Genomic DNA, 70,756 nt, shown 5'->3' on the forward strand with positions numbered 1-70,756 from the left:
GAACGCACCGTCGAGCTTTGTGCCCAGGCAAAAGGTGGCAGCCTTGGGCTCTCAGGTGCCAATGATGGGGCCCCATTACCCCTAGAAAAAGAACAATGGCTTTCTGTCCTGGCACCTTTTCCCAGGGAGGGATCTTCATCGGTTTGGAATTCTGGTCTGGAAACCTGCACTTTCCTGGACCCGCAAGTGGAACGCACCATCGAGCTTTGCGTCCAGGGAAAAGGTGGCAGTCTTGGGCTCTCAGGTGCCAATGATGGGGCCCCTTTACCTTTACAAAAAGCACAATGGCTTTCTGTCCTGTCACATTTTCCCTGCGAGGAGTCTTCATTGGTCTGGAATTCTGGGCTGTAAAATGGCACTTTCTGGGACCAGCACGTGGCACGCACTGTCGTGCTTTGCGCCCAGGGAAAGGAGGCAACCTCTGGCTCTCAGATGCCAATGACGGGCCCCCATTAACACTAGAAATGGAACAATCGCTTTCTGTCCTGGGAGCCCTTTCCCTGGGAGGAGTCGCCATCTGTCTGGAATCCTGGGCTGAACAAAGCACTTTCTCTGACCTGCACGTGGCAGGCACCATCGAGCTTTGCGCCTATGGAAAAGGTGGCAGACCTGGGCTCTCAGCTGCCAATTTTGGGGCCCCATTAACCCTAGAAAGGCACAATCGCTTTCTGCCCCGGCACCTTTTCCCAGGGAGAAATATTCGCTGGCTTGGAATTCTGGGATGAGAAACGGTACATTCCCGGACTTGCAAGTGGTATGCGCCGTCGGCATTTGCGCCCAGGGAAAAGGTGGCAGCCTTGGGCTCTCAGGTGCCAAAGATGAGGCCCCATTACCCCTAGAAAAGGCACAATGGCTTTCTGTCCTGACACCTTTTCCCAGAGAGGAATCGACTTCCGTCTGGAATTCTGCGCTGAAAAACGGCCCTTTCCTGGACCCGCACGGGGTATGCACCGTCGAGCTTTGCACCCAGGGAAAAGGTGGCAGCCTTGGGCTCTCAGGTGCCAATGATGGGGCCCAATTAGCATTACAAAATACACAATGGCTTTGTCTCCTGGTACCTTTTCCCAGGGAGGAATCTTCATAGGTCTGGAATTCTGGGCTGAAAAATGGCACTTTCCCGGACCCGCACGTGGAACGCTCCGTCGAGCTTTGCGCCCAGGGAAAAGGTGGCAGCCTTGGGCTCTCAGGTGTCAATTTTGGGGCCCCATTAACCCTAGAAAAGGCACAATTGCTTTCTGTCCTGGCACCTTTTCCCTGGGAGAAATCTTCATCGGCCTCGAATTCTGGGATGAGAAACAGCACATTCCTGGACTTGAAAGTGGCACGCACCGTCGAGCTTTGCGCTCAGGGAAAAGGTTGCAGCCTTCGGCTCTCAGGTGTCAATGATGGGTCCCCATTACTCCTAGAAGAGGAGAAATCGATTCCTCTCCTGGCACCTTTTCCCAGGGAGGAATCTTCATCGGTCTGGAATTCTGGAATGAGAAACGGCAATTTCCCTGACCCTCACGTAGCACGCATGGTCGAGCTTTGCGCCCAGGGTATAGGAGGCAACCTTGGGCTCTCAGGTGCCAATGATGGGGCCCGATTAACCCTAGAAATGGAACAATCGCTTTCTGTCCTGGGAGCCTCTTCCCTGTGAGGAGTCTTCATCCGTCTGGAATTCAGAGCTGAAAAACGGCACTTTCCCAGAAAAGAAAGTGGCACGTGCCGTTGATGTTTACGCCCACGGAAAAGGTGGCAGCCTTGAACTCTCAGGTGCCAATGATGGGGCACCATTGACCCTAGGAAAGGACAATTCGATTTCTGACCTGGCACCTTTTTCCTGGGAGGTGTCTTCGTCCGTCTGGAATTCTGGGCTGAAAAATGGCACGTCCCCGAACCCACAAGTGGCACTCGCCGTCGACATTTGCGCCCAGGGAAAAGGTGGCAGCCTTGGGCTCTGAGGTGCCAATGATGGGGCCCCGTTAACACTAGAAAAATAACATTTGCTTTCTGTCCTGGCACCTTTTCCCAGGGAGGAATCTTCGTCCGTCTGGAAATCTGGGTTCAAAAATGGCACTGCCCCAAACCCGCACAAGGTACACACCGTCGAGCTTTGCGCCCAGGGAAAAGGGGGCAGCCTTGGGCTCTCGGGTGCCAGTGATGGTGCCCCATTACCCCTACAAAAGGCATGATGGCTTTCTGTCCTGGCACCTTTTCCCAGGGAGGAATCTTCATCGGTCTGGAATTCTGGTCTGAGAATTGGCACTTTCCTGGACCCGCAAGTGGAATGCACCGTCGAGCTTTGTGTCCAGGGAAAAGGTGGCAGCCTTGGGCTCTCAGATGCCAATGATGGTGCCCCATTACCCCTAGAAAAGGCACAATGGCTTTCTGTCCTGGCACCTTTTCCCAGGGAGGAATCTTCATCGGTTTGGAATTCTGGTCTGAGAATCAGCACTTTCCTGGACCCGCAAGTCGAACGCACCATCGAGCTTTGCGTCCAGGGAAAAGGTGGCAGTCTTGGGCTCTCAGGTGCCAATGATGGGGCCCCATTACCTTTACAAAAAGCACAATGGCTTTCTGTCCTGGCACCTTTTCCCTGGGAGGAGTCTTCATTGGTCTGGAATTCTGGGCTGTTAAAATGGCACTTTCTGGGACTAGCACGTGGCACGCACTGTCGTGCTTTGCGCCCAGGGAAAAGGAGGCAACCTCTGGCTCTCAGATGCCAATGACGGGCCCCCATTAACACTAGAAATGGAACAATCGCTTTCTGTCCTGGGAGCCCTTTCCCTGGGAGGAGTCGTCAGCCGTCTGGAATCCTGGGCTGAACAAAGCACTTTCTCTGACCTGCACGTGGCAGGCACCATCTAGCTTTGCACCCAGGGAAAAGGTGGCAGCCTTGGGCTCTCAGGTGCCAACGATGGGTCCCTGTTAACACTAGATAAATAACAATCGCTTTCTGTCCTGGCACCTTTTCCCTGGGAGGAATTTTCGTCCGTCTGGAATTCTGGGCTGAAAAACGGCACTTCCCCGGACCCGCAAGTGGAACGCACCGTCGAGCTTTGCGCCCAGGCAAAAGGTGGCAGCCTTGGGCTCTCAGGTGCCAATGATGGGGCCCCATTACCCCTAGAAAAAGAACAATGGCTTTCTGTCCTGGCACCTTTTCCCAGGGAGGGATCTTCATCGGTTTGGAATTCTGGTCTGGAAATCTGCAGTTTCCTGGACCCGCAAGTGGAACGCACCATCGAGCTTTGCGTCCAGGGAAAAGGTGGCAGTCTTGGGCTCTCAGGTGCCAATGATGGGGCCCCATTACCTTTACAAAAAGCACAATGGCTTTCTGTCCTGGCACCTTTTCCCTGGGATAAGTCTTCATTGGTCTGGAATTCTGGGCCGTAAAATGGCACTTTCTGGGACCAGCACGTGGCACGCACTGTCGTGCTTTGCGCCCAGGGAAAAGGAGGCAACCTCTGGCTCTCAGATGCCAATGACGGGCCCCCATTAACACTAGAAATGGAACAATCGCTTTCTGTCCTGGGAGCCCTTTCCCTGGGAGGAGTCGTCATCCGTCTGGAATCCTGGGCTGAACAAAGCACTTTCTCTGACCTGCACGTGGCAGGCACCATCTAGCTTTGCACCCAGGGAAAAGGTGGCAGCCTTGGGCTCTCAGGTGCCAATGATGGGGCCCCATTACCCTTAGAAAAGAACAATGGCTTTCTGTCCTGGCACCTTTTCCCTGGGAGGAATCTTCATTGGTCTGGAATTCTGGGCTGAAAACGGCTCTTTCCCTTACCCGCATGTGGCACGCACCGTTGATCTTTGCGCCTAGGGAAAAGGTGGCAGCCCTGGGCTCTCAGCTGCCAATTTTGGGGCCCCATTAACTCTAGAAAAGGCACAATCACTTTCTGTCCTGGTACCTTTTCCCAGGGAGAAATCTTCTATGGCCTGGAATGCTGGGATGAGAAACGGGATATTCCCAGACTTGCAAGTGGCACGCGCCGTCGACATTTGCGCCCAGGGAAAAGGTGGCAGCCTTGGGCTCTCAGGTGCCAGAGATGGGGCCCCATTACCCCTAGAAAAGGCACAATGGCTTTCTGTCCTGACACCTTTTCCCAGAGAGGAATCGACTTCCGTCTGGAATTGTGGGCTGAAAAACGGCCCTTTCCCGGACCCGCACAGGGTATGCACCGTCGAGCTTTGCACCCAGGGAAAAGGTGGCAGCCTTGGGCTCTCAGGTGCCAATGATGGGGCCCAATTAGCATTACAAAATACACAATGGCTTTGTCTCCTGGTACCTTTTCCCTCTGAGGAATCTTCATAGGTCTGGAATTGTGGGCTGAAAAATGGCACTTTCCCGGACCCGCACGTGGAACGCTCCGTCGAGCTTTGCGCCCAGGGAAAAGGTGGCAGCCTTGGGCTCTCAGGTGTCAATTTTGGGGCCCCATTAACCCTAGAAAAGGCAGAATTGCTTTCTGTCCTGGCACCTTTTCCCTGGGAGAAATCTTCATCGGCCTCGAATTCTGGGATGAGAAACAGCACATTCCTGGACTCGCAAGTGGCACGCACCGTCGAGCTTTGCGCTCAGGGAAAAGGTTGCAGCCTTCGGCTCTCAGGTGTCAATGATGGGTCCCCATTACTCCTAGAAGAGGAGAAATCGATTCCTCTCCTGGCACCTTTTCCCAGGGAGGAATCTTCATCGGTCTGGAATTCTGGAATGAGAAACGGCAATTTCCCTGACCCTCACGTAGCACGCATGGTCGAGCTTTGCGCCCAGGGTATAGGAGGCAACCTTGGGCTCTCAGGTGCCAATGATGGGGCCCGATTAACCCTAGAAATGGAACAATCGCTTTCTGTCCTGGGAGCCTCTTCCCTGTGAGGAGTCTTCATCCGTCTGGAATTCAGAGCTGAAAAACGGCACTTTTCCAGAAAAGAAAGTGGCACGTGCCGTTGATGTTTACGCCCACGGAAAAGGTGGCAGCCTTGAACTCTCAGGTGCCAATGATGGGGCACCATTGACCCTAGGAAAGGACAATTCGATTTCTGACCTGGCACCTTTTTCCTGGGAGGTGTCTTCGTCCGTCTGGAATTCTGGGCTGAAAAATGGCACGTCCCCGAACCCACAAGTGGCACTCGCCGTCGACATTTGCGCCCAGGGAAAAGGTGGCAGCCTTGGGCTCTGAGGTGCCAATGATGGGGCCCCGTTAACACTAGAAAAATAACATTTGCTTTCTGTCCTGGCACCTTTTCCCAGGGAGGAATCTTCGTCCGTCTGGAAATCTGGGTTCAAAAATGGCACTGCCCCAAACCCGCACAAGGTACACACCGTCGAGCTTTGCGCCCAGGGAAAAGGGGGCAGCCTTGGGCTCTCGGGTGCCAATGATGGTGCCCCATTACCCCTACAAAAGGCATGATGGCTTTCTGTCCTGGCACCTTTTCCCAGGGAGGAATCTTCATCGGTCTGGAATTCTGGTCTGAGAATGGGCACTTTCCTGGACCCGCAAGTGGAATGCACCGTCGAGCTTTGTGTCCAGGGAAAAGGTGGCAGCCTTGGGCTCTCAGATGCCAATGATGGTGCCCCATTACCCCTAGAAAAGGCACAATGGCTTTCTGTCCTGGCACCTTTTCCCAGGGAGGAATCTTCATCGGTTTGGAATTCTGGTCTGAGAATCAGCACTTTCCTGGACCCGCAAGTCGAACGCACCATCGAGCTTTGCGTCCAGGGAAAAGGTGGCAGTCTTGGGCTCTCAGGTGCCAATGATGGGGCCCCATTACCTTTACAAAAAGCACAATGGCTTTCTGTCCTGGCACCTTTTCCCTGGGAGTAGTCTTCATTGGTCTGGAATTCTGGGCTGTTAAAATGGCACTTTCTGGGACTAGCACGTGGCACGCACTGTCGTGCTTTGCGCCCAGGGAAAAGGAGGCAACCTCTGGCTCTCAGATGCCAATGACGGGCGGCCCTTAACACTAGAAATGGAACAATCGCTTTCTGTCCTGGGAGCCCTTTCCCTGGGAGGAGTCGTCAGCCGTCTGGAATCCTGGGCTGAACAAAGCACTTTCTCTGACCTGCACGTGGCAGGCACCATCTAGCTTTGCACCCAGGGAAAAGGTGGCAGCCTTGGGCTCTCAGGTGCCAACGATGGGTCCCTGTTAACACTAGATAAATAACAATCGCTTTCTGTCCTGGCACCTTTTCCCTGGGAGGAATTTTCGTCCGTCTGGAATTCTGGGCTGAAAAACGGCACTTCCCCGGACCCGCAAGTGGAACGCACCGTCGAGCTTTGCGCCCAGGCAAAAGGTGGCAGCCTTGGGCTCTCAGGTGCCAATGATGGGGCCCCATTACCCCTAGAAAAAGAACAATGGCTTTCTGTCCTGGCACCTTTTCCCAGGGAGGGATCTTCATCGGTTTGGAATTCTGGTCTGGAAATCTGCAGTTTCCTGGACCCGCAAGTGGAACGCACCATCGAGCTTTGCGTCCAGGGAAAAGGTGGCAGTCTTGGGCTCTCAGGTGCCAATGATGGGGCCCCATTACCTTTACAAAAAGCACAATGGCTTTCTGTCCTGGCACCTTTTCCCTGGGATAAGTCTTCATTGGTCTGGAATTCTGGGCCGTAAAATGGCACTTTCTGGGACCAGCACGTGGCACGCACTGTCGTGCTTTGCGCCCAGGGAAAAGGAGGCAACCTCTGGCTCTCAGATGCCAATGACGGGCCCCCATTAACACTAGAAATGGAACAATCGCTTTCTGTCCTGGGAGCCCTTTCCCTGGGAGGAGTCGTCATCCGTCTGGAATCCTGGGCTGAACAAAGCACTTTCTCTGACCTGCACGTGGCAGGCACCATCTAGCTTTGCACCCAGGGAAAAGGTGGCAGCCTTGGGCTCTCAGGTGCCAATGATGGGGCCCCATTACCCTTAGAAAAGAACAATGGCTTTCTGTCCTGGCACCTTTTCCCTGGGAGGAATCTTCATTGGTCTGGAATTCTGGGCTGAAAACGGCTCTTTCCCTTACCCGCATGTGGCACGCACCGTCGAGTTTTGCGCCTAGGGAAAAGGTGGCAGCCCTGGGCTCTCAGCTGCCAATTTTGGGGCCCCATTAACTCTAGAAAAGGCACAATCACTTTCTGTCCTGGTACCTTTTCCCAGGGAGAAATCTTCTATGGCCTGGAATGCTGGGATGAGAAACGGGATATTCCCAGACTTGCAAGTGGCACGCGCCGTCGACATTTGCGCCCAGGGAAAAGGTGGCAGCCTTGGGCTCTCAGGTGCCAGAGATGGGGCCCCATTACCCCTAGAAAAGGCACAATGGCTTTCTGTCCTGACACCTTTTCCCAGAGAGGAATCGACTTCCGTCTGGAATTGTGGGCTGAAAAACGGCCCTTTCCCGGACCCGCACAGGGTATGCACCGTCGAGCTTTGCACCCAGGGAAAAGGTGGCAGCCTTGGGCTCTCAGGTGCCAATGATGGGGCCCAATTAGCATTACAAAATACACAATGGCTTTGTCTCCTGGTACCTTTTCCCTCTGAGGAATCTTCATAGGTCTGGAATTGTGGGCTGAAAAATGGCACTTTCCCGGACCCGCACGTGGAACGCTCCGTCGAGCTTTGCGCCCAGGGAAAAGGTGGCAGCCTTGGGCTCTCAGGTGTCAATTTTGGGGCCCCATTAACCCAAGGAAAGGCACAATTGCTTTCTGTCCTGGCACCTTTTCCCTGGGAGAAATCTTCATCGGCCCCGAATTCTGGGATGAGAAACAGCACATTCCTGGACTCGCAAGTGGCACGCACCGTTGAGCTTTGCGCTCAGGGAAAAGCTTGCAGTCTTCGGCTCTCAGGTGTCAATGATGGGTCCCCATTACTCCTAGAAAAGGAGAAATCGATTCCTCTCCTGGCACCTTTTCCCAGGGAGGAATCTTCATCGGTCTGGAATTCTGGAATGAGAAACGGCAATTTCCCGGACCCTCACGTAGCACTCATGGTCGAGCTTTGCGCCCAGGGTATAGGAGGCAACCTTGGGCTCTCAGGTGCCAATGATGGGGCCCGATTAACCCTAGAAATGGAACAATCGCTTTCTGTCCTGGGAGCCTCTTCCCTGTGAGGAGTCTTCATCCGTCTGGAATTGAGGGCTGAAAACCGGCACTTTCCCAGACAAGAAAGTGGCACGTGCCGTTGATGTTTACGCCCACGGAAAAGGTGGCAGCCTTGAACTCTGAGGTGCCAATGATGGGGCACCATTGACCCTAGGAAAGGACAATTCGATTTCTGACCTGGCACCTTTTCCCTGGGAGGTGTCTTCGTCCGTCTGGAATTCTGGGCTGAAAAATGGCACGTCCCGGAACCCGCAAGTGGCACGCGCCGTCGACATTTGCGCCCAGGGAAAAAGTGGCAGCCTTGGGCTCTCAGGTGCCAATGATGGGGCCCCGTTAACACTAGAAAAATAAGATTTGCTTTCTGTCCTGGCACCTTTTCCCAGGGAGGAATCTTCATCCGTCTGGAAATCTGGGTTCAAAATTGGCACTGCCCCAAACCCGCACAAGGTACACACCGTCGAGATTTGCGCCCAGGGAAAAGGGGGTAGCCTTGGGCTCTCAGGTGCCAATGATGGTGCCCCATTACCCCTACAAAAGGCACAATGGCTTTCTGTCCTGGCACCTTTTCCCAGGGAGGAATCTTCAGCGGTTTGGAATTCTGGTCTGAGAATCGGCACTTTCCTGGACCCGCAAGTGGAACACACCATTGAGCTTTGCGTCCAGGGAAAAGGTGGCAGTCTTGGGCTCAGGTGCCAATGATGGGGCCCCATTACCTTTACAAAAAGCACAATGGCTTTCTGTCCTGGCGCCTTTTCCCTGGGAGGAGTCTTCATTGGTCTGGAATTCTGGGCTGTAAAATGGCACTTTCTGGGACCAGCACGTGGCACACACTGTCGTGCTTTGCGTCCAGGGAAAAGGAGGCAACCTCTGGCTCTCAGATGCCAATGAGGGGCCCCCATTAACACTAGAAATGGAACAATCGCTTTCTGTCCTGGGAGCCCTTTCCCTGGGAGGAGTCGTCAGCCGTCTGGAATTCAGGGCTGATCAAAGCACTTTCTCTGACATGCACGTGACAGGCACCATCAAGCTTTGTGCCCAGGGAAAAGGTGGCAGCCTTGGGCTCTCAGGTGCCAATGATGGGGCCCCATTAACACTAGATAAATAACAATCGCTTTCTGTCCTCGCACCTTTTCCCAGGGAGGAATTTTCTTCCGTCTGGAATTCTGGGCTGAAAAACGGCACTTCCCCGGACCTGCAAGTGGAACGCACCGTCGAGCTTTGTGCCCAGGCAAAAGGTGGCAGCCTTGGGCTCTCAGGTGCCAATGATGGGGCCCCATTACCCCTAGAAAAAGAACAATGGCTTTCTGTCCTGGCACCTTTTCCCAGGGAGGGATCTTCATCGGTTTGGAATTCTGGTCTGGAAATCTGCACTTTCCTGGACCCGCAAGTGGAACGCACCATCGAGCTTTGCGTCCAGGGAAAAGGTGGCAGTCTTGGGCTCTCAGGTGCCAATGATGGGGCCCCTTTACCTTTACAAAAAGCACAATGGCTTTCTGTCCTGGCACCTTTTCCCTGGGAGGAGTCTTCATTGGTCTGGAATTCTGGGCTGTAAAATGGCACTTTCTGGGACCAGCACGTGGCACACACTGTTGTGCTTTGCGCCCAGGGAAAAGGAGGCAACCTCTGGCTCTCAGATGCCCATGACGGGCCCCCATTAACACTAGAAATGGAACAATCACTTTCTGTCCTGGGAGCCCTTTCCCTGGGAGGAGTTGTCAGCCGTCTGGAATCCTGGGCTGAACAAAGCACTTTCTCTGACCTGCACGTGGCAGGCACCATCTAGCTCTGCGCCCAGGGAAAAGGTGGCAGCCTTGGGCTCTCAGGTGCCAACGATGGGTCCCCGTTAACACTAGATAAATAACAGTTGCTTTCTGTCCTGTGACCTTTTCCCTGAGAGGAATTTTCGTCCGTCTGGAATTCTGGGCTGAAAAACAGCACTTCCCCGGACCTGCAGGTGGAACGCACCGTCGAGCTTTGTGCCCAGGCAAAAGGTGGTAGCCTTGGGCTCTCAGGTGCCAATGATGGGGCCCCATTACCCCTAGAAAAAGAACAATCGCTTTCTGTCCTGGCACCTTTTCCCTGGGAGGAATCTTCATTGGTCTGGGATTCTGGGCTGAAAACGGCTCTTTCCCTTACCCGCATGTGGCACGCACCATCGAGCTTTGCGCCCAGGGAAAAGGTGGCAGCCCTGGGCTCTCAGCTGCCAATTTTTGGGCCCCATTAACCCTAGAAAAGGCACAATCGCTTTCTGTCCTGGCACCTTTTCCCAGGGAGGGATCTTCGTTGGCCTGGAATTCTGGGATGAGAAACGGCACATTCCCGGACTTGCAAGTGGCACGCGCCGTCGACATTTGCGCCCAGGGAAAAGGGGGCAGCCTTGGGCTCTCAGGTGCCAGAGATGGGGCCCCATTACCCCTACAAAAGGCACAATGGCTTTCTGTCCTGGCACCTTTTCCCAGGGAGGAATCTTCATCGGTTTGGAATTCTGGTCTGAGAATTGGCACTTTCCTGGACCCACAAGTGGAACGCACCATTGAGCTTTGCGTCCAGGGAAAAGGTGGCAGTCTTGGGCTCTCAGGTGCCAATGATGGGGCCCCATTACCTTTACAAAAAGCACAATGGCTTTCTGTCCTGGCACCTTTTCCCTGGGAGGAGTCTTCATTGGTCTGGAATTCTGGGCTGTAAAATGGCACTTTCTGGGACCAGCACGTGGCACGCACTGTCGTGCTTTGCGCCCAGGGAAAAGGAGGCAACCTCTGGCTCTCAGATGGCAATGACGGGCCCCCATTAACACTAGAAATGGAACAATCGCTTTCTGTCCTGGGAGCCCTTTCCCTGGGAGGAGTCGTCATCCGTCTGGAATCCTGGGCTGAACAAAGCACTTTCTCTGACCTGCACGTGGCAGGCACCATCGAGCTTTGCACCCAGGGAAAAGGTGGCAGCCTTGGGCTCTCAGGTGCCAACGATGGGTCCCCGTTAACACTAGATAAATAACAATCGCTTTCTGTCCTGGCACCTTTTCCCAGGGAGGAATTTTCGTCCGTCTGGAATTCTGGGCTGAAAAACGGCACTTCCCCGGACCTGCAAGTGGAACGCACCGTCGAGCTTTGTGCCCAGGCAAAAGGTGGCAGCCTTGGGCTCTCAGGTGCCAATGATGGGGCCCCATTACCCCTAGAAAAAGAACAATGGCTTTCTGTCCTGGCACCTTTTCCCAGGGAGGCATCTTCATCGGTTTGGAATTCTGGTCTGAGAATCCGCACTTCCCCGGACCTGCAAGTGGAACGCACCGTCGAGCTTTGTGCCCAGGCAAAAGGTGGCAGCCTTGGGCTCTCAGGTGCCAATGATGGGGCCCCATTACCCCTAGAAAAAGAACAATGGCTTTCTGTCCTGGCACCTTTTCCCTGGGAGGAATCTTCATTGGTCTGGAATTCTGGGCTGAAAACAGCTCTTTCCCTTACCCGCATGTGGCACGCACCGTCGAGCTTTGCGCCCATGGAAAAGGTGGCAGCCCTGGGCTCTCAGCTGCCAATTTTTGGGCCCCATTAACCCTAGAAAAGGCACAATCGCTTTCTGTCCTGGCACCTTTTCCCAGGGAGAAATCTTCGCTGGCCTGGAATTCTGGGATGAGAAACGGCACATTCCCGGACTTGCAAGTGGCACGCGCCGTCGACATTTGCGCCCAGGGAAAAGGTGACAGCCTTGGGCTCTCAGGTGCCAAAGATGAGGCCCCATTACCCCTAGAAAAGGCACAATGGCTTTCTGTCCTGACACCTTTTCCCAGAGAGGAATCGACTTCCGTCTGGAATTGTGGGCTGAAAAACGGCCCTTTCCCGGACCCGCACAGGGTATGCACCGTCGAGCTTTGCACCCAGGGAAAAGGTGGCAGCCTTGGGCTCTCAGGTGCCAATGATGGGGCCCAATTAGCATTACAAAATACACAATGGCTTTGTCTCCTGGTACCTTTTCCCAGGGAGGAATCTTCATAGGTCTGGAATTCTGGGCTGAAAAATGGCACTTTCCCGGACCCGCACGTGGAACGCTCCGTCGAGCTTTGCGCCCAGGGAAAAGGTGGCAGCCTTGGGCTCTCAGGTGTCAATTTTGGGGCCCCATTAACCCTAGAAAAGGCAGAATTGCTTTCTGTCCTGGCACCTTTTCCCTGGGAGAAATCTTCATCGGCCTCGAATTCTGGGATGAGAAACAGCACATTCCTGGACTCGCAAGTGGCACGCACCGTCGAGCTTTGCGCTCAGGGAAAAGGTTGCAGCCTTCGGCTCTCAGGTGGCAATGATGGGTCCCCATTACTCCTAGAAGAGGAGAAATCGATTCCTCTCCTGGCACCTTTTCCCAGGGAGGAATCTTCATCGGTTTGGAATTCTGGAATTAGAAACGGCAATTTCCCTGACCCTCACGTAGCACGCATGGTCGAGCTTTGCGCCCAGGGTATAGGAGGCAACCTTGGGCTCTCAGGTGCCAATGATGGGGCCCGATTAACCCTAGAAATGGAACAATCGCTTTCTGTCCTGGGAGCCTCTTCCCTGTGAGGAGTCTTCATCCGTCTGGAATTCAGAGCTGAAAAACGGCACTTTCCCAGAAAAGAAAGTGGCACGTGCCGTTGATGTTTACGCCCACGGAAAAGGTGGCAGCCTTGAACTCTCAGGTGCCAATGATGGGGCACCATTGACCCTAGGAAAGGACAATTCGATTTCTGACCTGGCACCTTTTTCCTGGGAGGTGTCTTCGTCCGTCTGGAATTCTGGGCTGAAAAATGGCACGTCCCCGAACCCACAAGTGGCACTCGCCGTCGACATTTGCGCCCAGGGAAAAGGTGGCAGCCTTGGGCTCTGAGGTGCCAATGATGGGGCCCCGTTAACACTAGAAAAATAACATTTGCTTTCTGTCCTGGCACCTTTTCCCAGGGAGGAATCTTCGTCCGTCTGGAAATCTGGGTTCAAAAATGGCACTGCCCCAAACCCGCACAAGGTACACACCGTCGAGCTTTGCGCCCAGGGAAAAGGGGGCAGCCTTGGGCTCTCGGGTGCCAATGATGGTGCCCCATTACCCCTACAAAAGGCATGATGGCTTTCTGTCCTGGCACCTTTTCCCAGGGAGGAATCTTCATCGGTCTGGAATTCTGGTCTGAGAATGGGCACTTTCCTGGACCCGCAAGTGGAATGCACCGTCGAGCTTTGTGTCCAGGGAAAAGGTGGCAGCCTTGGGCTCTCAGATGCCAATGATGGTGCCCCATTACCCCTAGAAAAGGCACAATGGCTTTCTGTCCTGGCACCTTTTCCCAGGGAGGAATCTTCATCGGTTTGGAATTCTGGTCTGAGAATCAGCACTTTCCTGGACCCGCAAGTCGAACGCACCATCGAGCTTTGCGTCCAGGGAAAAGGTGGCAGTCTTGGGCTCTCAGGTGCCAATGATGGGGCCCCATTACCTTTACAAAAAGCACAATGGCTTTCTGTCCTGGCACCTTTTCCCTGGGAGGAGTCTTCATTGGTCTGGAATTCTGGGCTGTTAAAATGGCACTTTCTGGGACTAGCACGTGGCACGCACTGTCGTGCTTTGCGCCCAGGGAAAAGGAGGCAACCTCTGGCTCTCAGATGCCAATGACGGGCGGCCATTAACACTAGAAATGGAACAATCGCTTTCTGTCCTGGGAGCCCTTTCCCTGGGAGGAGTCGTCAGCCGTCTGGAATCCTGGGCTGAACAAAGCACTTTCTCTGACCTGCACGTGGCAGGCACCATCTAGCTTTGCACCCAGGGAAAAGGTGGCAGCCTTGGGCTCTCAGGTGCCAACGATGGGTCCCTGTTAACACTAGATAAATAACAATCGCTTTCTGTCCTGGCACCTTTTCCCTGGGAGGAATTTTCGTCCGTCTGGAATTCTGGGCTGAAAAACGGCACTTCCCCGGACCTGCAAGTGGAACGCACCGTCGAGCTTTGCGCCCAGGCAAAAGGTGGCAGCCTTGGGCTCTCAGGTGCCAATGATGGGGCCCCATTACCCCTAGAAAAAGAACAATGGCTTTCTGTCCTGGCACCTTTTCCCAGGGAGGGATCTTCATCGGTTTGGAATTCTGGTCTGGAAATCTGCAGTTTCCTGGACCCGCAAGTGGAACGCACCATCGAGCTTTGCGTCCAGGGAAAAGGTGGCAGTCTTGGGCTCTCAGGTGCCAATGATGGGGCCCCATTACCTTTACAAAAAGCACAATGGCTTTCTGTCCTGGCACCTTTTCCCTGGGATAAGTCTTCATTGGTCTGGAATTCTGGGCCGTAAAATGGCACTTTCTGGGACCAGCACGTGGCACGCACTGTCGTGCTTTGCGCCCAGGGAAAAGGAGGCAACCTCTGGCTCTCAGATGCCAATGAGGGGCCCCCATTAACACTAGAAATGGAACAATCGCTTTCTGTCCTGGGAGCCCTTTCCCTGGGAGGAGTCGTCATCCGTCTGGAATCCTGGGCTGAACAAAGCACTTTCTCTGACCTGCACGTGGCAGGCACCATCTAGCTTTGCACCCAGGGAAAAGGTGGCAGCCTTGGACTCTCAGGTGCCAATGATGGGGCCCCATTACCCTTAGAAAAGAACAATGGCTTTCTGTCCTGGCACCTTTTCCCTGGGAGGAATCTTCATTGGTCTGGAATTCTGGGCTGAAAACGGCTCTTTCCCTTACCCGCATGTGGCACGCACCGTTGATCTTTGCGCCTAGGGAAAAGGTGGCAGCCCTGGGCTCTCAGCTGCCAATTTTGGGGCCCCATTAACTCTAGAAAAGGCACAATCACTTTCTGTCCTGGTACCTTTTCCCAGGGAGAAATCTTCTATGGCCTGGAATGCTGGGATGAGAAACGGGATATTCCCAGACTTGCAAGTGGCACGCGCCGTCGACATTTGCGCCCAGGGAAAAGGTGGCAGCCTTGGGCTCTCAGGTGCCAAAGATGAGGCCCCATTACCCCTAGAAAAGGCACAATGGCTTTCTGTCCTGACACCTTTTCCCAGAGAGGAATCGACTTTTGTCTGGAATTCTGCGCTGAAAAACGGCCCTTTCCCGGACCCGCACAGGGTATGCACCGTCGAGCTTTGCACCCAGGGAAAAGGTGGCAGCCTTGGGCTCTCAGGTGCCAATGATGGGGCCCAATTAGCATTACAAAATACACAATGGCTTTGTCTCCTGGTACCTTTTCCCAGGGAGGAATCTTCATAGGTCTGGAATTCTGGGCTGAAAAATGGCACTTTCCCGGACCCGCACGTGGAACGCTCCGTCGAGCTTTGCGCCCAGGGAAAAGGTGGCAGCCTTGGGCTCTCAGGTGTCAATTTTGGGGCCCCATTAACCCTAGAAAAGGCAGAATTGCTTTCTGCCCTGGCACCTTTTCCCTGGGAGAAATCTTCATCGGCCTCGAATTCTGGGATGAGAAACAGCACATTCCTGGACTCGCAAGTGGCACGCACCGTCGAGCTTTGCGCTCAGGGAAAAGGTGGCAGCCTTCGGCTCTCAGGTGTCAATGATGGGTCCCCATTACTCCTAGAAGAGGAGAAATCGATTCCTCTCCTGGCACCTTTTCCCAGGGAGGAATCTTCATCGCTCTGGAATTCTGGAATGAGAAACGGCAATTTCCCGGACCCTCACGTAGCACGCATGGTCGAGCTTTGCGCCCAGGGTATAGGAGGCAACCTTGGGCTCTCAGGTGCCAATGATGGGGCCCGATTAACCCTAGAAATGGAACAATCGCTTTCTGTCCTGGGAGCCTCTTCCCTGTGAGGAGTCTTCATCCGTCTGGAATTGAGGGCTGAAAACCGGCACTTTCCCAGACAAGAAAGTGGCACGTGCCGTTGATGTTTACGCCCACGGAAAAGGTGGCAGCCTTGAACTCTGAGGTGCCAATGATGGGGCACCATTGACCCTAGGAAAGGACAATTCGATTTCTGTCCTGGCACCTATTCCCTGTAAGGAGTCTTCATTGGTGTGGAATTCTGGGCTGTTAAAATGGCACTTTCTGGGACTAGCACGTGGCACGCACTGTCGTGCTTTGCGCCCAGGGAAAAGGAGGCAATCTCTGGCTCTCAGATGCCAATGACGGGCCCCCATTAACACTAGAAATGGAACAATCGCTTTCTGTCCTGGGAGCCCTTTCCCTGGGAGGAGTCGTCATCCGTCTGGAATCCTGGGCTGAACAAAGCACTTTCTCTGACCTGCACGTGGCAGGCACCATCTAGCTTTGCACCCAGGGAAAAGGTGGCAGCCTTGGGCTCTCAGGTGCCAACGATGGGTCCCTGTTAACACTAGATAAATAACAATCGCTTTCTGTCCTGGCACCTTTTCCCAGGGAGGAATTTTCTTCCGTCTGGAATTCTGGGCTGAAAAACGGCACTTCCCCGGACCTGCAAGTGGAACGCACCGTCGAGCTTTGTGCCCAGGCAAAAGGTGGCAGCCTTGGGCTCTCAGGTGCCAATGATGGGGCCCCATTACCCCTAGAAAAAGAACAATGGCTTTCTGTCCTGGCACCTTTTCCCAGGGAGGGATCTTCATCGGTTTGGAATTCTGGTCTGGAAACCTGCACTTTCCTGGACCCGCAAGTGGAACGCACCATCGAGCTTTGCGTCCAGGGAAAAGGTGGCAGTCTTGGGCTCTCAGGTGCCAATGATGGGGCCCCTTTACCTTTACAAAAAGCACAATGGCTTTCTGTCCTGTCACATTTTCCCTGCGAGGAGTCTTCATTGGTCTGGAATTCTGGGCTGTAAAATGGCACTTTCTGGGACCAGCACGTGGCACGCACTGTCGTGCTTTGCGCCCAGGGAAAGGAGGCAACCTCTGGCTCTCAGATGCCAATGACGGGCCCCCATTAACACTAGAAATGGAACAATCGCTTTCTGTCCTGGGAGCCCTTTCCCTGGGAGGAGTCGCCATCTGTCTGGAATCCTGGGCTGAACAAAGCACTTTCTCTGACCTGCACGTGGCAGGCACCATCGAGCTTTGCGCCTATGGAAAAGGTGGCAGACCTGGGCTCTCAGCTGCCAATTTTGGGGCCCCATTAACCCTAGAAAGGCACAATCGCTTTCTGCCCCGGCACCTTTTCCCAGGGAGAAATATTCGCTGGCTTGGAATTCTGGGATGAGAAACGGTACATTCCCGGACTTGCAAGTGGTATGCGCCGTCGGCATTTGCGCCCAGGGAAAAGGTGGCAGCCTTGGGCTCTCAGGTGCCAAAGATGAGGCCCCATTACCCCTAGAAAAGGCACAATGGCTTTCTGTCCTGACACCTTTTCCCAGAGAGGAATCGACTTCCGTCTGGAATTCTGCGCTGAAAAACGGCCCTTTCCTGGACCCGCACGGGGTATGCACCGTCGAGCTTTGCACCCAGGGAAAAGGTGGCAGCCTTGGGCTCTCAGGTGCCAATGATGGGGCCCAATTAGCATTACAAAATACACAATGGCTTTGTCTCCTGGTACCTTTTCCCAGGGAGGAATCTTCATAGGTCTGGAATTCTGGGCTGAAAAATGGCACTTTCCCGGACCCGCACGTGGAACGCTCCGTCGAGCTTTGCGCCCAGGGAAAAGGTGGCAGCCTTGGGCTCTCAGGTGTCAATTTTGGGGCCCCATTAACCCTAGAAAAGGCACAATTGCTTTCTGTCCTGGCACCTTTTCCCTGGGAGAAATCTTCATCGGCCTCGAATTCTGGGATGAGAAACAGCACATTCCTGGACTTGAAAGTGGCACGCACCGTCGAGCTTTGCGCTCAGGGAAAAGGTTGCAGCCTTCGGCTCTCAGGTGTCAATGATGGGTCCCCATTACTCCTAGAAGAGGAGAAATCGATTCCTCTCCTGGCACCTTTTCCCAGGGAGGAATCTTCATCGGTCTGGAATTCTGGAATGAGAAACGGCAATTTCCCTGACCCTCACGTAGCACGCATGGTCGAGCTTTGCGCCCAGGGTATAGGAGGCAACCTTGGGCTCTCAGGTGCCAATGATGGGGCCCGATTAACCCTAGAAATGGAACAATCGCTTTCTGTCCTGGGAGCCTCTTCCCTGTGAGGAGTCTTCATCCGTCTGGAATTCAGAGCTGAAAAACGGCACTTTCCCAGAAAAGAAAGTGGCACGTGCCGTTGATGTTTACGCCCACGGAAAAGGTGGCAGCCTTGAACTCTCAGGTGCCAATGATGGGGCACCATTGACCCTAGGAAAGGACAATTCGATTTCTGACCTGGCACCTTTTTCCTGGGAGGTGTCTTCGTCCGTCTGGAATTCTGGGCTGAAAAATGGCACGTCCCCGAACCCACAAGTGGCACTCGCCGTCGACATTTGCGCCCAGGGAAAAGGTGGCAGCCTTGGGCTCTGAGGTGCCAATGATGGGGCCCCGTTAACACTAGAAAAATAACATTTGCTTTCTGTCCTGGCACCTTTTCCCAGGGAGGAATCTTCGTCCGTCTGGAAATCTGGGTTCAAAAATGGCACTGCCCCAAACCCGCACAAGGTACACACCGTCGAGCTTTGCGCCCAGGGAAAAGGGGGCAGCCTTGGGCTCTCGGGTGCCAATGATGGTGCCCCATTACCCCTACAAAAGGCATGATGGCTTTCTGTCCTGGCACCTTTTCCCAGGGAGGAATCTTCATCGGTCTGGAATTCTGGTCTGAGAATTGGCACTTTCCTGGACCCGCAAGTGGAATGCACCGTCGAGCTTTGTGTCCAGGGAAAAGGTGGCAGCCTTGGGCTCTCAGATGCCAATGATGGTGCCCCATTACCCCTAGAAAAGGCACAATGGCTTTCTGTCCTGGCACCTTTTCCCAGGGAGGAATCTTCATCGGTTTGGAATTCTGGTCTGAGAATCAGCACTTTCCTGGACCCGCAAGTCGAACGCACCATCGAGCTTTGCGTCCAGGGAAAAGGTGGCAGTCTTGGGCTCTCAGGTGCCAATGATGGGGCCCCATTACCTTTACAAAAAGCACAATGGCTTTCTGTCCTGGCACCTTTTCCCTGGGAGGAGTCTTCATTGGTCTGGAATTCTGGGCTGTTAAAATGGCACTTTCTGGGACTAGCACGTGGCACGCACTGTCGTGCTTTGCGCCCAGGGAAAAGGAGGCAACCTCTGGCTCTCAGATGCCAATGACGGGCCCCCATTAACACTAGAAATGGAACAATCGCTTTCTGTCCTGGGAGCCCTTTCCCTGGGAGGAGTCGTCAGCCGTCTGGAATCCTGGGCTGAACAAAGCACTTTCTCTGACCTGCACGTGGCAGGCACCATCTAGCTTTGCACCCAGGGAAAAGGTGGCAGCCTTGGGCTCTCAGGTGCCAACGATGGGTCCCTGTTAACACTAGATAAATAACAATCGCTTTCTGTCCTGGCACCTTTTCCCTGGGAGGAATTTTCGTCCGTCTGGAATTCTGGGCTGAAAAACGGCACTTCCCCGGACCCGCAAGTGGAACGCACCGTCGAGCTTTGCGCCCAGGCAAAAGGTGGCAGCCTTGGGCTCTCAGGTGCCAATGATGGGGCCCCATTACCCCTAGAAAAAGAACAATGGCTTTCTGTCCTGGCACCTTTTCCCAGGGAGGGATCTTCATCGGTTTGGAATTCTGGTCTGGAAATCTGCAGTTTCCTGGACCCGCAAGTGGAACGCACCATCGAGCTTTGCGTCCAGGGAAAAGGTGGCAGTCTTGGGCTCTCAGGTGCCAATGATGGGGCCCCATTACCTTTACAAAAAGCACAATGGCTTTCTGTCCTGGCACCTTTTCCCTGGGATAAGTCTTCATTGGTCTGGAATTCTGGGCCGTAAAATGGCACTTTCTGGGACCAGCACGTGGCACGCACTGTCGTGCTTTGCGCCCAGGGAAAAGGAGGCAACCTCTGGCTCTCAGATGCCAATGACGGGCCCCCATTAACACTAGAAATGGAACAATCGCTTTCTGTCCTGGGAGCCCTTTCCCTGGGAGGAGTCGTCATCCGTCTGGAATCCTGGGCTGAACAAAGCACTTTCTCTGACCTGCACGTGGCAGGCACCATCTAGCTTTGCACCCAGGGAAAAGGTGGCAGCCTTGGGCTCTCAGGTGCCAATGATGGGGCCCCATTACCCTTAGAAAAGAACAATGGCTTTCTGTCCTGGCACCTTTTCCCTGGGAGGAATCTTCATTGGTCTGGAATTCTGGGCTGAAAACGGCTCTTTCCCTTACCCGCATGTGGCACGCACCGTTGATCTTTGCGCCTAGGGAAAAGGTGGCAGCCCTGGGCTCTCAGCTGCCAATTTTGGGGCCCCATTAACTCTAGAAAAGGCACAATCACTTTCTGTCCTGGTACCTTTTCCCAGGGAGAAATCTTCTATGGCCTGGAATGCTGGGATGAGAAACGGGATATTCCCAGACTTGCAAGTGGCACGCGCCGTCGACATTTGCGCCCAGGGAAAAGGTGGCAGCCTTGGGCTCTCAGGTGCCAGAGATGGGGCCCCATTACCCCTAGAAAAGGCACAATGGCTTTCTGTCCTGACACCTTTTCCCAGAGAGGAATCGACTTCCGTCTGGAATTGTGGGCTGAAAAACGGCCCTTTCCCGGACCCGCACAGGGTATGCACCGTCGAGCTTTGCACCCAGGGAAAAGGTGGCAGCCTTGGGCTCTCAGGTGCCAATGATGGGGCCCAATTAGCATTACAAAATACACAATGGCTTTGTCTCCTGGTACCTTTTCCCAGGGAGGAATCTTCATAGGTCTGGAATTCTGGGCTGAAAAATGGCACTTTCCCGGACCCGCACGTGGAACGCTCCGTCGAGCTTTGCGCCCAGGGAAAAGGTGGCAGCCTTGGGCTCTCAGGTGTCAATTTTGGGGCCCCATTAACCCTAGAAAAGGCAGAATTGCTTTCTGTCCTGGCACCTTTTCCCTGGGAGAAATCTTCATCGGCCTCGAATTCTGGGATGAGAAACAGCACATTCCTGGACTCGCAAGTGGCACGCACCGTCGAGCTTTGCGCTCAGGGAAAAGGTTGCAGCCTTCGGCTCTCAGGTGTCAATGATGGGTCCCCATTACTCCTAGAAGAGGAGAAATCGATTCCTCTCCTGGCACCTTTTCCCAGGGAGGAATCTTCATCGGTCTGGAATTCTGGAATGAGAAACGGCAATTTCCCTGACCCTCACGTAGCACGCATGGTCGAGCTTTGCGCCCAGGGTATAGGAGGCAACCTTGGGCTCTCAGGTGCCAATGATGGGGCCCGATTAACCCTAGAAATGGAACAATCGCTTTCTGTCCTGGGAGCCTCTTCCCTGTGAGGAGTCTTCATCCGTCTGGAATTCAGAGCTGAAAAACGGCACTTTCCCAGAAAAGAAAGTGGCACGTGCCGTTGATGTTTACGCCCACGGAAAAGGTGGCAGCCTTGAACTCTCAGGTGCCAATGATGGGGCACCATTGACCCTAGGAAAGGACAATTCGATTTCTGACCTGGCACCTTTTTCCTGGGAGGTGTCTTCGTCCGTCTGGAATTCTGGGCTGAAAAATGGCACGTCCCCGAACCCACAAGTGGCACTCGCCGTCGACATTTGCGCCCAGGGAAAAGGTGGCAGCCTTGGGCTCTGAGGTGCCAATGATGGGGCCCCGTTAACACTAGAAAAATAACATTTGCTTTCTGTCCTGGCACCTTTTCCCAGGGAGGAATCTTCGTCCGTCTGGAAATCTGGGTTCAAAAATGGCACTGCCCCAAACCCGCACAAGGTACACACCGTCGAGCTTTGCGCCCAGGGAAAAGGGGGCAGCCTTGGGCTCTCGGGTGCCAATGATGGTGCCCCATTACCCCTACAAAAGGCATGATGGCTTTCTGTCCTGGCACCTTTTCCCAGGGAGGAATCTTCATCGGTCTGGAATTCTGGTCTGAGAATGGGCACTTTCCTGGACCCGCAAGTGGAATGCACCGTCGAGCTTTGTGTCCAGGGAAAAGGTGGCAGCCTTGGGCTCTCAGATGCCAATGATGGTGCCCCATTACCCCTAGAAAAGGCACAATGGCTTTCTGTCCTGGCACCTTTTCCCAGGGAGGAATCTTCATCGGTTTGGAATTCTGGTCTGAGAATCAGCACTTTCCTGGACCCGCAAGTCGAACGCACCATCGAGCTTTGCGTCCAGGGAAAAGGTGGCAGTCTTGGGCTCTCAGGTGCCAATGATGGGGCCCCATTACCTTTACAAAAAGCACAATGGCTTTCTGTCCTGGCACCTTTTCCCTGGGAGTAGTCTTCATTGGTCTGGAATTCTGGGCTGTTAAAATGGCACTTTCTGGGACTAGCACGTGGCACGCACTGTCGTGCTTTGCGCCCAGGGAAAAGGAGGCAACCTCTGGCTCTCAGATGCCAATGACGGGCGGCCATTAACACTAGAAATGGAACAATCGCTTTCTGTCCTGGGAGCCCTTTCCCTGGGAGGAGTCGTCAGCCGTCTGGAATCCTGGGCTGAACAAAGCACTTTCTCTGACCTGCACGTGGCAGGCACCATCTAGCTTTGCACCCAGGGAAAAGGTGGCAGCCTTGGGCTCTCAGGTGCCAACGATGGGTCCCTGTTAACACTAGATAAATAACAATCGCTTTCTGTCCTGGCACCTTTTCCCTGGGAGGAATTTTCGTCCGTCTGGAATTCTGGGCTGAAAAACGGCACTTCCCCGGACCCGCAAGTGGAACGCACCGTCGAGCTTTGCGCCCAGGCAAAAGGTGGCAGCCTTGGGCTCTCAGGTGCCAATGATGGGGCCCCATTACCCCTAGAAAAAGAACAATGGCTTTCTGTCCTGGCACCTTTTCCCAGGGAGGGATCTTCATCGGTTTGGAATTCTGGTCTGGAAATCTGCAGTTTCCTGGACCCGCAAGTGGAACGCACCATCGAGCTTTGCGTCCAGGGAAAAGGTGGCAGTCTTGGGCTCTCAGGTGCCAATGATGGGGCCCCATTACCTTTACAAAAAGCACAATGGCTTTCTGTCCTGGCACCTTTTCCCTGGGATAAGTCTTCATTGGTCTGGAATTCTGGGCCGTAAAATGGCACTTTCTGGGACCAGCACGTGGCACGCACTGTCGTGCTTTGCGCCCAGGGAAAAGGAGGCAACCTCTGGCTCTCAGATGCCAATGACGGGCCCCCATTAACACTAGAAATGGAACAATCGCTTTCTGTCCTGGGAGCCCTTTCCCTGGGAGGAGTCGTCATCCGTCTGGAATCCTGGGCTGAACAAAGCACTTTCTCTGACCTGCACGTGGCAGGCACCATCTAGCTTTGCACCCAGGGAAAAGGTGGCAGCCTTGGGCTCTCAGGTGCCAATGATGGGGCCCCATTACCCTTAGAAAAGAACAATGGCTTTCTGTCCTGGCACCTTTTCCCTGGGAGGAATCTTCATTGGTCTGGAATTCTGGGCTGAAAACGGCTCTTTCCCTTACCCGCATGTGGCACGCACCGTCGAGTTTTGCGCCTAGGGAAAAGGTGGCAGCCCTGGGCTCTCAGCTGCCAATTTTGGGGCCCCATTAACTCTAGAAAAGGCACAATCACTTTCTGTCCTGGTACCTTTTCCCAGGGAGAAATCTTCTATGGCCTGGAATGCTGGGATGAGAAACGGGATATTCCCAGACTTGCAAGTGGCACGCGCCGTCGACATTTGCGCCCAGGGAAAAGGTGGCAGCCTTGGGCTCTCAGGTGCCAGAGATGGGGCCCCATTACCCCTAGAAAAGGCACAATGGCTTTCTGTCCTGACACCTTTTCCCAGAGAGGAATCGACTTCCGTCTGGAATTGTGGGCTGAAAAACGGCCCTTTCCCGGACCCGCACAGGGTATGCACCGTCGAGCTTTGCACCCAGGGAAAAGGTGGCAGCCTTGGGCTCTCAGGTGCCAATGATGGGGCCCAATTAGCATTACAAAATACACAATGGCTTTGTCTCCTGGTACCTTTTCCCTCTGAGGAATCTTCATAGGTCTGGAATTGTGGGCTGAAAAATGGCACTTTCCCGGACCCGCACGTGGAACGCTCCGTCGAGCTTTGCGCCCAGGGAAAAGGTGGCAGCCTTGGGCTCTCAGGTGTCAATTTTGGGGCCCCATTAACCCAAGGAAAGGCACAATTGCTTTCTGTCCTGGCACCTTTTCCCTGGGAGAAATCTTCATCGGCCCCGAATTCTGGGATGAGAAACAGCACATTCCTGGACTCGCAAGTGGCACGCACCGTTGAGCTTTGCGCTCAGGGAAAAGCTTGCAGTCTTCGGCTCTCAGGTGTCAATGATGGGTCCCCATTACTCCTAGAAAAGGAGAAATCGATTCCTGTCCTGGCACCTTTTCCCAGGGAGGAATCTTCATCGGTCTGGAATTCTGGAATGAGAAACGGCAATTTCCCGGACCCTCACGTAGCACTCATGGTCGAGCTTTGCGCCCAGGGTATAGGAGGCAACCTTGGGCTCTCAGGTGCCAATGATGGGGCCCGATTAACCCTAGAAATGGAACAATCGCTTTCTGTCCTGGGAGCCTCTTCCCTGTGAGGAGTCTTCATCCGTCTGGAATTGAGGGCTGAAAACCGGCACTTTCCCAGACAAGAAAGTGGCACGTGCCGTTGATGTTTACGCCCACGGAAAAGGTGGCAGCCTTGAACTCTGAGGTGCCAATGATGGGGCACCATTGACCCTAGGAAAGGACAATTCGATTTCTGACCTGGCACCTTTTCCCTGGGAGGTGTCTTCGTCCGTCTGGAATTCTGGGCTGAAAAATGGCACGTCCCGGAACCCGCAAGTGGCACGCGCCGTCGACATTTGCGCCCAGGGAAAAAGTGGCAGCCTTGGGCTCTCAGGTGCCAATGATGGGGCCCCGTTAACACTAGAAAAATAAGATTTGCTTTCTGTCCTGGCACCTTTTCCCAGGGAGGAATCTTCATCCGTCTGGAAATCTGGGTTCAAAATTGGCACTGCCCCAAACCCGCACAAGGTACACACCGTCGAGATTTGCGCCCAGGGAAAAGGGGGTAGCCTTGGGCTCTCAGGTGCCAATGATGGTGCCCCATTACCCCTACAAAAGGCACAATGGCTTTCTGTCCTGGCACCTTTTCCCAGGGAGGAATCTTCAGCGGTTTGGAATTCTGGTCTGAGAATCGGCACTTTCCTGGACCCGCAAGTGGAACACACCATCGAGCTTTGCGTCCAGGGAAAAGGTGGCAGTCTTGGGCTCAGGTGCCAATGATGGGGCCCCATTACCTTTACAAAAAGCACAATGGCTTTCTGTCCTGGCGCCTTTTCCCTGGGAGGAGTCTTCATTGGTCTGGAATTCTGGGCTGTAAAATGGCACTTTCTGGGACCAGCACGTGGCACACACTGTCGTGCTTTGCGTCCAGGGAAAAGGAGGCAACCTCTGGCTCTCAGATGCCAATGAGGGGCCCCCATTAACACTAGAAATGGAACAATCGCTTTCTGTCCTGGGAGCCCTTTCCCTGGGAGGAGTCGTCAGCCGTCTGGAATTCAGGGCTGATCAAAGCACTTTCTCTGACATGCACGTGACAGGCACCATCAAGCTTTGTGCCCAGGGAAAAGGTGGCAGCCTTGGGCTCTCAGGTGCCAATGATGGGGCCCCATTAACACTAGATAAATAACAATCGCTTTCTGTCCTCGCACCTTTTCCCAGGGAGGAATTTTCTTCCGTCTGGAATTCTGGGCTGAAAAACGGCACTTCCCCGGACCTGCAAGTGGAACGCACCGTCGAGCTTTGTGCCCAGGCAAAAGGTGGCAGCCTTGGGCTCTCAGGTGCCAATGATGGGGCCCCATTACCCCTAGAAAAAGAACAATGGCTTTCTGTCCTGGCACCTTTTCCCAGGGAGGGATCTTCATCGGTTTGGAATTCTGGTCTGGAAATCTGCACTTTCCTGGACCCGCAAGTGGAACGCACCATCGAGCTTTGCGTCCAGGGAAAAGGTGGCAGTCTTGGGCTCTCAGGTGCCAATGATGGGGCCCCTTTACCTTTACAAAAAGCACAATGGCTTTCTGTCCTGGCACCTTTTCCCTGGGAGGAGTCTTCATTGGTCTGGAATTCTGGGCTGTAAAATGGCACTTTCTGGGACCAGCACGTGGCACACACTGTTGTGCTTTGCGCCCAGGGAAAAGGAGGCAACCTCTGGCTCTCAGATGCCCATGACGGGCCCCCATTAACACTAGAAATGGAACAATCACTTTCTGTCCTGGGAGCCCTTTCCCTGGGAGGAGTTGTCAGCCGTCTGGAATCCTGGGCTGAACAAAGCACTTTCTCTGACCTGCACGTGGCAGGCACCATCTAGCTCTGCGCCCAGGGAAAAGGTGGCAGCCTTGGGCTCTCAGGTGCCAACGATGGGTCCCCGTTAACACTAGATAAATAACAGTTGCTTTCTGTCCTGTGACCTTTTCCCTGAGAGGAATTTTCGTCCGTCTGGAATTCTGGGCTGAAAAACAGCACTTCCCCGGACCTGCAGGTGGAACGCACCGTCGAGCTTTGTGCCCAGGCAAAAGGTGGTAGCCTTGGGCTCTCAGGTGCCAATGATGGGGCCCCATTACCCCTAGAAAAAGAACAATCGCTTTCTGTCCTGGCACCTTTTCCCTGGGAGGAATCTTCATTGGTCTGGGATTCTGGGCTGAAAACGGCTCTTTCCCTTACCCGCATGTGGCACGCACCATCGAGCTTTGCGCCCAGGGAAAAGGTGGCAGCCCTGGGCTCTCAGCTGCCAATTTTTGGGCCCCATTAACCCTAGAAAAGGCACAATCGCTTTCTGTCCTGGCACCTTTTCCCAGGGAGGGATCTTCGTTGGCCTGGAATTCTGGGATGAGAAACGGCACATTCCCGGACTTGCAAGTGGCACGCGCCGTCGACATTTGCGCCCAGGGAAAAGGGGGCAGCCTTGGGCTCTCAGGTGCCAGAGATGGGGCCCCATTACCCCTACAAAAGGCACAATGGCTTTCTGTCCTGGCACCTTTTCCCAGGGAGGAATCTTCATCGGTTTGGAATTCTGGTCTGAGAATTGGCACTTTCCTGGACCCACAAGTGGAACGCACCATTGAGCTTTGCGTCCAGGGAAAAGGTGGCAGTCTTGGGCTCTCAGGTGCCAATGATGGGGCCCCATTACCTTTACAAAAAGCACAATGGCTTTCTGTCCTGGCACCTTTTCCCTGGGAGGAGTCTTCATTGGTCTGGAATTCTGGGCTGTAAAATGGCACTTTCTGGGACCAGCACGTGGCACGCACTGTCGTGCTTTGCGCCCAGGGAAAAGGAGGCAACCTCTGGCTCTCAGATGGCAATGACGGGCCCCCATTAACACTAGAAATGGAACAATCGCTTTCTGTCCTGGGAGCCCTTTCCCTGGGAGGAGTCGTCATCCGTCTGGAATCCTGGGCTGAACAAAGCACTTTCTCTGACCTGCACGTGGCAGGCACCATCGAGCTTTGCACCCAGGGAAAAGGTGGCAGCCTTGGGCTCTCAGGTGCCAACGATGGGTCCCCGTTAACACTAGATAAATAACAATCGCTTTCTGTCCTGGCACCTTTTCCCAGGGAGGAATTTTCGTCCGTCTGGAATTCTGGGCTGAAAAACGGCACTTCCCCGGACCTGCAAGTGGAACGCACCGTCGAGCTTTGTGCCCAGGCAAAAGGTGGCAGCCTTGGGCTCTCAGGTGCCAATGATGGGGCCCCATTACCCCTAGAAAAAGAACAATGGCTTTCTGTCCTGGCACCTTTTCCCAGGGAGGCATCTTCATCGGTTTGGAATTCTGGTCTGAGAATCCGCACTTCCCCGGACCTGCAAGTGGAACGCACCGTCGAGCTTTGTGCCCAGGCAAAAGGTGGCAGCCTTGGGCTCTCAGGTGCCAATGATGGGGCCCCATTACCCCTAGAAAAAGAACAATGGCTTTCTGTCCTGGCACCTTTTCCCTGGGAGGAATCTTCATTGGTCTGGAATTCTGGGCTGAAAACAGCTCTTTCCCTTACCCGCATGTGGCACGCACCGTCGAGCTTTGCGCCCATGGAAAAGGTGGCAGCCCTGGGCTCTCAGCTGCCAATTTTTGGGCCCCATTAACCCTAGAAAAGGCACAATCGCTTTCTGTCCTGGCACCTTTTCCCAGGGAGAAATCTTCGCTGGCCTGGAATTCTGGGATGAGAAACGGCACATTCCCGGACTTGCAAGTGGCACGCGCCGTCGACATTTGCGCCCAGGGAAAAGGTGGCAGCCTTGGGCTCTCAGGTGCCAAAGATGAGGCCCCATTACCCCTAGAAAAGGCACAATGGCTTTCTGTCCTGACACCTTTTCCCAGAGAGGAATCGACTTCCGTGTGGAATTGTGGGCTGAAAAACGGCCCTTTCCCGGACCCGCACAGGGTATGCACCGTCGAGCTTTGCACCCAGGGAAAAGGTGGCAGCCTTGGGCTCTCAGGTGCCAATGATGGGGCCCAATTAGCATTACAAAATACACAATGGCTTTGTCTCCTGGTACCTTTTCCCAGGGAGGAATCTTCATAGGTCTGGAATTCTGGGCTGAAAAATGGCACTTTCCCGGACCCGCACGTGGAACGCTCCGTCGAGCTTTGCGCCCAGGGAAAAGGTGGCAGCCTTGGGCTCTCAGGTGTCAATTTTGGGGCCCCATTAACCCTAGAAAAGGCAGAATTGCTTTCTGTCCTGGCACCTTTTCCCTGGGAGAAATCTTCATCGGCCTCGAATTCTGGGATGAGAAACAGCACATTCCTGGACTCGCAAGTGGCACGCACCGTCGAGCTTTGCGCTCAGGGAAAAGGTTGCAGCCTTCGGCTCTCAGGTGGCAATGATGGGTCCCCATTACTCCTAGAAGAGGAGAAATCGATTCCTCTCCTGGCACCTTTTCCCAGGGAGGAATCTTCATCGGTTTGGAATTCTGGAATTAGAAACGGCAATTTCCCTGACCCTCACGTAGCACGCATGGTCGAGCTTTGCGCCCAGGGTATAGGAGGCAACCTTGGGCTCTCAGGTGCCAATGATGGGGCCCGATTAACCCTAGAAATGGAACAATCGCTTTCTGTCCTGGGAGCCTCTTCCCTGTGAGGAGTCTTCATCCGTCTGGAATTCAGAGCTGAAAAACGGCACTTTCCCAGAAAAGAAAGTGGCACGTGCCGTTGATGTTTACGCCCACGGAAAAGGTGGCAGCCTTGAACTCTCAGGTGCCAATGATGGGGCACCATTGACCCTAGGAAAGGACAATTCGATTTCTGACCTGGCACCTTTTTCCTGGGAGGTGTCTTCGTCCGTCTGGAATTCTGGGCTGAAAAATGGCACGTCCCCGAACCCACAAGTGGCACTCGCCGTCGACATTTGCGCCCAGGGAAAAGGTGGCAGCCTTGGGCTCTGAGGTGCCAATGATGGGGCCCCGTTAACACTAGAAAAATAACATTTGCTTTCTGTCCTGGCACCTTTTCCCAGGGAGGAATCTTCGTCCGTCTGGAAATCTGGGTTCAAAAATGGCACTGCCCCAAACCCGCACAAGGTACACACCGTCGAGCTTTGCGCCCAGGGAAAAGGGGGCAGCCTTGGGCTCTCGGGTGCCAATGATGGTGCCCCATTACCCCTACAAAAGGCATGATGGCTTTCTGTCCTGGCACCTTTTCCCAGGGAGGAATCTTCATCGGTCTGGAATTCTGGTCTGAGAATGGGCACTTTCCTGGACCCGCAAGTGGAATGCACCGTCGAGCTTTGTGTCCAGGGAAAAGGTGGCAGCCTTGGGCTCTCAGATGCCAATGATGGTGCCCCATTACCCCTAGAAAAGGCACAATGGCTTTCTGTCCTGGCACCTTTTCCCAGGGAGGAATCTTCATCGGTTTGGAATTCTGGTCTGAGAATCAGCACTTTCCTGGACCCGCAAGTCGAACGCACCATCGAGCTTTGCGTCCAGGGAAAAGGTGGCAGTCTTGGGCTCTCAGGTGCCAATGATGGGGCCCCATTACCTTTACAAAAAGCACAATGGCTTTCTGTCCTGGCACCTTTTCCCTGGGAGGAGTCTTCATTGGTCTGGAATTCTGGGCTGTTAAAATGGCACTTTCTGGGACTAGCACGTGGCACGCACTGTCGTGCTTTGCGCCCAGGGAAAAGGAGGCAACCTCTGGCTCTCAGATGCCAATGACGGGCGGCCATTAACACTAGAAATGGAACAATCGCTTTCTGTCCTGGGAGCCCTTTCCCTGGGAGGAGTCGTCAGCCGTCTGGAATCCTGGGCTGAACAAAGCACTTTCTCTGACCTGCACGTGGCAGGCACCATCTAGCTTTGCACCCAGGGAAAAGGTGGCAGCCTTGGGCTCTCAGGTGCCAACGATGGGTCCCTGTTAACACTAGATAAATAACAATCGCTTTCTGTCCTGGCACCTTTTCCCTGGGAGGAATTTTCGTCCGTCTGGAATTCTGGGCTGAAAAACGGCACTTCCCCGGACCTGCAAGTGGAACGCACCGTCGAGCTTTGCGCCCAGGCAAAAGGTGGCAGCCTTGGGCTCTCAGGTGCCAATGATGGGGCCCCATTACCCCTAGAAAAAGAACAATGGCTTTCTGTCCTGGCACCTTTTCCCAGGGAGGGATCTTCATCGGTTTGGAATTCTGGTCTGGAAATCTGCAGTTTCCTGGACCCGCAAGTGGAACGCACCATCGAGCTTTGCGTCCAGGGAAAAGGTGGCAGTCTTGGGCTCTCAGGTGCCAATGATGGGGCCCCATTACCTTTACAAAAAGCACAATGGCTTTCTGTCCTGGCACCTTTTCCCTGGGATAAGTCTTCATTGGTCTGGAATTCTGGGCCGTAAAATGGCACTTTCTGGGACCAGCACGTGGCACGCACTGTCGTGCTTTGCGCCCAGGGAAAAGGAGGCAACCTCTGGCTCTCAGATGCCAATGAGGGGCCCCCATTAACACTAGAAATGGAACAATCGCTTTCTGTCCTGGGAGCCCTTTCCCTGGGAGGAGTCGTCATCCGTCTGGAATCCTGGGCTGAACAAAGCACTTTCTCTGACCTGCACGTGGCAGGCACCATCTAGCTTTGCACCCAGGGAAAAGGTGGCAGCCTTGGACTCTCAGGTGCCAATGATGGGGCCCCATTACCCTTAGAAAAGAACAATGGCTTTCTGTCCTGGCACCTTTTCCCTGGGAGGAATCTTCATTGGTCTGGAATTCTGGGCTGAAAACGGCTCTTTCCCTTACCCGCATGTGGCACGCACCGTTGATCTTTGCGCCTAGGGAAAAGGTGGCAGCCCTGGGCTCTCAGCTGCCAATTTTGGGGCCCCATTAACTCTAGAAAAGGCACAATCACTTTCTGTCCTGGTACCTTTTCCCAGGGAGAAATCTTCTATGGCCTGGAATGCTGGGATGAGAAACGGGATATTCCCAGACTTGCAAGTGGCACGCGCCGTCGACATTTGCGCCCAGGGAAAAGGTGGCAGCCTTGGGCTCTCAGGTGCCAGAGATGGGGCCCCATTACCCCTAGAAAAGGCACAATGGCTTTCTGTCCTGACACCTTTTCCCAGAGAGGAATCGACTTCCGTCTGGAATTGTGGGCTGAAAAACGGCCCTTTCCCGGACCCGCACAGGGTATGCACCGTCGAGCTTTGCACCCAGGGAAAAGGTGGCAGCCTTGGGCTCTCAGGTGCCAATGATGGGGCCCAATTAGCATTACAAAATACACAATGGCTTTGTCTCCTGGTACCTTTTCCCAGGGAGGAATCTTCATAGGTCTGGAATTCTGGGCTGAAAAATGGCACTTTCCCGGACCCGCACGTGGAACGCTCCGTCGAGCTTTGCGCCCAGGGAAAAGGTGGCAGCCTTGGGCTCTCAGGTGTCAATTTTGGGGCCCCATTAACCCAAGGAAAGGCACAATTGCTTTCTGTCCTGGCACCTTTTCCCTGGGAGAAATCTTCATCGGCCTCGAATTCTGGGATGAGAAACAGCACATTCCTGGACTCGCAAGTGGCACGCACCGTTGAGCTTTGCGCTCAGGGAAAAGCTTGCAGTCTTCGGCTCTCAGGTGTCAATGATGGGTCCCCATTACTCCTAGAAAAGGAGAAATCGATTCCTGTCCTGGCACCTTTTCCCAGGGAGGAATCTTCATCGGTCTGGAATTCTGGAATGAGAAACGGCAATTTCCCGGACCCTCACGTAGCACTCATGGTCGAGCTTTGCGCCCAGGGTATAGGAGGCAACCTTGGGCTCTCAGGTGCCAATGATGGGGCCCGATTAACCCTAGAAATGGAACAATCGCTTTCTGTCCTGGGAGCCTCTTCCCTGTGAGGAGTCTTCATCCGTCTGGAATTGAGGGCTGAAAACCGGCACTTTCCCAGACAAGAAAGTGGCACGTGCCGTTGATGTTTACGCCCACGGAAAAGGTGGCAGCCTTGAACTCTGAGGTGCCAATGATGGGGCACCATTGACCCTAGGAAAGGACAATTCGATTTCTGACCTGGCACCTTTTCCCTGGGAGGTGTCTTCGTCCGTCTGGAATTCTGGGCTGAAAAATGGCACGTCCCGGAACCCGCAAGTGGCACGCGCTGTCGACATTTGCGCCCAGGGAAAAAGTGGCAGCCTTGGGCTCTCAGGTGCCAATGATGGGGCCCCGTTAACACTAGAAAAATAAGATTTGCTTTCTGTCCTGGCACCTTTTCCCAGGGAGGAATCTTCATCCGTCTGGAAATCTGGGTTCAAAATTGGCACTGCCCCAAACCCGCACAAGGTACACACCGTCGAGATTTGCGCCCAGGGAAAAGGGGGCAGCCTTGGGCTCTCAGGTGCCAATGATGGTGCCCCATTACCCCTACAAAAGGCACAATGGCTTTCTGTCCTGGCACCTTTTCCCAGGGAGGAATCTTCAGCGGTTTGGAATTCTGGTCTGAGAATCGGCACTTTCCTGGACCCGCAAGTGGAACGCACCATCGAGCTTTGCGTCCAGGGAAAAGGTGGCAGTCTTGGGCTCAGGTGCCAATGATGGGGCCCCATTACCTTTACAAAAAGCACAATGGCTTTCTGTCCTGGCGCCTTTTCCCTGGGAGGAGTCTTCATTGGTCTGGAATTCTGGGCTGTAAAATGGCACTTTCTGGGACCAGCACGTGGCACACACTGTCGTGCTTTGCGTCCAGGGAAAAGGAGGCAACCTCTGGCTCTCAGATGCCAATGACGGGCAGCCATTAACACTAGAAATGGAACAATCGCTTTCTGTCCTGGGAGCCCTTTCCCTGGGAGGAGTCGTCAGCCGTCTGGAATTCAGGGCTGATCAAAGCACTTTCTCTGACATGCACGTGGCAGGCACCATCAAGCTTTGTGCCCAGGGAAAAGGTGGCAGCCTTGGGCTCTCAGGTGCCAATGATGGGGCCCCATTAACACTAGATAAATAACAATCGCTTTCTGTCCTCGCACCTTTTCCCAGGGAGGAATTTTCTTCCGTCTGGAATTCTGGGCTGAAAAACGGCACTTCCCCGGACCTGCAAGTGGAACGCACCGTCGAGCTTTGTGCCCAGGCAAAAGGTGGCAGCCTTGGGCTCTCAGGTGCCAATGATGGGGCCCCATAACCCCTATAAAAAGAACAATGGCTTTCTGTCCTGGCACCTTTTCCCAGGGAGGGATCTTCATCGGTTTGGAATTCTGGTCTGGAAATCTGCACTTTCCTGGACCCGCAAGTGGAACGCACCATCGAGCTTTGCGTCCAGGGAAAAGGTGGCAGTCTTGGGCTCTCAGGTGCCAATGATGGGGCCCCATTACCTTTACAAAAAGCACAATGGCTTTCTGTCCTGGCACCTTTTCCCTGGGAGGAGTCTTCATTGGTCTTGAATTCTGGGCTGTTAAAATGGCACTTTCTGGGACTAGCACGTGGCACGCACTGTCGTGCTTTGCGCCCAGGGAAAAGGAGGCAACCTCTGGCTCTCAGATGCCAATGACGGGCGGCCATTAACACTAGAAATGGAACAATCGCTTTCTGTCCTGGGAGCCCTTTCCCTGGGAGGAGTCGTCAGCCGTCTGGAATCCTGGGCTGAACAAAGCACTTTCTCTGACCTGCACGTGGCAGGCACCATCTAGCTTTGCACCCAGGGAAAAGGTGGCAGCCTTGGGCTCTCAGGTGCCAACGATGGGTCCCTGTTAACACTAGATAAATAACAATCGCTTTCTGTCCTGGCACCTTTTCCCTGGGAGGAATTTTCGTCCGTCTGGAATTCTGGGCTGAAAAACGGCACTTCCCCGGACCTGCAAGTGGAACGCACCGTCGAGCTTTGCGCCCAGGCAAAAGGTGGCAGCCTTGGGCTCTCAGGTGCCAATGATGGGGCCCCATTACCCCTAGAAAAAGAACAATGGCTTTCTGTCCTGGCACCTTTTCCCAGGGAGGGATCTTCATCGGTTTGGAATTCTGGTCTGGAAATCTGCAGTTTCCTGGACCCGCAAGTGGAACGCACCATCGAGCTTTGCGTCCAGGGAAAAGGTGGCAGTCTTGGGCTCTCAGGTGCCAATGATGGGGCCCCATTACCTTTACAAAAAGCACAATGGCTTTCTGTCCTGGCACCTTTTCCCTGGGATAAGTCTTCATTGGTCTGGAATTCTGGGCCGTAAAATGGCACTTTCTGGGACCAGCACGTGGCACGCACTGTCGTGCTTTGCGCCCAGGGAAAAGGAGGCAACCTCTGGCTCTCAGATGCCAATGACGGGCCCCCATTAACACTAGAAATGGAACAATCGCTTTCTGTCCTGGGAGCCCTTTCCCTGGGAGGAGTCGTCATCCGTCTGGAATCCTGGGCTGAACAAAGCACTTTCTCTGACCTGCACGTGGCAGGCACCATCTAGCTTTGCACCCAGGGAAAAGGTGGCAGCCTTGGGCTCTCAGGTGCCAATGATGGGGCCCCATTACCCTTAGAAAAGAACAATGGCTTTCTGTCCTGGCACCTTTTCCCTGGGAGGAATCTTCATTGGTCTGGAATTCTGGGCTGAAAACGGCTCTTTCCCTTACCCGCATGTGGCACGCACCGTTGATCTTTGCGCCTAGGGAAAAGGTGGCAGCCCTGGGCTCTCAGCTGCCAATTTTGGGGCCCCATTAACTCTAGAAAAGGCACAATCACTTTCTGTCCTGGTACCTTTTCCCAGGGAGAAATCTTCTATGGCCTGGAATGCTGGGATGAGAAACGGGATATTCCCAGACTTGCAAGTGGCACGCGCCGTCGACATTTGCGCCCAGGGAAAAGGTGGCAGCCTTGGGCTCTCAGGTGCCAGAGATGGGGCCCCATTACCCCTAGAAAAGGCACAATGGCTTTCTGTCCTGACACCTTTTCCCAGAGAGGAATCGACTTCCGTCTGGAATTGTGGGCTGAAAAACGGCCCTTTCCCGGACCCGCACAGGGTATGCACCGTCGAGCTTTGCACCCAGGGAAAAGGTGGCAGCCTTGGGCTCTCAGGTGCCAATGATGGGGCCCAATTAGCATTACAAAATACACAATGGCTTTGTCTCCTGGTACCTTTTCCCAGGGAGGAATCTTCATAGGTCTGGAATTCTGGGCTGAAAAATGGCACTTTCCCGGACCCGCACGTGGAACGCTCCGTCGAGCTTTGCGCCCAGGGAAAAGGTGGCAGCCTTGGGCTCTCAGGTGTCAATTTTGGGGCCCCATTAACCCAAGGAAAGGCACAATTGCTTTCTGTCCTGGCACCTTTTCCCTGGGAGAAATCTTCATCGGCCCCGAATTCTGGGATGAGAAACAGCACATTCCTGGACTCGCAAGTGGCACGCACCGTTGAGCTTTGCGCTCAGGGAAAAGCTTGCAGTCTTCGGCTCTCAGGTGTCAATGATGGGTCCCCATTACTCCTAGAAAAGGAGAAATCGATTCCTGTCCTGGCACCTTTTCCCAGGGAGGAATCTTCATCGGTCTGGAATTCTGGAATGAGAAACGGCAATTTCCCGGACCCTCACGTAGCACTCATGGTCGAGCTTTGCGCCCAGGGTATAGGAGGCAACCTTGGGCTCTCAGGTGCCAATGATGGGGCCCGATTAACCCTAGAAATGGAACAATCGCTTTCTGTCCTGGGAGCCTCTTCCCTGTGAGGAGTCTTCATCCGTCTGGAATTGAGGGCTGAAAACCGGCACTTTCCCAGACAAGAAAGTGGCACGTGCCGTTGATGTTTACGCCCACGGAAAAGGTGGCAGCCTTGAACTCTGAGGTGCCAATGATGGGGCACCATTGACCCTAGGAAAGGACAATTCGATTTCTGACCTGGCACCTTTTCCCTGGGAGGTGTCTTCGTCCGTCTGGAATTCTGGGCTGAAAAATGGCACGTCCCGGAACCCGCAAGTGGCACGCGCTGTCGACATTTGCGCCCAGGGAAAAAGTGGCAGCCTTGGGCTCTCAGGTGCCAATGATGGGGCCCCGTTAACACTAGAAAAATAAGATTTGCTTTCTGTCCTGGCACCTTTTCCCAGGGAGGAATCTTCATCCGTCTGGAAATCTGGGTTCAAAATTGGCACTGCCCCAAACCCGCACAAGGTACACACCGTCGAGATTTGCGCCCAGGGAAAAGGGGGCAGCCTTGGGCTCTCAGGTGCCAATGATGGTGCCCCATTACCCCTACAAAAGGCACAATGGCTTTCTGTCCTGGCACCTTTTCCCAGGGAGGAATCTTCAGCGGTTTGGAATTCTGGTCTGAGAATCGGCACTTTCCTGGACCCGCAAGTGGAACGCACCATCGAGCTTTGCGTCCAGGGAAAAGGTGGCAGTCTTGGGCTCAGGTGCCAATGATGGGGCCCCATTACCTTTACAAAAAGCACAATGGCTTTCTGTCCTGGCGCCTTTTCCCTGGGAGGAGTCTTCATTGGTCTGGAATTCTGGGCTGTAAAATGGCACTTTCTGGGACCAGCACGTGGCACACACTGTCGTGCTTTGCGTCCAGGGAAAAGGAGGCAACCTCTGGCTCTCAGATGCCAATGACGGGCGGCCATTAACACTAGAAATGGAACAATCGCTTTCTGTCCTGGGAGCCCTTTCCCTGGGAGGAGTCGTCAGCCGTCTGGAATTCAGGGCTGATCAAAGCACTTTCTCTGACATGCACGTGGCAGGCACCATCAAGCTTTGTGCCCAGGGAAAAGGTGGCAGCCTTGGGCTCTCAAGTGCCAATGATGGGGCCCCATTAACACTAGATAAATAACAATCGCTTTCTGTCCTCGCACCTTTTCCCAGGGAGGAATTTTCTTCCGTCTGGAATTCTGGGCTGAAAAACGGCACTTCCCCGGACCTGCAAGTGGAACGCACCGTCGAGCTTTGTGCCCAGGCAAAAGGTGGCAGCCTTGGGCTCTCAGGTGCCAATGATGGGGCCCCATAACCCCTATAAAAAGAACAATGGCTTTCTGTCCTGGCACCTTTTCCCAGGGAGGGATCTTCATCGGTTTGGAATTCTGGTCTGGAAATCTGCACTTTCCTGGACCCGCAAGTGGAACGCACCATCGAGCTTTGCGTCCAGGGAAAAGGTGGCAGTCTTGGGCTCTCAGGTGCCAATGATGGGGCCCCTTTACCTTTACAAAAAGCACAATGGCTTTCTGTCCTGGCACCTTTTCCCTGGGAGGAGTCTTCATTGGTCTGGAATTCTGGGCTGTAAAATGGCACTTTCTGGGACCAGCACGTGGCACACACTGTTGTGCTTTGCGCCCAGGGAAAAGGAGGCAACCTCTGGCTCTCAGATGCCCATGACGGGCCCCCATTAACACTAGAAATGGAACAATCGCTTTCTGTCCTGGGAGCCCTTTCCCTGGGAGGAGTTGTCATCCGTCTGGAATCCTGGGCTGAACAAAGCACTTTCTCTGACCTGCACGTGGCAGGCACCATCTAGCTCTGCGCCCAGGGAAAAGGTGGCAACCTTGGGCTCTCAGGTGCCAACGATGGGTCCCCGTTAACACTAGATAAATAACATTTGCTTTCTGTCCTGTGACCTTTTCCCAGGGAGGAATTTTCGTCCGTCTGGAATTCTGGGCTGAAAAACAGCACTTCCCCGGACCTGCAGGTGGAACGCACCGTCGAGCTTTGTGCCCAGGCAAAAGGTGGTAGCCTTGGGCTCTCAGGTGCCAATGATGGGGCCCCATTACCCCTAGAAAAAGAACAATCGCTTTCTGTCCTGGCACCTTTTCCTGGGAGGAATCTTCATTGGTCTGGGATTCTGGGCTGAAAACGGCTCTTTCCCTTACCCGCATGTGGCACGCACCATCGAGCTTTGCGCCCAGGGAAAAGGTGGCAGCCCTGGGCTCTCAGCTGCCAATTTTTGGGCCCCATTAACCCTAGAAAAGGCACAATCGCTTTCTGTCCTGGCACCTTTTCCCAGGGAGGGATCTTCGTTGGCCTGGAATTCTGGGATGAGAAACGGCACATTCCCGGACTTGCAAGTGGCACGCGCCGTCGACATTTGCGCCCAGGGAAAAGGGGGCAGCCTTGGGCTCTCAGGTGCCAATGATGGTGCCCCATTACCCCTACAAAAGGCACAATGGCTTTCTGTCCTGGCACCTTTTCCCAGGGAGGAATCTTCAGCGGTTTGGAATTCTGGTCTGAGAATCGGCACTTTCCTGGACCCGCAAGTGGAACGCACCATCGAGCTTTGCGTCCAGGGAAAAGGTGGCAGTCTTGGGCTCAGGTGCCAATGATGGGGCCCCATTACCTTTACAAAAAGCACAATGGCTTTCTGTCCTGGCGCCTTTTCCCTGGGAGGAGTCTTCATTGGTCTGGAATTCTGGGCTGTAAAATGGCACTTTCTGGGACCAGCACGTGGCACACACTGTCGTGCTTTGCGTCCAGGGAAAAGGAGGCAACCTCTGGCTCTCAGATGCCAATGACGGGCGGCCATTAACACTAGAAATGGAACAATCGCTTTCTGTCCTGGGAGCCCTTTCCCTGGGAGGAGTCGTCAGCCGTCTGGAACTCAGGGCTGATCAAAGCACTTTCTCTGACATGCACGTGGCAGGCACCATCAAGCTTTGTGCCCAGGGAAAAGGTGGCAGCCTTGGGCTCTCAGGTGCCAATGATGGGGCCCCATTAACACTAGATAAATAACAATCGCTTTCTGTCCTCGCACCTTTTCCCAGGGAGGAATTTTCTTCCGTCTGGAATTCTGGGCTGAAAAACGGCACTTCCCCGGACCTGCAAGTGGAACGCACCGTCGAGCTTTGTGCCCAGGCAAAAGGTGGCAGCCTTGGGCTCTCAGGTGCCAATGATGGGGCCCCATAACCCCTATAAAAAGAACAATGGCTTTCTGTCCTGGCACCTTTTCCCAGGGAGGGATCTTCATCGGTTTGGAATTCTGGTCTGGAAATCTGCACTTTCCTGGACCCGCAAGTGGAACGCACCATCGAGCTTTGCGTCCAGGGAAAAGGTGGCAGTCTTGGGCTCTCAGGTGCCAATGATGGGGCCCCTTTACCTTTACAAAAAGCACAATGGCTTTCTGTCCTGGCACCTTTTCCCTGGGAGGAGTCTTCATTGGTCTGGAATTCTGGGCTGTAAAATGGCACTTTCTGGGACCAGCACGTGGCACACACTGTTGTGCTTTGCGCCCAGGGAAAAGGAGGCAACCTCTGGCTCTCAGATGCCCATGACGGGCCCCCATTAACACTAGAAATGGAACAATCGCTTTCTGTCCTGGGAGCCCTTTCCCTGGGAGGAGTTGTCATCCGTCTGGAATCCTGGGCTGAACAAAGCACTTTCTCTGACCTGCACGTGGCAGGCACCATCTAGCTCTGCGCCCAGGGAAAAGGTGGCAACCTTGGGCTCTCAGGTGCCAACGATGGGTCCCCGTTAACACTAGATAAATAACATTTGCTTTCTGTCCTGTGACCTTTTCCCAGGGAGGAATTTTCGTCCGTCTGGAATTCTGGGCTGAAAAACAGCACTTCCCCGGACCTGCAGGTGGAACGCACCGTCGAGCTTTGTGCCCAGGCAAAAGGTGGTAGCCTTGGGCTCTCAGGTGCCAATGATGGGGCCCCATTACCCCTAGAAAAAGAACAATCGCTTTCTGTCCTGGCACCTTTTCCCTGGGAGGAATCTTCATTGGTCTGGGATTCTGGGCTGAAAACGGCTCTTTCCCTTACCCGCATGTGGCACGCACCATCGAGCTTTGCGCCCAGGGAAAAGGTGGCAGCCCTGGGCTCTCAGCTGCCAATTTTTGGGCCCCATTAACCCTAGAAAAGGCACAATCGCTTTCTGTCCTGGCACCTTTTCCCAGGGAGGGATCTTCGTTGGCCTGGAATTCTGGGATGAGAAACGGCACATTCCCGGACTTGCAAGTGGCACGCGCCGTCGACATTTGCGCCCAGGGAAAAGGGGGCAGCCTTGGGCTCTCAGGTGCCAGAGATGGGGCCCCATTACCCCTACAAAAGGCACAATGGCTTTCTGTCCTGGCACCTTTTCCCAGGGAGGAATCTTCATCGGTTTGGAATTCTGGTCTGAGAATTGGCACTTTCCTGGACCCACAAGTGGAACGCACCATTGAGCTTTGCGTCCAGGGAAAAGGTGGCAGTCTTGGGCTCTCAGGTGCCAATGATGGGGCCCCATTACCTTTACAAAAAGCACAATGGCTTTCTGTCCTGGCACCTTTTCCCTGGGAGGAGTCTTCATTGGTCTGGAATTCTGGGCTGTAAAATGGCACTTTCTGGGACCAGCACGTGGCACGCACTGTCGTGCTTTGCGCCCAGGGAAAAGGAGGCAACCTCTGGCTCTCAGATGGCAATGACGGGCCCCCATTAACACTAGAAATGGAACAATCGCTTTCTGTCCTGGGAGCCCTTTCCCTGGGAGGAGTCGTCATCCGTCTGGAATCCTGGGCTGAACAAAGCACTTTCTCTGACCTGCACGTGGCAGGCACCATCGAGCTTTGCACCCAGGGAAAAGGTGGCAGCCTTGGGCTCTCAGGTGCCAACGATGGGTCCCCGTTAACACTAGATAAATAACAATCGCTTTCTGTCCTGGCACCTTTTCCCAGGGAGGAATTTTCGTCCGTCTGGAATTCTGGGCTGAAAAACGGCACTTCCCCGGACCTGCAAGTGGAACGCACCGTCGAGCTTTGTGCCCAGGCAAAAGGTGGCAGCCTTGGGCTCTCAGGTGCCAATGATGGGGCCCCATTACCCCTAGAAAAAGAACAATGGCTTTCTGTCCTGGCACCTTTTCCCAGGGAGGCATCTTCATCGGTTTGGAATTCTGGTCTGAGAATCCGCACTTCCCCGGACCTGCAAGTGGAACGCACCGTCGAGCTTTGTGCCCAGGCAAAAGGTGGCAGCCTTGGGCTCTCAGGTGCCAATGATGGGGCCCCATTACCCCTAGAAAAAGAACAATGGCTTTCTGTCCTGGCACCTTTTCCCTGGGAGGAATCTTCATTGGTCTGGAATTCTGGGCTGAAAACGGCTCTTTCCCTTACCCGCATGTGGCACGCACCATCGAGCTTTGCGCCCAGGGAAAAGGTGGCAGCCCTGGGCTCTCAGCTGCCAATTTTGGGGCCCCATTAAACCTAGAAAAGGCACAATCGCTTTCTGTCCTGGCACCTTTTCCCAGGGAGAAATCTTCGCTGGCCTGGAATTCTGGGATGAGAAACGGCACATTCCCGGACTTGCAAGTGGCATGCGCCGTCGACATTTGCGCCCAGGGAAAAGGTGGCAGCCTTGGGCTCTCAGGTGCCAAAGATGGGGCCCCATTACCCCTAGAAAAGGCACAATGGCTTTCTGTCCTGACACCTTTTCCCAGAGAGGAATCGACTTCCGTCTGGAATTGTGGGCTGAAAAACGGCCCTTTCCCGGCCCCGCACAGGGTATGCACCGTCGAGCTTTGCACCCAGGGAAAAGGTGGCAGCCTTGGGCTCTCAGGTGCCAATGATGGGGCCCAATTAGCATTACAAAATACACAATGGCTTTGTCTCCTGGTACCTTTTCCCAGGGAGGAATCTTCATAGGTCTGGAATTCTGGGCTGAAAAATGGCACTTTCCCGGACCCGCACGTGGAACGCTCCGTCGAGCTTTGCGCCCAGGGAAAAGGTGGCAGCCTTGGGCTCTCAGGTGTCAATTTTGGGGCCCCATTAACCCTAGAAAAGGCACAATTGCTTTCTGTCCTGGCACCTTTTCCCTGGGAGAAATCTTCATCGGCTTCGAATTCTGGGATGAGAAACAGCACATTCCTGGACTCGCAAGTGGCACGCACCGTCGAGCTTTGCGCTCAGGGAAAAGCTTGCAGTCTTCGGCTCTCAGGTGTCAATGATGGGTCCCCATTACTCCTAGAAAAGGAGAAATCGATTCCTTTCCTGGCACCTTTTCCCAGGGAGGAATCTTCATCGGTCTGGAATTCTGGAATGAGAAACGGCAATTTCCCGGACCCTCACGTAGCACGCATGGTCGAGCTTTGCGCCCAGGGTATAGGAGGCAACCTTGGGCTCTCAGGTGCCAATGATGGGGCCCGATTAACCCTAGAAATGGAACAATCGCTTTCTGTCCTGGGAGCCTCTTCCCTGTGAGGAGTCTTCATCCGTCTGGAATTCAGAGCTGAAAAACGGCACTTTCCCAGGAAAGAAAGTGGCACGTGCTGTTGATGTTTACGCCCACAGAAAAGGTGGCAGCCTTGAACTCTCAGGTGCCAATGATGGGGCACCATTGACCCTAGGAAAGGACAATTCGATTTCTGACCTGGCACCTTTTCCCTGGGAGGTGTCTTCGTCCGTCTGGAATTCTGGGCTGAAAAATGGCACGTCCCCGAACCCGCAAGTGGCACGCGCCGTCGACATTTGCGCCCAGGCAAAAGGTGGCAGCCTTGGGCTCTCAGGTGCCAATGATGGGGCCCCATTAACACTAGAAAAATAACATTTGCTTTCTGTCCTGGCACCTTTTCCCAGGGAGGAATCTTCGTCCGTCTGGAAATCTGGGTTCAAAAATGGCACTGCCCCAAACCCGCACAAGGTACGCACCGTCGAGCTTTGCGCCCAGGGAAAAGGGGGCAGCCTTGGGCTCTCAGGTGCCAATGATGGTGCCCCATTACCCCTACAAAAGGCACAATGGCTTTCTGTCCTGGCACCTTTTCCCTGGGAGGAATTTTCGTCCGTCTGGAATTCTGGGCTGAAAAACGGCACTTCCCCGGACCTGCAAGTGGAACGCACAGTCGAGCTTTGAGCCCAGGCAAATTGTGGCAGCCTTGGGCTCTCAGGTTCCAATGATGGGGCCCCATTACCCCTAGATAAATAACAATCGCTTTCTGTCCTGGCACCTTTTCCCTGGGAGAAATCTTCAGTGGTCTGGAATTCTGGGCTGAAAACGGCTCTTTCCCTTACCCGCATGTGGCACGCACCGTCGAGCTTTGCGCCCAGGGAAAAGGTGGCAGCCCTGGGCTCTCAGCTGCCAATTTTGGGGCCCCATTAACCCTAGAAAAGGCACAATCGCTTTCTGTCCTGGCACCTTTTCCCAGGGAGAAATCTTCGCTGGCCTGGATTTCTGGGATGAGAAACGGCACATTCCCGGACTTGCAAGTGGCACGCGCCGTCGACATTTGCGCCCAGGGAAAAGGGGGCAGCCTTGGGCTCTCAGCTGCCAATGATGGGGCACCATTACCCCTACAAAAGGCACAATGGCTTTCTGTCCTGGCACCTTTTCCCAGGGAGGAATCTTCAGCGGTTTGGAATTCTGGTCTGAGAATCGGCACTTTCCTGGACCCACAAGTGGAACGCACCATCGAGCTTTGCATCCAGGGAAAAGGTGGCAGTCTTGGGCTCTCAGGTGCCAATGATGGGGCCCCATTACCTTTACAAAAAGCACAATGGCTTTCTGTCCTGGCACCTTTTCCCTGGGAGGAGTCTTCATTGGTCTGGAATTCTGGGCTGTAAAATGGCACTTTCTGGGACCAGCACGTGGCACGCACTGTCGTGCTTTGCGCCCAGGGAAAAGGAGGCAACCTCTGGCTCTCAGATGCCAATGAGGGGCCCCCATTAACACTAGAAATGGAGAAATCGCTTTCTGTCCTGGGAGCCCTTTCCCTGGGAGGAGTCGTCAGCCGTCTGGAATCCTGGGCTGAACAAAGCACTTTCTCTGACCTGCACGTGGCAGGCACCATCTAGCTTTGCGCCCAGGGAAAAGGTGGCAGCCTTGGGCTCTCAGGTGCCAACGATGGGTCCCCGTTAACACTAGATAAATAACAATCGCTTTCTGTCCTGGCACCTTTTCCCAGGGAGGAATTTTCGTCCGTCTGGAATTCTGGGCTGAAAAACGGCACTTCCCCGGACCCGCAAGTGGAACGCACCGTCGAGCTTTGTGCCCAGGCAAAAGGTGGCAGCCTTGGGCTCTCAGGTTCCAATGATGGGGCCCCATTACCCTAGAAAAAGAACAATGGCTTTCTGTCCTGGCACCTTTTCCCAGGGAGGCATCTTCATCGGTTTGGAATTCTGGTCTGAGAATCCGCACTTTCCTGGACCCGCAAGTGGAACGCACCGTCGAGCTTTGAGCCTAGGCAAAAGGTGGCAGCCTTGGGCTCTCAGGTGCCAATGATGGGGCCCCATTACCCCTAGAAAAAGAACAATCGCTTTCTGTCCTGGCACCTTTTCCCTGGGAGGAGTCTTCATTGGTCTGGAATTCTGGGCTGAAAACGACTCTTTCCCTTACCTGCATGTGGCACGCACCGTCGAGCTTTGCGCCTATGGAAAAGGTGGCAGCCCTGGGCTCTCAGCTGCCAATTTTTGGGCCCCATTAACCCTAGAAAAGGCACAATCGCTTTCTGTCCTGGCACCTTTTCCCAGGGAGAAATCTTCGCTGGCCTGGAATTCTGGGATGAGAAACGGCACATTCCCGGACTTGCAAGTGGCACGCGCCGTCGACATTTGCGTCCAGGGAAAAGGTGGCAGCCTTGGGCTCTCAGGTGCCAAAGATGAGGCCCCATTACCCCTAGAAAAGGCACAATGGCTTTCTGTCCTGACACCTTTTCCCAGAGTGGAATCGACTTCCGTCTGGAATTGTGGGCTGAAAAACGGCCCTTTCCCGGACCCGCACAGGGTATGCACCGTCGAGCTTTGCACCCAGGGAAAAGGTGGCAGCCTTGGGCTCTCAGGTGCCAATGATGGGGCCCAATTAGCATTACAAAATACACAATGGCTTTGTCTCCTGGTACCTTTTCCCTGGGAGGAATCTTCATAGGTCTGGAATTCTGGGCTGAAAAATGGCACTTTCCCGGACCCGCACGTGGAACGCTCCGTCGAGCTTTGCGCCCAGGGAAAAGGTGGCAGCCTTGGGCTCTCAGGTGTCAATTTTGGGGCCCCATTAACCCTAGAAAAGGCAAAATTGCTTTCTGTCCTGGCACCTTTTCCCTGGGATAAATCTTCATCGGCCTCGAATTCTGGGATGAGAAACAGCACATTCCTGGACTCGCAAGTGGCACGCACCATTGAGCTTTGCGCTCAAGGAAAAGGTTGCAGCCTTCGGCTCTCAGGTGTCAATGATGGAGCCCCATTAATCCTAGAAAAGGAACAATCGCTTTCTGTCCTGGCACCTTTTCCCAGGGAGGAATCTTCATCGGTCTGGAATTCTGGAATGAGAAACGGCAATTTCCCGGACCCTCACGTAGCACGCATGGTCGAGCTTTGCGCCCAGGGTATAGGAGGCAACCTTGGGCTCTCAGGTGCCAATGATGGAGCCGGATTAACCCTAGAAATGGAACAATCGCTTTCATTCCTGGGAGACTCTTCGCTGTGAGGAGTCTTCATCCGTCTGGAATTGAGGGCTGAAAAACGGCACTTTCCCGGACAAGAAAGTGGCAGGTGCCGTTGATGTTTGCGCCCACGGAAAAGGTGGCAGCCTTCAACTCTCAGGTGCCAACGATGGGGCACCATTGACCCTAGGAAAGGACAATTCGATTTCTGACCTGGCACCTTTTCCCTGGGAGGTGTCTTCGTCCGTCTGGAATTCTGGGCTGAAAAATGGCACTTCCCCGAACCCGCAAGTGGCACTCGCCGTCGACATTTGCGCCCAGGCAAAAGGTGGCAGCCTTGGGCTCTCAGGTGCCAATGATGGGGCCCCGTTAACACTAGAAAAATAACATTTGCTTTCTGTCCTGGCACCTTTTCCCAGGGAGGAATCTTCATCCGTCTGGAAATCTGGGTTCAAAATTGGCACTGCCCGAAACCCGCACAAGGTACGCACCGTCAAGCTTTGCGCCCAGGGAAAAGGGGGCAGCCTTGGGCTCTCAGGTGCCAATGATGGTGCCCCATTACCCCTACAAAAGGCACAATGGCTTTCTGTCCTGGCACCTTTTCCCATGGAGGAATCTTCAGCAGTTTGGAATTCTGGTCTGAGAATCGGCACTTTCCTGGACCCGCAAGTGGAACGCACCATCGAGCTTTGTGTCCAGGGAAAAGGTGGCAGTCTTGGGCTCAGGTGCCAATGATGGGGCCCCATTACCTTTACAAAAAGCACAATGGCTTTCTGTCCTGGCGCCTTTTCCCTGGGAGGAGTCTTCATTGGTCTGGAATTCTGGGCTGTAAAATGGCACTTTCTGGGACCAGCACGTGGCACACACTGTCGTGCTTTGCGCCCAGGGAAAAGGAGGCAACCTCTGGCTCTCAGATGCCGATGAGGGGCCCCCATTAACACTAGAAATGGAGAAATCGCTTTCTGTCCTGGGAGCCCTTTCCCTGGGAGGAATCGTCAGCCGTCTGGAATCCTGGGCTGAAGAAAGCACTTTCTCTGACCTGCACGTGGCAGGCACCATCTAGCTTTGCGCCCAGGGAAAAGGTGGCAGCCTTGGGCTCTCAGGTGCCAACGATGGGTCCCCGTTAACACTAGATAAATAACAATCGCTTTCTGTCCTGGCACCTTTTCCCAGGGAGGAATTTTCGTCCGTCTGGAATTCTGGGCTGAAAAACGGCACTTCCCCGGACCCACAAGTGGAACGCACCGTCGAGCTTTGTGCTCAGGGAAAAGGTGGCAGCCTTGGGCTCTGAGGTGCCAATGATGGGGCCCCATTACCCCTAGAAAAAGAACAATGGCTTTCTGTCCGGGCACCTTTTCCCAGGGAGGAATCTTCATCGGTTTGGAATTCTGGTCTGAGAATCGGCACTTTCCTGGACCCACAAGTGGAACGCACCATTGAGCTTTGCGTCCAGGGAAAAGGTGGCAGTCTTGGGCTCTCAGGTGCCAATGATGGGGCCTCATTACCTTTACAAAAAGCACAATGGCTTTCTGTCCTGGCACCTTTTCCCTGGGAGGAGTCTTCATTGGTCTGGAATTCTGGGCTGTAAAATGGCACTTTCTGGGACCAGCACGTGGCACGCACTGTCGTGCTTTGCGCCCAGGGAAAAGGAGGCAACCTCTGGCTCTCAGATGCCAATGACGGGCCCCCATTAACACTAGAAATGGAACAATCGCTTTCTGTCCTGGGAGCCTTTTCCCTGGGAGGAGTCGTCATCCGTCTGGAATCCTGGGCTGAACAAAGCACTTTCTCTGACCTGCACGTGGCAGGCACCATCTAGCTTTGCGCCCAGGGAAAAGGTGGCAGCCTTGGGCTCTCAGGTGCCAACGATGGGTCCCCGTTAACACTAGATAAATAACAATCGCTTTCTGTCCTGGCACCTTTTCCCAGGGAGGAATTTTCTTCCGTCTGGAATTCTGGGCTGAAAAACAGCACTTCCCCAGACCTGCAAGTGGAACGCACCATCGAGCTTTGTGCCCAGGCAAAAGGTGGCAGCCTTGGGCTCTCAGGTGCCAATGATGGGGCCCCATTACCCCTAGATAAAGAACAATCGCTTTCTGTCCTGGCACCTTTTCCCTGGGAGGAATCTTCATTGGTCTGGGATTCTGGGCTGAAAACGGCTCTTTCCCTTACCCGCATGTGGCACGCACCATCGAGCTTTGCGCCCAGGGAAAAGGTGGCAGCCCTGGGCTCTCAGCTGCCAATTTTTGGGCCCCATTAACCCTAGAAAAGGCACAATCGCTTTCTGTCCTGGCACCTTTTCCCAGGGAGGGATCTTCGTTGGCCTGGATTTCTGGGATGAGAAACGGCACATTCCCGGACTTGCAAGTGGCACGCGCCGTCGACATTTGCGCCCAGGGAAAAGGGGGCAGCCTTGGGCTCTCAGGTGCCAGAGATGGGGCCCCATTACCCCTACAAAAGGCACAATGGCTTTCTGTCCTGGCACCTTTTCCCAGGGAGGAATCTTCAGCGGTTTGGAATTCTGGTCTGAGAATCGGCACTTTCCTGGACCCACAAGTGGAACGCACCATCGAACTTTGCGTCCAGGGAAAAGGTGGCAGTCTTGGGCTCTCAGGTGCCAATGATGGGGCCCCTTTACCTTTACAAAAAGCACAATGGCTTTCTGTCCTGGCACCTTTTCCATGGGAGGAGTCTTCATTGGTCTGGAATTCTGGGCTGTAAAATGGCACTTTCTGGGACCAGCACGTGGCACGCACTGTCGTGCTTTGCGCCCAGGGAAAAGGAGGCAACCTCTGGCTCTCAGATGCCAATGACGGGCCCCCATTAACACTAGAAATGGAACAATCGCTTTCTGTCCTGGGAGCCCTTTCCCTGGGAGGAGTCGTCAGCCGTCTGGAATCCTGGGCTGAACAAAGCACTTTCTCTGACCTGCACGTGGCAGGCACCATCGAGCTTTGCGCCCAGGGAAAAGGTGGCAGCCTTGGGCTCTCAGGTGCCAACGATGGGTCCCCGTTAACACTAGATAAATAACAATCGCTTTCTGTCCTGGCACCTTTTCCCAGGGAGGAATTTTCGTCCGTCTGGAATTCTGGGCTGAAAAACGGCACTTCCCCGGACCTGCAAGTGGAACGCACCGTCGAGCTTTGTGCCCAGGGAAAAGGTGGCAGCCTTGGGCTCTCAGGTGCCAATGATGGGGCCCCATTACCCCTAGAAAAAGAACAATGGCTTTCTGTCCTGGCACCTTTTCCCAGGGAGGCATCTTCATCGGTTTGGAATTCTGGTCTGAGAATCGGCACTTTCCTGGACCCGCAAGTGGAACGCACCGTCGAGGTTTGAGCCTAGGCAAAAGGTGGCAGCCTTGGGCTCTCAGGTGCCAATGATGGGGCCCCATTACCCCTAGAAAAAGAACAATCGCTTTCTATCCTGGCACCTTTTCCCTGGGAGGAGTCTTCATTGGTCTGGAATTCTGGGCTGAAAACGGCTCTTTCCCTTACCTGCATGTGGCACGCACCGTCGAGCTTTGCGCCTATGGAAAAGGTGGCAGACCTGGGCTCTCAGCTGCCAATTTTTGGGCCCCATTAACCCTAGAAGGGCACAATCGCTTTCTGTCCCGGCACCTTTTCCCAGGGAGAAATATTCGCTGGCTTGGAATTCTGGGATGAGAAACGGCACATTCCCGGACTTGCAAGTGGTATGCGCCGTCGGCATTTGCGCCCAGGGAAAAGGTGGCAGCCTTGGGCTCTCAGGTGCCAAAGATGAGGCCCCATTACCCCTAGAAAAGGCACAATGGCTTTCTGTCCTGACACCTTTTCCCAGAGAGGAATCGACTTCCGTCTGGAATTCTGCGCTGAAAAACGGCCCTTTCCTGGACCCGCACAGGGTATGCACCGTCGAGCTTTGCACCCAGGGAAAAGGTGGCAGCCTTGGGCTCTCAGGTGCCAATGATGGGGCCCAATTAGCATTACAAAATACACAATGGCTTTGTCTCCTGGTACCTTTTCCCAGGGAGGAATCTTCATAGGTCTGGAATTCTGGGCTGAAAAATGGCACTTTCCCGGACCCGCACGTGGAACGCTCCGTCGAGCTTTGCGCCCAGGGAAAAGGTGGCAGCCTTGGGCTCTCAGGTGTCAATTTTGGGGCCCCATTAACCCTAGAAAAGGCACAATTGCTTTCTGCCCTGGCACCTTTTCCCTGGGATAAATCTTCATCGGCCTCAAATTCTGGGATGAGAAACAGCACATTCCTGGACTCGCAAGTGGCACGCACCGTCGAGCTTTGCGCTCAGGGAAAAGGTGGCAGCCTTCGGCTCTCAGGTGTCAATGATGGGTCCCCATTACTCCTAGAAAAGGAGAAATCGATTCCTGTCCTGGCACCTTTTCCCAGGGAGGAATCTTCATCGGTCTGGAATTCTGGAATGAGAAACGGCAATTTCCCGGACCCTCACGTAGCACGCATGGTCGAGCTTTGCGCCCAGGGTATAGGAGGCAACCTTGGGCTCTCAGGTGCCAATGATGGGGCCCGATTAACCCTAGAAATGGAACAATCGCTTTCTGTCCTGGGAGCCTCTTCCCTGTGAGGAGTCTTCATCCGTCTGGAATTGAGGGCTGAAAAACAGCACTTTCCCGGACAAGAAAGTGGCACGTGCCGTTGATGTTTACGCCCACGGAAAAGGTGGCAGCCTTGAACTCTCAGGTGCCAATGATGGGGCACCATTGACCCTAGGAAAGGACAATTCGATTTCTGTCCTGGCACCTATTCCCTGTAAGGAGTCTTCATTGGTGTGGAATTCTGGGCTGTTAAAATGGCACTTTCTGGGACTAGCACGTGGCACGCACTGTCGTGCTTTGCGCCCAGGGAAAAGGAGGCAACCTCTGGCTCTCAGATGCCAATGAGGGGCCCCCATTAACACTAGAAATGGAACAATCGCTTTCTGTCCTGGGAGCCCTTTCCCTGGGAGGAGTCGTCATCTGTCTGGAATCCTGGGCTGAACAAAGCACTTTCTCTGACCTGCACGTGGCAGGCACCATCAAGCTTTGTGCCCAGGGAAAAGGTGGCAGCCTTGGGCTCTCAGGTGCCAATGATGGGGCCCCGTTAACATTAGAAAAATAACAGTTGCTTTCTGTACTGGCACCTTTTCCCTGGGAGGAATTTTCGTCCGTCTGGAATTCTGGGCTGAAAAACGGCACTTCCCCGGACCTGCAAGTGGAACGCACCGTCGAGCTTTGTGCCCAGGCAAAAGGTGGCAGCCTTGGGCTCTCAGGTGCCAATGATGGGGCCCCATTACCCCTAGAAAAAGAACAATGGCTTTCTGTCCTGGCACCTTTTCCCAGGGAGGGATCTGCATCGGTTTGGAATTCTGGTCTGGAAACCTGCACTTTCCTGGACCCGCAAGTGGAACGCACCATCGAGCTTTGCGTCCAGGGAAAAGGTGGCAGTCTTGGGCTCTCAGGTGCCAATGATGGGGCCCCTTTACCTTTACAAAAAGCACAATGGCTTTCTGTCCTGCCACCTTTTCCCTGGGAGGAGTCTTCATTGGTCTGGAATTCTGGGCTGTAAAATGGCACTTTCTGGGACCAGCACGTGGCACGCACTGTCGTGCTTTGCGCCCAGGGAAAAGGAGGCAACCTCTGGCTCTCAGATGCCAATGACGGGCCCCCATTAACACTAGAAATGGAACAATCGCTTTCTGTCCTGGGAGCCCTTTCCCTGGGAGGAGTCGTCATCTGTCTGGAATCCTGGGCTGAACAAAGCACTTTCTCTGACCTGCACGTGGCTCGAGCTTTGCGCCTATGGAAAAGGTGGCAGACCTGGGCTCTCAGCTGCCAATTTTGGGGCCCCATTACCCCTAGAAAGGCACAATCGCTTTCTGCCCCGGCACCTTTTCCCAGGGAGAAATATTTGCTGGCTTGGAATTCTGGGATGAGAAACGGTACATTCCCGGACTTGCAAGTGGTATGCGCCGTCGGCATTTGCGCCCAGGGAAAAGGTGGCAGCCTTGGGCTCTCAGGTGCCAATGATGGGGCCCAATTAACATTACAAAATACACAATGGCTTTGTCTCCTGGTACCTTTTCCCTCTGAGGAATCTTCATAGGTCTGGAATTCTGGGCTGAAAAATGGCACTTTCCCGGACCCGCACGTGGAACGCTCCGTCGAGCTTTGCGCCCAGGGAAAAGGTGGCAGCCCTGGGCTCTCAGGTGTCAATTTTGGGGCCCCATTAACCCTAGAAAAGGCACAATTGCTTTCTGTCCTGGCACCTTTTCCCTGGGAGAAATCTTCATCGGCCTCAAATTCTGGGATGAGAAACAGCACATTCCTGGACTCGCAAGTGGCACGCACCGTCGAGCTTTGCGCTCAGGGAAAAGGTTGCAGCCTTCGGCTCTCAGGTGTCAATGATGGGTCCCCATTACTCCTAGAAAAGGAGAAATCGATTCCTGTCCTGGCACCTTTTCCCAGGGAGGAATCTTCATCGGTCTGGAATTCTGGAATGAGAAACGGCAATTTCCCGGACCCTCACGTAGCACGCATGGTCGAGCTTTGCGCGCAGGGTATAGGAGGCAACCTTGGGCTCTCAGGTGCCAATGATGGGGCCCGATTAACCCTAGAAATGGAACAATCGCTTTCTGTCCTGGGAGCCTCTTCCCTGTGAGGAGTCTTCATCCGTCTGGAATTCAGAGCTGAAAAACGGCACTTTCCCAGACAAGAAAGTGGCACGTGCCGTTGATGTTTACGCCCACGGAAAAGGTGGCTGCCTTGAACTCTCAGGTGCCAATGATGGGGCACCATTGACCCTAGGAAAGGACAATTCGATTTCTGACCTGGCACCTTTTCCCTGGGAGGTGTCTTCGTCCGTCTGGAATTCTGGGCTGAAAAATGGCACGTCCCCGAACCCGCAAGTGGCACGCGCCGTCGACATTTGCGCCCAGGCAAAAGGTGGCAGCCTTGGGCTCTCAGGTGCCAATGATGGGGCCCCATTAACACTAGAAAAATAACATTTGCTTTCTGTCCTGGCACCTTTTCCCAGAGAGGAATCTTCGTCCGTCTGGAAATCTGGGTTCAAAAATGGCACTGCCCCAAACCCGCACAAGGTACACACCGTCGAGTTTTGCGCCCAGGGAAAAGGGGGCAGCCTTGGGCTCTCAGGTGCCAATGATGGTGCCCCATTACCCCTACAAAAGGCACAATGGCTTTCTGTCCTGGCACCTTTTCCCAGGGAGGAATCTTCAGCAGTTTGGAATTCTGGTCTGAGAATCGGCACTTTCCTGGACCCGCAAGTGGAATGCACCATCGAGCTTTGTGTCCAGGGAAAAGGTGGCAGTCTTGGGCTCTCAGGTGCCAATGATGGGGCCCCTTTACCTTTACAAAAAGCACAATGGCTTTCTGTCCTGGCACCTTTTCCCTGCGAGGAGTCTTCATTGGTCTGGAATTCTGGGCTGTAAAATGGCACTTTCTGGGACCAGCACGTGGCACACACTGTCGTGCTTTGCGCCCAGGGAAAAGGAGGCAACCTCTGGTTCTCAGATGTCAATGACGGGTCCCCATTAACACTAGAAATGGAACAATCGCTTTCTGTCCTGGGAGCCCTTTCCCTGGGAGGAGTCGTCATCCGTCTGGAATCCTGGGCTGAACAAAGCACTTTCTCTGACCTGCACGTGGCAGGCACCATCTAGCTTTGCACCCAGGGAAAAGGTGGCAGCCTTGGGCTCTCAGGTGCCAACGATGGGTCCCTGTTAACACTAGATAAATAACAATCGCTTTCTGTCCTGGCACCTTTTCCCTGGGAGGAATTTTCGTCCGTCTGGAATTCTGGGCTGAAAAACGGCACTTCCCCGGACCCGCAAGTGGAACGCACCGTCGAGCTTTGTGCCCAGGCAAAAGGGGGCAGCCTTGGGCTCTCAGGTGCCAATGATGGGGCCCCATTACCCCTAGAAAAAGAACAATGGCTTTCTGTCCTGGCACCTTTTCCCAGGGAGGGATCTTCATCGGTTTGGAATTCTGGTCTGGAAATCTGCACTTTCCTGGACCCGCAAGTGGAACGCACCATCGAGCTTTGTGTCCAGGGAAAAGGTGGCAGTCTTGGGCTCTCAGGTGCCAATGATGGGGCCCCTTTACCTTTACAAAATGCACAATGGCTTTCTGTCCTGGCACCTTTTCCCTGCGAGGAGTCTTCATTGGTCTGGAATTCTGGCTGTAAAATGGCACTTTCTCGGAAAAGCACGTGGCACGCACTGTCGTGCTTTGCGCCCAGGGAAAAGGAGGCAACCTCTGGCTCTCAGATGCCAATGACGGGCCCCCATTAACACTAGAAATGGAACAATCGCTTTCTGTCCTGGGAGCCCTTTCCCTGGGAGGAGTCGTCATCCGTCTGGAATCCTGGGCTGAACAAAGCACTTTCTCTGACCTGCACGTGGCAGGCACCATCTAGCTTTGCGCCCAGGGAAAAGGTGGCAGCCTTGGGCTCTCAGGTGCCAACGATGGGTCCCCGTTAACACTAGATAAATAACAATCGCTTTCTGTCCTGGCACCTTTTCCCAGGGAGGAATTTTCTTCCGTCTGGAATTCTGGGCTGAAAAACGGCACTTCCCCGGACCTGCAAGTGGAACGCACCGTCGAGCTTTGTGCCCAGGCAAAAGGTGGCAGCCTTGGGCTCTCAGGTGCCAATGATGGGGCCCCATTACCCCTAGAAAAAGAACAATGGCTTTCTGTCCTGGCACCTTTTCCCTGGGAGGAATATTCAGTGGTCTGGAATTCTGGGCTGAAAACGGCTCTTTCCCTTACCCGCATGTGGCACGCACCGTCGAGCTTTGCGCCCATGGAAAAGGTGGCAGCCCTGGGCTCTCAGCTGCCAATTTTTGGGCCCCATTAACCCTAGAAAAGGCACAATCGCTTTCTGTCCTGGCACCTTTTCCCAGGGAGAAATCTTCGCTGGCCTGGAATTCTGGGATGAGAAACGGCACATTCCCGGACTTGCAAGTGGCACGCGCCGTCGACATTTGCGCCCAGGGAAAAGGTGGCAGCCTTGGGCTCTCAGGTGCCAAAGATGAGGCCCCATTACCCCTAGAAAAGGCACAATGGCTTTCTGTCCTGACACCTTTTCCCAGAGAGGAATCGACTTCCGTCTGGAATTGTGGGCTGAAAAACGGCCCTTTCCCGGACCAGCACAGGGTATGCACCGTCGAGCTTTGCACCCAGGGAAAAGGTGGCAGCCTTGGGCTCTCAGGTGCCAATGATGGGGCCCAATTAGCATTACAAAATACACAATGGCTTTGTCTCCTGGTACCTTTTCCCTCTGAGGAATCTTCATAGGTCTGGAATTCTGGGCTGAAAAATGGCACTTTCCCAGGCCCGCACGTGGAACGCTCTGTCGAGCTTTGCGCCCAGGGAAAAGGTGGCAGCCTTGGGCTCTCAGGTGTCAATTTTGGGGCCCCATTAACCCTAGAAAAGGCAGAATTGCTTTCTGTCCTGGCGCCTTTTCCCTGGGAGAAATCTTCATCGGCCTCGAATTCTGGGATGAGAAACAGCACATTCCTGGACTCGCAAGTGGCACGCACCGTCGAGCTTTGCGCTCAGGGAAAAGGTTGCAGCCTTCGGCTCTCAGGTGTCAATGATGGGTCCCCATTACTCCTAGAAGAGGAGAAATCGATTCCTCTCCTGGCACCTTTTCCCAGGGAGGAATCTTCATCGGTCTGGAATTCTGGAATGAGAAACGGCAATTTCCCTGACCCTCACGTAGCACGCATGGTCGAGCTTTGCGCCCAGGGTATAGGAGGCAACCTTGGGCTCTCAGGTGCCAATGATGGGGCCCGATTAACCCTAGAAATGGAACAATCGCTTTCTGTCCTGGGAGCCTCTTCCCTGTGAGGAGTCTTCATCCGTCTGGAATTCAGAGCTGAAAAACGGCACTTTCCCAGAAAAGAAAGTGGCACGTGCCGTTGATGTTTACGCCCACGGAAAAGGTGGCAGCCTTGAACTCTCAGGTGCCAATGATGGGGCACCATTGACCCTAGGAAAGGACAATTCGATTTCTGACCTGGCACCTTTTTCCTGGGAGGTGTCTTCGTCCGTCTGGAATTCTGGGCTGAAAAATGGCACGTCCCCGAACCCACAAGTGGCACGCGCCGTCGACATTTGCGCCCAGGGAAAAGGTGGCAGCCTTGGGCTCTCAGGTGCCAATGATGGGGCCCCGTTAACACTAGAAAAATAACATTTGCTTTCCGTCCTGGCACCTTTTCCCAGGGAGGAATCTTCGTCCGTCTGGAAATCTGGGTTCAAAAATGGCACTGCCCCAAACCCGCACAAGGTACACACCGTCGAGCTTTGCGCCCAGGGAAAAGGGGGCAGCCTTTGGCTCTCGGGTGCCAATGATGGTGCCCCATTACCCCTACAAAAGGCATGATGGCTTTCTGTCCTGGCACCTTTTCCCAGGGAGGAATCTTCATCGGTCTGGAATTCTGGTCTGAGAATGGGCACTTTCCTGGACCCGCAAGTGGAATGCACCGTCGAGCTTTGTGTCCAGGGAAAAGGTGGCAGCCTTGGGCTCTCAGCTGCCAATGATGGGGCACCATTACCCCTAGAAAAGGCACAATGGCTTTCTGTCCTGGCACCTTTTCCCAGGGAGGAATCTTCATCGGTTTGGAATTATGGTCTGAGAATCAGCACTTTCCTGGACCCGCAAGTCGAACGCACCATCGAGCTTTGCGTCCAGGGAAAAGGTGGCAGTCTTGGGCTCTCAGGTGCCAATGATGGGGCCCCATTACCTTTACAAAAAGCACAATGGCTTTCTGTCCTGGCACCTTTTCCCTGGGAGGAGTCTTCATTGGTCTGGAATTCTGGGCTGTTAAAATGGCACTTTCTGGGACTAGCACGTGGCACGCACTGTCGTGCTTTGCGCCCAGGGAAAAGGAGGCAACCTCTGGCTCTCAGATGCCAATGACGGGCCCCCATTAACACTAGAAATGGAACAATCGCTTTCTGTCCTGGGAGCCCTTTCCCTGGGAGGAGTCGTCATCCGTCTGGAATCCTGGGCTGAACAAAGCACTTTCTCTGACCTGCACGTGGCAGGCACCATCTAGCTTTGCACCCAGGGAAAAGGTGGCAGCCTTGGGCTCTCAGGTGCCAACGATGGGTCCCTGTTAACACTAGATAAATAACAATCGCTTTCTGTCCTGGCACCTTTTCCCTGGGAGGAATTTTCGTCCGTCTGGAATTCTGGGCTGAAAAACGGCACTTCCCCATACCTGCAAGTGGAACGCACCGTCGAGCTTTGTGCCCAGGCAAAAGGTGGCAGCCTTGGGCTCTCAGGTGCCAATGATGGGGCCCCATTACCCCTAGAAAAAGAACAATGGCTTTCTGTCCTGGCACCTTTTCCCAGGGAGGGAACTTCATCGGTTTGGAATTCTGGTCTGGAAATCTGCAGTTTCCTGGACCCGCAAGTGGAACGCACCATCGAGCTTTGCGTCCAGGGAAAAGGTGGCAGTCTTGGGCTCTCAGGTGCCAACGATGGGTGCCCGTTAACACTAGATAAATAACAATCCCTTTCTGTCCTGGCACCTTTTCCCAGGGAGGAATTTTCGTCCGTCTGGAATTCTGGGCTGAAAAACGGCACTTCCCCGGACCTGCAAGTGGAACGCACCATTGAGCTTTGTGACCAGGCAAAAGGTGGCAGCCTTGGGCTCTCAGGTGCCAATGATGGGGCCCCATTACCCCTAGAAAAAGAACAATCGCTTTCTGTCCTGGCACCTTTTCCCTGGGAGGAATCTTCAGTGGTCTGGAATTCTGGGCTGAAAACGGCTCTTTCCCTTACCCGCATGTGGTACGCACCGTCGAGCTTTGCGCCCATGGAAAAGGTGGCAGCCCTGGGCTCTCAGCTGCCAATTTTTGGGCCCCATTAACCCTAGAAAAGGCACAATGGCTTTCTGTCCTGGCACCTTTTCCCAGGGAGAAATCTTCGCTGGCCTGGAGTTCTGGGATGAGAAACGGCACATTCCCGGACTTGCAAGTGGCACGCGCCGTCGACATTTGCGCCCAGGGAAAAGGTGGCAGCCTTGGGCTCTCAGGTGCCAAAGATGAGGCCCCATTACCCCTAGAAAAGGCACAATGGCTTTCTGTCCTGACACCTTTTCCCAGAGAGGAATCGACTTCCGTCTGGAATTGTGGGCTGAAAAACGGCCCTTTCCCGGACCCGCACAGGGTATGAACCGTCGAGCTTTGCACCCAGGGAAAAGGTGGCAGCCTTGGGCTCTCAGGTGCCAATGATGGGGCCCAATTAGCATTACAAAATACACAATGGCTTTGTCTCCTGGTACCTTTTCCCTCTGAGGAATCTTCATAGGTCTGGAATTCTGGGCTGAAAAATGGCACTTTCCCGGACCCGCACGTGGAACGCTCCGTCGAGCTTTGCGCCCAGGGAAAAGGTGGCAGCCTTGGGCTCTCAGGTGTCAATTTTGGGGCCCCATTAACCCTAGAAAAGGCACAATTGCTTTCTGTCCTGGCACCTTTTCCCTGGGAGAAATCTTCATCAGCCTCGAATTCTGGGATGAGAAACAGCACATTCCTGGACTCGCAAGTGGCACACATTGTCGAGCTTTGCGCTCAGGGAAAAGGTTGCAGTCTTCGGCTCTCAGGTGTCAATGATGGGTCCCCATTACTCCTAGAAAAGGAGAAATCAATTCCTGTCCTGGCACCTTTTCCCAGGGAGGAATCTTCATCGGTCTGGAATTCTGGAATGAGAAACGGCAATTTCCTGGACCCTCACGTAGCACGCATGGTCGAGCTTTGCGCCCAGGGTATAGGAGGCAACCTTGGGCTCTCAGGTGCCAATGATGGGGCCCGATTAACCCTAGAAATGGAACAATCGCTTTCTGTCCTGGGAGCCTCTTCCCTGTGAGGAGTCTTCATCCGTCTGGAATTCAGAGCTGAAAAACGGCACTTTCCCAGACAAGAAAGTGGCACGTGCCGTTGATGTTTACGCCCACGGAAAAGGTGGCAGCCTTGAACTCTCAGGTGCCAATGATGGGGCACCATTGACCCTAGGAAAGGACAATTCGATTTCTGACCTGGCACCTTTTCCCTGGGAGGTGTCTTCGTCCGTCTGGAATTCTGGGCTGAAAAATGGCACGTCCCCGAACCCGCAAGTGGCACGCGCCGTCGACATTTGCACCCAGGGAAAAGGTGGCAGCCTTGGGCTCTCAAGTGCCAATGATGGGGCCCCGTTAACACTAGAAAAATAACATTTGCTTTCTGTCCTGGCACCTTTTCCCAGGGAGGAATCTTCGTCCGTCTGGAAATCTTTGTTCAAAAATGGCACTGCCCAAACCCGCACAAGGTACACACCGTCGAGTTTTGCGCCCAGGGAAAAGGGGGCAGCCTTGGGCTCTCAGGTGCCAATGATGGGGCCCCATTACCCCTACAAAAGGCACAATGGCTTTCTGTCCTGGCACTTTTTCCCAGGGAGGAATCTTCATCGGTCTGGAATTCTGGTCTGAGAATGGGCACTTTCCTGGACCCGCAAGTGGAACGTACCGTCTAGCTTTGCGCCCAGGGAAAAGGTGGCAGCCTTGGGCTCCCAGGTGCCAATGATGGTGCCCCATTACCCCTACAAAAGGCACAATGGCTTTCTGTCCTAGCACCTTTTCCCAGGGAGGAATCTTCAGCGGTTTGGAATTCTGGTCTGAGAATCGGCACTTTCCTGGACCCGCAAGTGGAACGCATGATCGAGCTTTGCGTCCAGGGAAAAGGTGGCAGTCTTGGGCTCTTAGGTGCCAATGATGGAGCCGGATTAACCCTAGAAATGGAACAATGGCTTTCTGTCCTGGGAGCCTCTTCCCTGTGAGGAGTCCTCATCCGTCTGGAATTCAGGGCTGAAAAACGGCACTTTCCCGGACAAGAAAGTGGCACGTGCCGTTGATGTTTGCGCCCACGGAAAAGGTGGCAGCCTTGAACTCTCAGGTGCCAACGATGGGGCACCATTGACTCTAGGAAAGGACAATTCGATTTCTGACCTGGCGCCTTTTCCCTGGGAGGTGTCTTCGTCCGTCTGGATTTCTGGGCTGAAAAATGGCACTTCCCCGAACCCGCAAGTGGCACGCGCCGTCGACATTTGCGCCCAGGCAAAAGGTGGCAGCCTTGGGCTCTCAGGTGCCAATGATGGGGCCCCGTTAACACTAGAAAAATAACATTTGCTTTCTGTCCTGGCACCATTTCCCAGGGAGGAATTTTCATCCGTCTGGAAATCTGGGTTCAAAATTGGCACTGCCCCAAACCCGCACAAGGTACACACCGTCGAGCTTTGCGCCCAGGGAAAAGGGGGCAGCCTTGGGCTCTCAGGTGCCAATGATGGTGCCCCATTACCCCTACAAAAGGCACAATGGTTTTCTGTCCTGGCACCTTTTCCCAGGGAGGAATCTTCATCGATTTGGAATTCTGGTCTGAGAATCGGCACTTTCCTGGACCCGCAAGTGGAACGCACCATCGAGCTTTGCGTCCAAGGAAAAGGTGGCAGTCTTGGGCTCAGGTGCCAATGATGGGGCCCCATTAGCTTTACAAAAAGCACAATGGCTTTCTGTCCTGGCACCTTTTCCCTGGGAGGAGTCTTCATTGGTCTGGAATTCTGGGCTGTAAAATGGCACTTTCTGGGACCAGCACGTGGCACGCACTGTCGTGCTTTGTGCCCAGGGAAAAGGAGGCAATTTCTGCCTCTCAGATGCCAATGACGGGCTCCAATTAACAGTAGAAATGGAACAATCGCTTTCTGTCCTGGGAGCCCTTTCCCTGGGAGGAGTTGTCATCCGTCTGGAATCCTGGGCTGAACAAAGCACTTTCTCTGACCTGCACGTTGCAGGCACCATCTAGCTTTGCGTCCAGGAAAAGGTGGCAGCCTTGGGCTCTCAGGTGCCAACGATGGGTCCCCGTGAACACTAGATAAATAACAGTCGCTTTCTGTCCTGGCACCTTTTCCCAGGGAGGAATCTTCGTCCGTCTGGAATTCTGGGCTGAAAAACGGCACTTCCCCGGACCTGCAAGTGGAACGCACCGTCGAGCTTTGTGCCCAGGCAAATGGTGGCAGCCTTGGGCTCTCAGGTGCCAATGATGGGGCCCCATTACCCCTAGAAAAAGAACAATGGCTTTCTGTCCTGGCACCTTTTCCCTGGGAGGAATCTTCAGTGGTCTGGAATTCTGGGCTGAAAACGGCTCTTTCCCTTACCCGCATGTGGCACGCACCGTCGAGCTTTGCACCCAGGGAAAAGGTGGCAGCCCTGGGCTCTCAGCTGCCAATTTTTGAGCCCCATTAACCCTAGAAAAGGCACAATCGCTTTCTGTCCTGGCACCTTTTCCCAGGGAGAAATCTTCGCTGGCCTGGAATTCTGGGATGAGAAACGGCACATTCCCGGACTTGCAAGTGGCACGCGCCGTCGACATTTGCGCCCAGGGAAAAGGTGGCAGCCTTGGGCTCTCAGGTGCCAAAGATGAGGCCCCATTACCCCTAGAAAAGGCACCATGGCTTTCTGTCCTGACACCTTTTCCCAGAGAGGAATCGACTTCCGTCTGGAATTGTGGGCTGAAAAACGGCCCTTTCCCGGACCCGCACAGGGTATGCACCGTCGAGCTTTGCACCCAGGGAAAAGGTGGCAGCCTTGGGCTCTCAGGTGCCAATGATGGGGCCCAATTAGCATTACAAAATACACAATGGCTTTGTCTCCTGGTACCTTTTCCCAGGGAGGAATCTTCATAGGTCTGGAATTCTGGGCTGAAAAATGGCACTTTCCCGGACCCGCACGTGGAACGCTCCGTCGAGCTTTGCGTCCAGGGAAAAGGTGGCAGCCTTGGGCTCTCAGGTGTCAATTTTGGGGCCCCATTAACCCTAGAAAAGGCACAATTGCTTTCTGCCCTGGCACCTTTTCCCTGGGAGAAATCTTCATCAGCCTCGAATTCTGGGATGAGAAACAGCACATTCCTGGACCCGCAAGTGGCACGCACCGTTGAGCTTTGCGCTCCGGGAAAAGGTTGCAGCCTTGGGCTCTCAGGTGTCAATGATGGAGCCCCATTAACCCTAGAAAAGGAACAATCGCTTTCTGTCCTGGCGCCTTTTCCCAGGGAGGAATCTCCATCGGTCTGGAATTCTGGAATGAGAAACGGCAATTTCCCGGACCCTCACGTAGCACGCATGGTCGAGCTTTGCGCCCAGGGTATAGGAGGCAACCTTGGGCTCTCAGGTGCCAATGATGGAGCCGGATTAACCCTAGAAATGGAACAATCGCTTTCTGTCCTGGGAGCCTCTTCCCTGTGAGGAGTCTTCATCCGTCTGGAATTGAGGGCTGAAAAACGGCACTTTCCCGGACAAGAAAGTGGCACGTGCCGTTGATGTTTGCGCCCACGGAAAAGGTGGCAGCCTTGAACTCTCAGGTGCCAATGATGGGGCACCATTGACCCTAGGAAAGGACAATTCGATTTCTGACCTGGCACCTTTTCCCTGGGAGGTGTCTTCGTCCGTCTGGAATTCTGGGCTGAAAAATGGCACGTTCCCGAACCCGCAAGTGGCACGCGCCGTCGACATTTGCGCCCAGGCAAAAGGTGGCAGCCTTGGGCTCTCAGGTGCCAATGATGGGGCCCCGTTAACACTAGAAAAAGAACACTTGCTTTCTGTCCTGGCACCTTTTCCCAGGGAGGAATCTTCATCCGTCTGGAAATCTGGGTTCAAAATTGGCACTGCCCCAAACCCGCACAAGGTACACACCGTCGAGCTTTGCGCCCAGGGAAAAGGGGGCAGCCTTGGGCTCTCAGGTGCCAATGATGGGGCCCCATTACCTTTACAAAAAGCACAATGGCTTTCTGTCCTGGCACATTTTCCCTGCGAGGAGTCTTCATTGGTCTGGAATTCTGGGCTGTAAAATGGCACTTTCTGGGACCAGCACGTGGCACGCACTGTTGTGCTTTTCGCCCAGGGAAAAGGAGGCAACCTCTGGCTCTCAGATGCCAATGACGGGCCCCCATTAACACTAGAAATGGAACAATCGCTTTCTGTCCTGGGAGCCTTTTCCCTGGGAGGAGTCGTCATCCGTCTGGAATCCTGGGCTGAACAAAGCACTTTCTCTGACCTGCACGTGGCAGGCACGATCTAGCTTTGCGCCCAGGGAAAAGGTGGCAGCCTTGGGCTCTCAGGTGCCAACGATGGGTCCCCGTTAACACTAGATAAATAACAGTCGCTTTCTGTCCTGGCACCTTTTCCCTGGGAGGGATCTTCATCGGGTTGGAATTCTGGTCTGAGAATCGGCATTTTCCTGGACTCGCAAGTGGAACGCACCGTCGTGCTTTGAGCCTAGGCAAAAGGTGGCAGTCTTGGGCTCTCAGGTGCCAATGATGGGGCCCCATTACCCCTAGAAAAAGCACAATGGCTTTCTGTCCTGGCACCTTTTCCCTGGGAGGAGTCTTCATTGGTCTGGAATTCTGGGCTGAAAACGGCTCTTTCCCTTACCTGCATGTGGCACGCACCTTCGAGCTTTGCGCCTATGGAAAAGGTGGCAGCCATGGGCTCTCAGCTGCCAATTTTTGGGCCCCATTAACCCTAGAAAAGGCACAATCGCTTTCTGTCCTGGCACCTTTTCCCAGGGAGAAATCTTCGCTGGCCTGAAATTCTGGGATGAGAAACGGCACATTCCCGGACTTGCAAGTGGCACGCGCTGTCGGCATTTGCGCCCAGGGAAAAGGTGGCAGCCTTGGGCTCTCAGGTGCCAAAGATGAGGCCCCATTACCCCTAGAAAAGGCACAATGGCTTTCTGTCCTGACACCTTTTCCCAGAGAGGAATCGACTTCCGTCTGGAAATCTGGGCTGAAAAACGACCCTTTCCCGGACCCGCACAGGGTATGCACCGTCGAGCTTTGCACCCAGGGAAAAGGTGGCAGCCTTGGGCTCTCAGGTGCCAATGATGGGTCCCCATTACTCCTAGAAAAGGAGAAATCGATTCCTGTCCTGGCACCTTTTCCCAGGGAGGAATCTTCATCGGTCTGGAATTCTGGAATGAGAAACGGCAATTTCCCGGACCCTCACGTAGCACGCATGGTCGAGCTTTGCGCCCAGGGTATAGGAGGCAACCTTGGGCTCTCAGGTGCCAATGATGGGGCCCGATTAACCCTAGAAATGGAACAATCGCTTTCTGTCCTGGGAGACTCTTCCCTGTGAGGAGTCTTCATCCGTCTGGAATTGAGGGCTGAAAAACGGCACTTTCCCGGACAAGAAAGTGGCACGTGCCGTTGATGTTTACGCCCACGGAAAAGGTGGCAGCCTTGAACTCTCAGGTGCCAATGATGGGGCACCATTACCCCTAGAAAAAGAACAATGGCTTTCTGTCCTGGCACCTTTTCCCAGGGAGGGATTTTCATCGGTTTGGAATTCTGGTCTGAGAATCGGCACTTTCCTGGACCCGCAAGTGGAACGCACCGTTGAGCTTTGAGCCCAGGGAAAAGGTGGCAGCCTTGGGCTCTCAGGTGCCAAAGATGAGGCCCCATTACCCCTAGAAAAGGCACAATGGCTTTCTGTCGTGACACCTTTTCCCAGAGAGGAATCGACTTCCGTCTGGAAATCTGGGCTGAAAAACGGCCCTTTCCCGGACCCGCACAGGGTATGCACCGTCGAGCTTTGCACCCAGGGAAAAGGTGGCAGCCTTGGGCTCTCAGGTGCCAATGATGGGGCCCAATTAGCATTACAAAATACACAATGGCTTTGTCTCCTGGTACCTTTTCCCTCTGAGGAATCTTCATAGGTCTGGAATTCTGGGCTGAAAAATGGCACTTTCCCGGACCCGCACGTGGAACGCTCCGTCGAGCTTTGCGCCCAGGGAAAAGGTGGCAGCCTTGGGCTCTCAGGTGTCAATTTTGGGGCCCCATTAACCCTAGAAAAGGCACAATTGCTTTCTGTCCTGGCACCTTTTCCCTGGGAGAAATCTTCATCGGCCTCGAATTCTGGGATGAGAAACAGCACATTCCTGGACTCGCAAGTGGCACGCACTGTCGAGCTTTGCGCTCAGGGAAAAGGTTGCAGCCTTCGACTCTCTGGTGTCAATGATGGGTCCCCATTACTCCTAGAAAAGGAGAAATCGATTCCTGTCCTGGCACCTTTTCCCAGGGAGGAATCTTCATCGGTCTGGAATTCTGGAATGAGAAACGGCAATTTCCCAGACCCTCACGTAGCACGCATGGTCGAGCTTTGCGCCCAGGGTATAGGAGGCAACCTTGGGCTCTCAGGTGCCAATGATGGGGCCCGATTAACCCTAGAAATGGAACAATCGCTTTCTGTCCTCGGAGACTCTTCCCTGTGAGGAGTCTTCATCCGTCTGGAATTGAGGGCTGAAAAACGGCACTTTCCCGGACAAGAAAGTGGCACGTGCCGTTGATGTTTACGCCGACGGAAAAGGTGGCAGCCTTGAACTCTCAGGTGCCAATGATGGGGCACCATTGACCCTAGGAAAGGACAATTCGATTTCTGACCTGGCACCTTTTCCCTGGGAGGTGTCTTCGTCCGTCTGGAATTCTGGGCTGAAAAATGGCACTTCCCCGGACCCGCAAGTGGCACGCGCCGTCGACATTTGCGCCCAGGCAAAAGGTGGCAGTCTTGGGCTCTCAGGTGCCAATGATGGGGCCCCGTTAACACTAGAAAAATAACATTTGCTTTCTGTCCTGGCACCTTTTCCCAGGGAGGAATCTTCATCCATCTGGAAATCTGGGTTCAAAATTGGCACTGCCCCAAGCCCGCACAAGGTACACACCGTCGAGTTTTGCGCCCAGGGAAAAGGGGGCAGCCTTGGGCTCTCAGGTGCCAATGATGGTGCCCCATTACCCCTACAAAAGGCACAATGGCTTTCTGTCCTGGCACCTTTTCCCAGGGAGGAATCTTCATCGGTTTGGAATTCTGGTCTGAGAATCGGCACTTTCCTGGACCCGCAAGTGGAACGCACCATCGAGCTTTGCGTCCAGGGAAAAGGTGGCAGTCTTGGGCTCTCAGGTGCCAATGATGGGGCCCCATTACCTTTACAAAAAGCGCAATGGCTTTCTGTCCTGGCGCCTTTTCCCTGGGAGGAGTCTTCATTGGTCTGGAATTCTGGGCTGTAAAATGGCACTTTCTGGGACCAGCACGTGGCACGGACTGTCGTGCTTTGCGCCCAGGGAAAAGGAGGCAACCTCTGGCTCTCAGATGCCAATGAGGGGCCCCCATTAACACTAGAAATGGAACAATCGCTTTCTGTCCTGGGAGCCCTTTCCCTGGGAGGAGTCGTCATCCGTCTGGAATCCTGGGCTGAACAAAGCACTTTCTCTGACCTGCACGTGGCAGGCACCATCAAGCTTTGTGCCCAGGGAAAAGGTGGCAGCCTTGGGCTCTCAGGTGCCAATGATGGGGCCCCGTTACCCCTAGAAAAAGAAGAATCGCTTTCTGTCCTGGCACCTTTTCCCAGGGAGGGATCTTCATCGGTTTGGAATTCTGGTCTGAGAATCGGCACTTTCCCTTACCCGCAAGTGGAACGCACCGTCGAGCTTTGAGCCTAGGCAAAAGGTGGCAGCCTTGGGCTCTCAGGTGCCAATGATGGGGCCCCATTACCCCTAGAAAAAGAACAATGGCTTTCTGTCCTGGCACCTTTTCCCAGGGAGGGATCTTCATCGGTTTGGAATTCTGGTCTGAGAATCGGCACTTTCCCTTACCCGCAAGTGGAACGCACCGTCGAGCTTTGAGCCTAGGCAAAAGGTGGCAGCCTTGGGCTCTCAGGTGCCAATGATGGGGCCCCATTACCCCTAGAAAAAGAACAATCGCTTTCTGTCCTGGCACCTTTTCCCTGGGAGGAGTCTCCATTGGTCTGGAATTCTGGGCTGAAAACGGCTCTTTCCCTTACCTGCATGTGGCACGCACCGTCGAGCTTTGCGCCTATGGAAAAGGTGGCAGCCCTGGGCTCTCAGCTGCCAATTTTGGGGCCCCATTAACCCTAGAAAAGGCACAATCGCTTTCTGTCCTGGCACCTTTTCCCAGGGAGAAATCTTCGCTGGCCTGAAATTCTGGGATGAGAAACGGCACTTTCCCGGACTTGCAAGTGGCACGCGCCGTCGACATTTGCGCCCAGGGAAAAGGGGGCAGCCTTGGGCTCTCAGGTGCCAATGATGGTGCCCCATTACCCCTAGAAAAGGCACAATGGCTTTCTGTCCTGGCACCTTTTCCCAGGGAGGAATCTTCAGCGGTTTGGAATTCTGGTCTGAGAATCGGCACTTTCCTGGACCCGCAAGAGGAACGCACCATCGAGCTTTGCGTCCAGGGAAAAGGTGGCAGTCTTGGGCTCTCAGGTGCCAATGATGGGGCCCCATTACCTTTACAAAAAGCACAATGGCTTTCTGTCCTGGCACCTTTTCCCTGGGAGGAGTCTTCATTGGTCTGGAATTCTGGGCTGTAAAATGGCACTTTCTGGGACCAGCACGTGGCACGCACTGTCGTGCTTTGCGCCCAGGGAAAAGGAGGCAACCTCTGGCTCTCAGATGCCAATGAGGGGCCCCCATTAACACTAGAAATGGAACAATCGCTTTCTGTCCTGGGAGCCCTTTCCCTGGGAGGAGTCGTCATCCGTCTGGAATCCTGGGCTGAACAAAGCACTTTCTCTGACCTGCACGTGGCAGGCACCATCTAGCTTTGTGCCCAGGGAAAAGGTGGCAGCCTTGGGCTCTCAGGTGCCAACGATGGGTCCCCGTTAACACTAGATAAATAACAATCGCTTTCTGTCTTGGCACCTTTTCCCAGGGAGGAATTTTCTTCCGTCTGGAATTCTGGGCTGAAAAACGGCACTTCCCCAGACCTGCAAGTGGAACGCACTGTCGAGCTTTGTGCCCAGGCAAAAGGTGGCAGCCTTGGGCTCTCAGGTGCCAGAGATGGGGCCCCATTACCCCTAGAAAAGGCACAATGGCTTTCTGTCCTGACACCTTTTCCCAGAGAGGAATCGACTTCCGTCTGGAATTCTGGGCTGAAAAACGGCCTTTTCCCGGACCCGCACAGGGTATGCACCGTCGAGCTTTGCACCCAGGGAAAAGGTGGCAGCCTTGGGCTCTCAGGTGCCAATGATGGGGCCCAATTAGCATTACAAAATACACAATGGCTTTGTCTCCTGGTACCTTTTCCCTCTGAGGAATCTTCATAGGTCTGGAATTCTGGGCTGAAAAATGGCACTTTCCCGGACCCGCACGTGGAACGCTCCGTCGAGCTTTGCGCCCAGGGAAAAGGTGGCAGCCTTGGGCTCTCAGGTGTCAATTTTGGGGCCCCATTAACCCTAGAAAAGGCACAATTGCTTTCTGTCCTGGCACCTTTTCCCTGGGAGAAATCTTCATCGGCCTCGAATTCTGGGATGAGAAACAGCACATTCCTGGACTCGCAAGTGGCACGCACTGTCGAGCTTTGCGCTCAGGGAAAAGGTTGCAGCCTTCGACTCTCTGGTGTCAATGATGGGTCCCCATTACTCCTAGAAAAGGAGAAATCGATTCCTGTCCTGGCACCTTTTCCCAGGGAGGAATCTTCATCGGTCTGGAATTCTGGAATGAGAAACGGCAATTTCCCAGACCCTCACGTAGCACGCATGGTCGAGCTTTGCGCCCAGGGTATAGGAGGCAACCTTGGGCTCTCAGGTGCCAATGATGGGGCCCGATTAACCCTAGAAATGGAACAATCGCTTTCTGTCCTGGGAGCCTCTTCCCTGTGAGGAGTCTTCATCCGTCTGGAATTGAGGGCTGAAAAACGGCACTTTCCCGGACAAGAAAGTGGCACGTGCCGTTGATGTTTACGCCGACGGAAAAGGTGGCAGCCTTGAACTCTCAGGTGCCAATGATGGGGCACCATTGACCCTAGGAAAGGACAATTCGATTTCTGACCTGGCACCTTTTCCCTGGGAGGTGTCTTCGTCCGTCTGGAATTCTGGGCTGAAAAATGGCACTTCCCCGGACCCGCAAGTGGCACGCGCCGTCGACATTTGCGCCCAGGCAAAAGGTGGCAGTCTTGGGCTCTCAGGTGCCAATGATGGGGCCCCGTTAACACTAGAAAAATAACATTTGCTTTCTGTCCTGGCACCTTTTCCCAGGGAGGAATCTTCATCCATCTGGAAATCTGGGTTCAAAATTGGCACTGCCCCAAGCCCGCACAAGGTACACACCGTCGAGTTTTGCGCCCAGGGAAAAGGGGGCAGCCTTGGGCTCTCAGGTGCCAATTATGGTGCCCCATTACCCCTACAAAAGGCACAATGGCTTTCTGTCCTGGCACCTTTTCCCAGGGAGGAATCTTCATCGGTTTGGAATTCTGGTCTGAGAATCGGCACTTTCCTGGACCCGCAAGTGGAACGCACCATCGAGCTTTGCGTCCAGGGAAAAGGTGGCAGTCTTGGGCTCTCAGGTGCCAATGATGGGGCCCCATTACCTTTACAAAAAGCGCAATGGCTTTCTGTCCTGGCGCCTTTTCCCTGGGAGGAGTCTTCATTGGTCTGGAATTCTGGGCTGTAAAATGGCACTTTCTGGGACCAGCACGTGGCACGCACTGTCGTGCTTTGCGCCCAGGGAAAAGGAGGCAACCTCTGGCTCTCAGATGCCAATGAGGGGCCCCCATTAACACTAGAAATGGAACAATCGCTTTCTGTCCTGGGAGCCCTTTCCCTGGGAGGAGTCGTCATCCGTCTGGAATCCTGGGCTGAACAAAGCACTTTCTCTGACCTGCACGTGGCAGGCACCATCAAGCTTTGTGCCCAGGGAAAAGGTGGCAGCCTTGGGCTCTCAGGTGCCAATGATGGGGCCCCGTTAACACTAGAAAAATAACAGTTGCTTTCTGTCCTGGCACCTTTTCCCTGGGAGGAATCTTCGTCCATCTGGAAATCTGGGTTCAAAAATGGCACTGCCCAAACCCGCACAAGGTACACACCGTCGAGCTTTGCGCCCAGGGAAAAGGGGGCAGCCTTGAGCTCTCAGGTGCCAATGATGGTGCCCCATTACCCCTACAAAAGGCACAATGGCTTTCTGTCCTGGCACCTTTTCCCAGGGAGGAATCTTCATCGGTTTGGAATTCTGGTCTGAGAATCGGCACTTTCCTGGACCCGCAAGTGGAACGCACCATCGAGCTTTGCGTCCAGGGAAAAGGTGGCAGTCTTGGGCTCTCAGGTGCCAATGATGGGGCCCCATTACCTTTACAAAAAGCACAATGGCTTTCTGTCCTGGCACCTTTTCCCTGGGAGGAGTCTTCATTGGTCTGGAATTCTGGGCTGTAAAATGGCACTTTCTGGGACCAGCACGTGGCACGGACTGTCGTGCTTTGCGCCCAGGGAAAAGGAGGCAACCTCTGGCTCTCAGATGCCAATGAGGGGCCCCCATTAACACTAGAAATGGAACAATCGCTTTCTGTCCTGGGAGCCCTTTCCCTGGGAGGAGTCGTCATCCGTCTGGAATCCTGGGCTGAACAAAGCACTTTCTCTGACCTGCACGTGGCAGGCACCATCAAGCTTTGTGCCCAGGGAAAAGGTGGCAGCCTTGGGCTCTCAGGTGCCAATGATGGGGCCCCGTTACCCCTAGAAAAAGAAGAATCGCTTTCTGTCCTGGCACCTTTTCCCAGGGAGGGATCTTCATCGGTTTGGAATTCTGGTCTGAGAATCGGCACTTTCCCTTACCCGCAAGTGGAACGCACCGTCGAGCTTTGAGCCTAGGCAAAAGGTGGCAGCCTTGGGCTCTCAGGTGCCAATGATGGGGCCCCATTACCCCTAGAAAAAGAACAATGGCTTTCTGTCCTGGCACCTTTTCCCAGGGAGGGATCTTCATCGGTTTGGAATTCTGGTCTGAGAATCGGCACTTTCCCTTACCCGCAAGTGGAACGCACCGTCGAGCTTTGAGCCTAGGCAAAAGGTGGCAGCCTTGGGCTCTCAGGTGCCAATGATGGGGCCCCATTACCCCTAGAAAAAGAACAATCGCTTTCTGTCCTGGCACCTTTTCCCTGGGAGGAGTCTCCATTGGTCTGGAATTCTGGGCTGAAAACGGCTCTTTCCCTTACCTGCATGTGGCACGCACCGTCGAGCTTTGCGCCTATGGAAAAGGTGGCAGCCCTGGGCTCTCAGCTGCCAATTTTTGGGCCCCATTACCCCTAGAAAAGGCACAATGGCTTT

This window comes from Pithys albifrons, chromosome 32, assembly GCF_047495875.1.
Source record: "Pithys albifrons albifrons isolate INPA30051 chromosome 32, PitAlb_v1, whole genome shotgun sequence".
In the NCBI taxonomy this organism is placed as follows: domain Eukaryota; kingdom Metazoa; phylum Chordata; class Aves; order Passeriformes; family Thamnophilidae; genus Pithys; species Pithys albifrons.